At 37.6% G+C, this 72,089-nt stretch overlaps 1 protein-coding gene across 1 annotated transcript; it reads left to right on the forward strand.

Annotated features, from left to right (window-relative positions):
• The first annotated feature begins 8,787 nt into the window (after positions 1-8,787).
• Positions 8,788-58,336, forward strand: TACR3 (tachykinin receptor 3). The gene is made up of 5 exons (XM_036410117.2): positions 8,788-9,915; positions 24,241-24,429; positions 26,313-26,463; positions 52,216-52,412; positions 54,180-58,336. Exons 1-5 carry the CDS (start codon positions 9,416-9,418, stop codon positions 54,490-54,492), a joined length of 1,350 nt encoding a protein of 449 aa, XP_036266010.1. The 5' UTR covers positions 8,788-9,415; the 3' UTR covers positions 54,493-58,336.
• Positions 58,337-72,089: the final 13,753 nt, after the last annotated feature.

The following is a 72,089-nucleotide window of genomic DNA, read 5'->3' on the forward strand; positions in this document are numbered from 1 at the left end:
TGCAGCCAGCATTACCCTAATCCCAAAACCAGATAAAGACACTACAAAGAAAGAGAATTACAGGCCAGTATCTCTGATGAACATAGATGTTAAAACCCTCAACAAAATTCCAGCAAATAGGATCTAGAATTACATTAGAAGATCATATACTATGACCATTGGGATTTATGGTGGGATGCAAGGATGTGCAATATTTGCAAATGAACAAATGTGATACATCACATAAACAAATTGAGAGACAAAAATCACATACTCATATCAATCGATACAGAAAAAGCATATGACAAAATCAAACAACCTTTCTTTAGAAAAACTCTCAGCAAAATGGAATTAGAAGGATCACACCTCAACATAATAAAAGCCTTATATGACAAACCTACAACCAACTTCATACTCAATGGACAAAAACTAAAACCATTTCCCCTAAGAACAGGAATAAGATATGGATGCCCACTATCACCACTCCTATTTGACATAGTACTGGAAGTGCTAGCCATAGTGATCAGACAAAAAGAAGAAATAAAAGGCATCCAAATTGGAAAATAAGAAGTAAAACTGTTCTTATTCACAGATGACATGATATTTACATAGAAAACCCTAAAAACTCCATAAAAAAAAAAAACTACTAGATTTAATAAATGAATAAGGCGATGTAGCAGAATACAAAATTAACATCAAGAAATTTATGGCTTTTTTATACACCAATAATGAACTCATAGAAAGAGAAACAACAAAAACAGACCCATTTACTATTGCACCAAAAAAAAGTTAAGATAACTAGAAATAAACTTAAGGAGAAAAAAGACCTGTACTCAGAAAAGTCCAGGACATTGAAAAAAGAAATAGAGGAAGACATAAACAAATGAAAGAATATACCATGTTCATGGATTGGTAGAATCAATATCATTAAACTGTCCATACTACCAAAAGCAATATATTGATTTAATGCAATCACCATTAAAATACCAACAGCATATTTCACAGACCTAGAACAAGCTCTCCAAAAGTTTATACGGAATAAAAAAGGACCATGAATAGCTGCAGCAATCTTGAAAAAGAACAAAGTTGGAGGGATCACAATACCAGATATTAAGCTGTATTACAAAGCCACTGTTCTCAAAACTGCCTGGTACTGTCACAAGAACAGACATATAAACCAATGGAACAGAACAGAGAACCCAGAAATCAACCCAAGACATTATGCTCAATTAATATTTGATAAAGGAGACATGAACATACAATGGAGTTAAGATAGTCTCTTCAATAGATGGTGTTGGGAAATTTGGTCAGATACATGAAAAAAAAAAAATGAAACTAGATCACCAAATTACACCAACACAAAAACAAACTCAAAATGGATAAAGGACTTAATGTAAGAGAGGAAGCCATAAAAATCTTAGAAGAATCCATAAGCAGCAAAATATCAGACATATGTTGTAGCAGTATTTTTACTGATACAGCTCCCAGGGCAATGGAAACTAAGGAGAAAATAAACGAATGGGACTACATCAAAATAAAAAGCTTCTGCACAGCAAAAGAAACCATCAACAAAATAACAAGAAAGTCCACTGCATGAGAGTATATATTTGCCAATGTTATATCCTGTAAGAGTTTAATATCCAAAATTTATAAGGAACTCATACATCTTAACAATAGGAAGATAAATATCCAATATAAAAAATGGGCAAAAGACTTAAATAGACTCTTTTTGAAAGTGGACATACAGAAAGCTAAGAGACATATGAAAATATGTTCAAAGTCATCTGAGAGATGCAAATCAAAATAACAATGAGGTACCATCTCACACCTGTCCAAATGGCTATAATCAACAAAAGGAAAAATGACAAGTTCTGGTAAGGATGTAGAGAAAAAGGAACCCTCATGCACTGCTGGTGGGAATGCAGACTGGTGCAGCGATGGTGGAAAACAGTATGGAGTTTCTTCCAAAAATTAAAAATGGAACTCCCATTTGACCCAGTAATCCCACTTCTAAGAGTATATCCCATGAAATCAGAAACAATAATCAGAAAGGATATATGCACCCCTATATTCATAGCAGCGCAATTTATAATAGCTAATGTTTGGAAACAATCTAACTGCCCATTAGCACATGAGTGGATTAAAAAAACTGTGGTACATCTACACAATGGAATACTACACTGTAGTAAAAAAGGACTTCTTACCATTTGCAACAACATGGATGGAGCTGGAGAGCATTATGCTAAGTGAAATGAGCCAGGCAATGAAAGAAAAATGTCACATGATCTCACTCATTTATGGAATATAATGAACAACATAAATAGATCTAGACACAGAGAAGCATTGAACAGACCACCAAACTTCAGAGGAAAGACAGGGGCCTGGGTGGGATGTGGATAAGAGATCAACCAAACTTGTATGCATTCATATAAACATAATCAATGGACACAAACATTAGGGGTGTGAGGGAATGTGCTCGAGATGGGGGTGGCTGGGGAGAGATCAATGGTGGGGGGGGGGGAGGAAGGAGACATATTTAATACTATATGTAATACTTTAAACAATAAAGAACTTACAACATTTATTTCTCCCAATATCCAAAGTTAAATGTATGGTTGCTGAAGCCAGCCTGCTGAGTTTGGATTCTTCTTCATCCAATTAAATAGCATTGAGTTATGTCACTGTCACCTAAACCCTTTTATCCTGGATTTTCTCATTTTAAAATAATGATAATAAACATACCTAACTCATAAGTTTGTTATGTCAATAATCCTATATAATAAAAGAGTAATATGCAAATTGACTGTCACACCAATATGCAAGATGGCAACCCCCATGTGGTCAAAGATGGTTGCCCCATGTGGACACAAGATGGCCACCATAAGATGGCCTGCAGGGGAGGGCAGTAGTGGGAAGTTAGGGATGACCAGGCCAGCAGAGGAGGGCAGTTGGGGGAGACTAGCCAGCAAGGGAGGGCAGTTGTGGGGGGGGGGGGGGGAGACCCAGGCCTTCAGGGGAGGGCAGTTGGGGGGGACAAGGCCTGCAGGCAGGGCAGTTGTAGGTGATTAGGCACGCAGGGAAGGCAGTTAGGGGTGACCGGGCCAACAGAGGAGGGAAGCTGGGGGAGACCAGGTCAGTAGGGGAGGGCAGCTGGGGGTGACCAGGCCTATAGTGGAGGACAGTCGGGGAGGATCCAGGCCTTCAGAGGATGGCAGTTGAGGGGAGGGCAGTTGAAGGGAGACCAGGCCTACAGTGGAGGATGGTTGGGGAGGACCCAGCCTGCAGAGGAGGGCAGTTTGGGGGACAGGCCTGCAGGGAAGAGCAATTGGGGGGGTGCTAGGTCTACAGGGGAGAGAAGTTGGGAGGGAACAGTTGGGAGCCAGCAGTCTTGGATTGTGAGAGGAATATCTGACAACCTGTTTAGGTCCGATCCCACTAGGATCAGATATCCCTCCAGGGGTCCCAGATTGGAGACCCCTTGAGGGACACCCCTGTGCACAAATTTCGTGCCTCAGGCCTCTAGTTTGTTAATAAATGTCAAGCCTTGGAATAGTATGAACATTCAGTAACTACTTCATGCATGTGAGTTTTCACTTCCCTGACACCTATTGAGATCTCTCTTGGCATATAATATGTTTGGCCTTTTAATATTATACTAAAGGCCCAGTGTTTGTGCACCAGGTCCCTCGGCCTGACCTCTGGCTCTCTGACATCCCCCGATAGCTTCTGGATTGTGAGAGGGCTCATGCCAGGCCAAGAGACTCCACCGGAGCATGATCCAGGCTGGGGAAGGACCATGGGAGGGCTCCAGGTCATTTCTGGCCCATCTGGCCCAGTTCCGATCAGCCAGACCCCAGCAGCAAGGTAACCTAGCAGTTGGAGCATCTGCCCCTACATGGACAATGCATGTCATAGTTATCAGTCGAATGGTCAAACAGGCAAATGGTCACTTAGGCTTTCATACATATAGATTTTCTAACAGTGCCACACAGTGCAGATGCTCAAAAAATATATATAATTAAAATGAATTCATTGTATTAATATATTTGTTGATAGTGTTTAATTTTTACTTCCTTGAAGGAAAGAGACGGTGTAATACCGTTTCCCCGAAAATAAGACAGTGTCTTATATTAATTTTTTCTCCCAAAGTTGCACTAGGTTTTATTTTCAGGGGATGTCTTATCTTTCCATGTGCTAGGTCTTATTTTCGGAGGATGTCTTATTTTCGGGGAAACACGGTATGCATAATTATTTTTAATAATACTATTAAATTTAGTATCATTAATAACTAGAGACACAACAGTGCTGTATATTCCTGTGGGGTTAATCATTAATATTTTGTATCCTTGTAAAGTGTAAACAGAAAGGATCTTGTCATTTTGGCAAAAATCTTGGAGTCGATTGCTCATATCATTTAGTCCATTCTAGGCCTGAAAACTTTGGCTCTAACAATCAGGTAGAGTTCATTCAGTTCAATATCTGAAAGATGTCTTATATGGAGAGGATTTAAAATAGCATAATATTTGTTGAAAATGATTGAACCATATTCTAGTGTTTGAGTTATACAGTTTCTTATGGGTGTATAAAAATTAACTATGAGTGGATTCTTACCCTTTTTCTAGTCCCACAAACAGATAGTAATCCATTACCAACATGTTCTTATTGTTTCTATATGTAAATCAATATAAAATTATCAAGGAGACATTTTTATTTACTTTCACATAGTAAGTGTTTGAAGCCTGGTGTGTATTTTACACTTACTGCACATTTCAAGGACTCACCAGCCACATGTGAGTAGTGGTTACTATGTTGAACAATGCAGACTTGAGTCCTAATATTTGCTTAACTTCTTGCTCAAAGTTAAGCAAGTACTGTTTTTATTTGTTTGCTTGTTCTACCCATTTATATCTACTGAATTTTGCTTTAAACTAAGAAACTCTTCAATTCAAGATGGTCAACAGCTTGGAAATTAATGAAATTATGTTTGCTGAAGTTCTCTGCCTATCTAACTCTGAGAGTTCTGTCTTATAATATATATGGACTACTTTTCAGTGGATGTGGCATTCTCTGTAATTTGTGTGTTTTTTACCTACATGTTTTAAAAAGACATGGCAATTTTTAGTGGAAAAAACAATGGCTCAATCCTATAATGATTCCAAGAAACACTTCTAAATAACAATGGTTATTCTCCTTGAAGGTGTTAATTAGCATAATCTTGTAATAATTTTCTAGGATGAATAATATAATACAATTTGAGCTCATGTAACTTCAACTTTATAATTTAGCTTTGTGATGTATTCAGGCCAATTAAGGTGTACTTCTGACCCGTGGGTTTTGTTATTTACTCAACCCAATCAGGGCAATCCCTTACTGGAATTGGTCATCATGACTTCTCTCATTTGAGACAACCAGGCCCTCTTAAGCAGTTGTTTTTAAACTTATTAAGGATGATTTTTCTTTAAATAAAACCTCTAAATATTAAATATGATTTTATTGAAGAGAGAAAATAAAACTTCAATTTAGTTTCTCCTATTTTGTTCTCTGAGACCTCAAAGCATTTCTCTATGGCATCCCTATGGTGATTGAAAATCACAGTGAGAAAACAAATGGAGCAATTAAGAAAGTAATTACAGTCAAATTATGAGTTAGGTTTCACTCTTACTTCATCAACCGTAGACAACCGTAGACACAAAGGGAGAATATCCATCTTATCCCAAATCCCCCAATAGAAATATAACTTACATAAGGTATTCAAAATCAGAACCTAGCCAATTAAATATAAGTATAATCTGTAGTGCTATGCTTACATTTTATCATGGAATGTAGCCACAAAAATTCACATGAAAAATCCTGAGTCTTTACAGAAATAGAGGAAGTCCACATGGCATTACCACAAGTTTCTTCTTGCTTTTTGTGGTATAGCTCTTGTTATATTGCTTTTCTGTGGTGTGCTTCTGAAAACTAATGAGAAAATACCTCTCCACTATAAGGAAGCTATGTTCAGACTCTTTGGTGGCTACTAACTACAATGGGAGCCATCACACACAAAGGATTGGTAAAACACTATAAAAAATGGGGAGATAAAGCTGGCTATAACTAATGCCAAGGATACCATGCATTCTGAGATCATAGACTCTAGTTCCAAGGACATTGAATACTATTTCTTTCCTCCACTATTTGACAGATGACTCCCTTCAGTACAGCTATTGTAGTAAGTTAGCAGAAATAAGACTTTGTTCAAAAGCTGAGGCAACTACCCTATTGTTTAAGCAAGTGCTGAAGCCAGAATAGTAGGGTTAAAATTTAAACAGCAGTTTTTACCTAAGTATGGTTGCTACCATACTTCAAGTACCTATTATGGTCTGTGTTGTATCAGTTCATCACTAGTACAGGGAAGGAAGTACTAATGAGTCTGGTGTTTTTTTGCCAGAGCAGAATGCAAGGGTGATTTCTTTCCTGGGTTCTTGTCCTGATGGATTCGAAGAATAAAGCCATGGACAAAAGGTGGTATATGAAAAGATAGAAATTTACTGGAAACAAGTGCAGACTCCCACGTAGGGAGGGGGACACACAAGGGGTAAGACACTAAGTTCCTTTTGCCTTAGCTTCCTTCCACTCAGTCACACAGTCCATTTTTTCTCTTTTCTCCCCTATTCACTATTCATAATACTTGCTAGAATGGCAAAAATGCTAATAGACTGTGGGCTCTAGGACAAAAGGATTCATATCTGACTGTTTCATTGCCACATTCTTAGTACTTGTCACAGCTTCTGGAAAGAAGTATACTCAATGCATACCTGAGGAATGACTGAAACAATGAACAATGGCTAGCCCTCACAACCACCCTGCGACACAGAGAGAGTCTCACTATGTAAGGCAGACATAGAAGGAAAAGCATGACCTTCTGAAAGGAAAGATCTCTTTAGGCCCCTTGCATTGTAACTACTATCATTTACTTTTTGTCATATCATCTCCACCCACATGTAAGTCCAAGGAAAACAGAATCACAGACGTATGATACTCTGCATGGATAAGTAAAGCAACAGTGTAAACTGAATGAGTTTCTATACAACCAAGTAATTTTACAACTTAAAACATTTTATCAAAATATACATTATTACCAATGATCCTTTTTATATATTTTTTTATTTTAATGTATTTTTAAATTGATTTCAGGGGGGATGGGAGAGGGGGAAAGAGAGAAAAAATCAATGATATGAGAGAATCATTGACTGATTCACTGCCTCCTGCATGCCCCACAGTGGGGACTGAGCCCACATCCTGGGTATGTGCCCTGACCAGGAATCGACCCATGACCTCCTGGTTTAATAGGTTGACACTCAACCACTGAGCCATGCCGACTGGGCAATCCATTTTATAATTTTAATAAATGGTGTTTACCATACGAAGAAACTTTTAAAAATTCATGATTTGATTAGGGAAGAAAGAGGCTTTCATTTGTAACTCAAGTAATTTCTAGATGATAAATTGACAGAAAGAAGTAATTTGCCTTTAAAATTTGTTTAATTTAGAATTAGTAAGCAGGAAATATGAAATCTCTGTTAACTTATCATTTATCATATATTTTCACAGGCCTCTCTGGGAAATAATAACTTGATAATTATCACCTTCAGCATGCATTTACCTTGAAGCAGGGTTTTGTCAATGTAATTATCAGGCTGCCTCAAACTTATTTCTATACACTACGGTTTTCATCATGAAAAAATATGAAATGGAAAACACTAGTCATTACCAGTAACCCTCTGTCCATTTGTGCAATAATTACTGCAGGATTTTTAAAGAACATATTCTGAACTGGGAAATTAAACAATACAGAAGAGTCACAAATTAGAAGGTACTTCCTCTTGAAGTAAAGCAAACTTCCTAAGATTCATTTTACTGAAAACATTTAGATGAAATGTACAATAACAAGAGGGACATAGCTAACACTTCCTGAGGTCTCCATCTTGCCTAGTGTTGTTGAAAGAATCTGTTGAAACCACTCATCCTCATAATTACCCTGTAAAATATATATATCTTTTTTTTTTAATTTTTAATTTTTAAATGAGAAGACTGAGGTTGAAAGATTTCAAATGTTTTCAGGAGATTGCTAAATTATGTTTAACATGAAATCCCTGCACACCTGCCCCAAGAATGGAATGCAGGAGAGCATAGCCTCTGGAACATGCTGATCCATGGTCTGTAACATCTATCTAATCCCAGTCTGTTTCTCCAGCTCACCTTCTCCAGCCAAAGCTCAGGAGTCAGGCCTGCCTACCTGCCAGGGAAACTAAGGATATTGCTGTTCCTCTTCGTCACTTGTGTCCTCGTAGTCAGGCCTTGAAAACCCAAGGGCCAAATGTGCAAAATTGTACAACCAAGTGCATGCATTTAGGTTGCTTACTTACAGGATGTGTTCATACCAGAGAAAAACAGAAATCCAATTCTTGTCGGTTTTTTCCCCAAGAAAATACAGCTCGGGGGTTCCTGGTTTACCCTCTGTGCATCATGGCATTCCACCCATGGCAGACTTCTCCAGAGGAATCCTTAGTCTGTTGTGGTGATAGAGATTAGAGAAAGAGGGGGACTGGATTTGAAAGTGGGAGCTGGAGGAAAAGGGATCTGAGAAGTGATCACATAAACACATGTTCAGAGAGTTGAGTGAAATTCCAAAAGCCAATAACACAACACACAGGGCATGGCTAGCTGTGCCCACAGCCACAGTCCTCAGCAGCTAGTCCCCCCTTCACCTCCGCCCCTCCCCCTACACACACACTCAGAAAAAATTCCCCAGGGGTGTGCTTTTGATTTAGCAGTGAACGGTTTAATTGGTTTAGAAAAGGAACAGTAAATGTCTGAGAGCAGACACCTCAAGCAAAAATATCTTGAAGTTAAAAAGACTGGAGAAACAATCTTGGAGAGATTTTAATTACATCGGAGACAGCACAGCCCCTCCCGGAGGGAGCACGTCCTCCTGCCAAGCTCCCGCTGCTGGGCGACGGGCAGCGAGTGAATGAACTCTGAGGGGCGGGAGGAGGAAAGCAGCGCATCCAAGGGGTTGGTTAGCTTCGCGGCCCCCGCGACGTCACCCACGAGGGGGACAGGGAGGCTATATAGCGCGTCGGGCGCCCGCACCTCCGCGCTCTAGCCGGTGCGCGGACGGAGCTCCCGCCGGGGCGCATCCCGGGATCCCGGCTGGTGACAGCCTAGCCATCTATCTCCCCGAGATCTTAGCCCTGCCAAAGTCTCCAACTCCTGGGAGGTAGGGGCGACCGTGCTCCCCGTCCCTTGCAGGCTCTCAGCATCCCTCCGCCAGCAAGGGGAGCCGCACCCTCCTTGCGGCGCTTGCAGGGACCAGGACGCAGAGAAGTTCAGGAGGCTCGGCGCGGGCTGGCCGCGGGTGAGCCGGCAGGTCCGGGGCTCCAGACCCGCGGCGATGGCCTCGCTCCTCGCAGCCTGGAACTGGACGGCGGGCGCAGGAGGAGCGGGAGCCGGCGCCCCGGACCTGAGCGCACTGCTGGCCCAGGCCGGCAACCTCTCCGCCGCGCCCTCCGCTCCGGGGCTGCCCGCCGCCGCCTTCCCGGAGCCCCCGCAGCCCCGGGCCAACCTCACCAACCAGTTCGTGCAGCCCGCCTGGCGCATCGTGCTCTGGTCCCTCGCCTACAGCGTGGTGGTGGCCGTGGCCGTCTTCGGGAACCTCGTGGTCATCTGGATCATCCTGGCCCACAAGCGCATGAGAACCGTCACCAACTACTTCCTCGTGAACCTGGCCTTCGCCGATGCCTCCATGGCCGCCTTCAACACCTTGGTCAACTTCATCTACGCGCTCCACAGCGAGTGGTACTTCGGCGCCAACTACTGCCGCTTCCAGAATTTCTTCCCCATCACGGCCGTGTTCGCCAGCATCTACTCCATGACGGCCATTGCGGTGGACAGGTGAGGGGATGGATGGATGGATGGATGGATGGATGGATTGAAAAAAAGGAAGGAAGGAAGGAAGGAAGGAAGGAAGGAAGGAAGGAAGGGAGGGAGGGAGGGAGGGAGGGAGGGAGGGAGGGAGGGAGGGAGGGAGGGAGGGAGGGAGGGAGGGAGGGAGGGAGGGAGGAGGGAAAGAAGAAAAGAAGGAAGGAGGGAGGGAGGGGAGAGGGAGGGAGGAAGGAAGGAAGGAAGGAAGGAAGGAAGGAAGGAAGGAAGGAAGGAAGGAAGGAAGGAAGGAAGGAAGGAAGGAAGGAAGGAAGGAAGCGGGAGGGAGGGAAGGGGGGAAGGAAGGGGGGAAGGACGGAAGAAGGGAAGAAAGGAGGGAAGGAAAGAAAGAGGGAGGGAGGGAGGGAAGGAAGGAGGGAGGGAGGGAGGAAGGAAGGAAGGAAGGAAGGAAGGAAGGAAGGAAGGAAGGAAGGAAGGAAGGAAGTCAGTCCCCAGGGTTGAACCGGTTTCTGTCTCTATGGCCTCTCCCCCTCCACCCAGCCGCCTGGTCCCCAGGAAGGGCATCCAGAGGGACTGAAGGAGGCCGATGAGGGAGATGAGGAAATCTGCCATTCCAATGAGATCAAAACCAGCTAGAAACAGTACTAGCGCCTTTATCAAATGGCTTCAAACTCCTGCAGCAGAACTTATATCTCTGTGAAGTGAACTTTTGGGCCTCCCACCGCTCTGTTAGAGAAATGGACAAAGTGTCAACCACTATTCTTCTTTCTGCTCTCTGGTTTGCTGGTCCACACCCCCACCCATCCATTCCCTATCTTTATGCCCCAGCCAACACCGATTTGGCTTCCCAGTCATGGAGCATCCATCGATCAGAGGCAAGACACTCCTTCCCAAAGATTGACACTAGCCAATGTCTCGGGTAACATGTTACTTCCACTAGTCTGTGAGACTATGAGCTGGGTAAATCCTGTGCCTCAAACATCCCATCCAAATCTTTCAGATGATGAGTAACAAAAAGTTCAAGGAATAAATGGTGAGAGAACAGACTGACAGCTGTCAGAGGGAAGGGGAGTTGGGTTGGGTAAAAAGGTGAAGGGATTGAGCAAAGGAAAAAACAAAACAAAACTCAGGCACAGACAGCAGTGTGGTGATTACGAGGGGTTAAGGGAGATAGTGTGAAGGGCATAGACATGGTGATGGAAGGAGGCTTGACTTGAGGTCGTGAACACAATGCAATATACAGATGATGTATTATAGAACTGTCACCTGAAACCTGTATAATTTTATTCAACCATGTCACCCCAATAAATTCGATCATTTTTTTTAAAGAGGAATACTAATTTATTGCTGTTCAAGATAACTTTTAGCTTGTTCTCTCCTCTACATAGGAGATTCTGAGATGCTCAAACAATTTTAAAAAGCTGGATGGGCCTCCACCACTTGTTCTCATATTTAAGGTTTAAATGTTTCTGTGTGCATTTGCTTTCTTATATTGGACACATGAAATATGCATGCTTGTGTTAGTTAGAACAATGGCAAATTCCCACCTGTTATTGAAGCAAGTTACACTTTAATTCAACATTAAGCAAAAAAAAAAAAAAAAAAAAAAATGAACCACACCAGTTGATTTCAGTCTCAGTTTTGTGATTGACAGCTGCACGGAGTATACAGGGGATGATTTCACTTGAACTGTAAGTCTCAATATTCTCACCGTGGACAGGGGATCTTTCCTGACATTAACAAGACTGTTAAACTGGAGGAACAGTGGTTACTTGCCACTAAATAGGAGAAATAGGCACAAAAATCACTTTTTTTTTTATTACTTCTGAAACTGTCTATCATCCCTTCCCCTTTATCTCTGATTTTCTGCATGTGTCTCAACCCTTCACTTCTGGAGGGACAGAAATAAAAAGAAGCAGCAACATCAGTCCCAAATTGAGGAACAGGAAAAACTGCTTCAAGATAGAAATGAATCTTGCTTTGATTTGAACACCTTTCTTTTTTATTTTATCTTTGTTTGTTTTTTGTACTTTATATTTCTTGCAAGCACATGATTTTTTAATGTGATCAGGAGGAGGAGCATTAGCATATCATGTTAAGAAATTCTCGGTATATTCTTATTTATTATTTGTAAATCATTGTACTTTATTTTTTAATTCTTTATTGTTGAAAGTATTACATGAGTCTCCTTCCCCCCCTCCCATTAACCTCTCCCCAGCCGCCCCCACCCCCAGCACATGCCCTCGCCCCCGCCCCCTACTGTCTGTGTCCATTGGTTATGCTCATACGCATGCATACAAGTCCTTTGATTGATCTCTTGCCCTCTCACAACCCTCCACTCCGCCCCCGCCTTCCCTCATAGTTTGGACAGTCTGTTCAATGCTTCTATGACTCTGGTCCTGTTTGTTTCTCACTATATTCTTGAAATTTTAATAGTGCATCATGAAATTTGATGAAAACTTAGTGTGCGTGAAATTGGTATTGAATAGCACATGTTATAAGTGAATAAAAATGACAATATGTTTATTATATTATCTGTTCTATTAATACTTTTCTAACATCTACATTCTCAATTAAGATATACATAACATGTATTAAAGATGAGTTATACACACAAGTAATACATACATATATATATATATATATATATATATATATATATATATATATAATAAACAAGTCCTAAATTTTAATTTAATTGAAGGGAGAACTTTGTCTAATTAAACCCTGCAGTAATAACAACTTCTTAGGAGCCATAATTGTGTAGAAAATAGGAGAGCATTGGCCTGGGAGTAGACTGCCTGCAGTGATTTGGATCTTGGTTCTATTGCATGATCCTGGGAAAGCTTAGCATCTTTTAGATATTATATTTAATTGTTACAATTCAAAATGGCAAATTTGGGGACTGTGGTGGGAAAAGTGATTCTTCACTGTGAAATCATTCCACTGTGTGTGTGTGTGTGTGTGTGTGTGTGTGTGTGTGAATATGCCATTCAATATATGGGGATATTAAAAAATAAAAAATATTTTCTTATATTTTCTAAGTACATTTTTAGTTTTAGTTAGAAACTCTAACTTAACATAGAGTAAAGGACAATTTCTGGTCACATGGTCCAGTATTGATTGGGATATTTAATTACAGAATTTTGAAAAAGACATTCACTATTTCTTATCTAAAAACCTTAAGTAATGTAGTACATCTTATTTTATAGTTCAAAAACATTAACAAAGATAGAAAAAATAATTTACATTATTTAAACATAGGGACATACCTGATATGAATAATTATTTTTAAAAAATATTTAATCTAACTAAACTAAGTTATATTTTATTTATTTATTTATTTTTAAATATTTTTTTTATTGAGTTTAGAGAGGAAGGGAGAGGGAGAGACTGAAACATCAATGATGAGAGCATATCATTGATCGGCTGCTTCCTACACATCCCCTACTGGGGATCGAGCCTGCAACTCAGACATGTGTCCTTGACCAGAATTGAATCTGGGACCCTTCAGTCCCCAAGCCAATGGTTGAGCCAAACCGGCTAGGGCTTAAGTTATATTTTTAGCCAAATAGATAAAAATCTACATTATATACTACTCTTTGTTTTCTTAATTTCTTTAGGAAGATTTTTTTCATAAAGCTAATTGTTATGCAACATATAAATAGAACCTCTTTTTTTTGAAATTTATTATGGGCAATTAAAAAATAAAGTTATAAAAAATTGTGAAGCCTAAATCTCACTCCAAGTAATCTCATACAAATTTATGGGTTTGTTTTTCAGTTTTGAATAGAGGGCTCCAATTTATTCTCTTATCTAATTGGTTTTCTTCTGGATGATACCACATAACAACTTATACCACAAAGTATATATTATAAATAAATGAAATTAGTTCAATATATTGTTACAATGTTCTACATATTATGGATATAAAAACTTTGGTTAATTTTTAAACTACTTTATCAGTCTTTAGGGCGCTGAGCCAATCCCCTCATTTCTTTTTACTTTAGAGAAAGCCATTGCCCATGGAGTTAATATTCTTTCTTAGTGTTACAGTAAGATGACTTATTTTTTAGCCCAGATGATGAACTTTAACTTTGTATTCTTTGCAAAATAGTAACTAAAATTATATTTTAAGAAAGGTTACTTTTAGAAAATTTATGAATCACTGGTGCTTTCTACAATTTGTACTTCTTATTCAAAGATAGAAAGATATCATGTTTGAATATAACATCAATTTTCCCAAGTCTCCAGACACGTGTATAAATGTAGTACTGTTAATAACGAATATTTTTTTATTCCATAATCTTTACTTATAAACCATGTCTTGCTATTTTTGCAATTACTAGTATTTCAAAGAGCCCTAGGGAGGTCTGATAAGAGTTTATCAATAGTCATCCTTAGCACTTCCATTCTCCCCACCACATCCTGGCCAGAGAGAAGAAGAGAACAGAGGAGAAGAGGAAAGGAGAAGAGAGTAGAGGAGGGAAGAGGTGAGAAGGGGAGGAGAGGAGAGGAATGCCAACACTTTGGTACAGAGCATGACAGTTTCTTGGGAGGAAGAAGCCATGTCCTGCCCAGCTTGAGTTGCTCAGTGGTTGAGTGTCAACCTATGAACCAGGAAGTCACAGTTCGATTCCTGGTCAGGGTACATACCCAGGTTGCAGGCTTGATTCCCGGTGTGAGACATGAGGAGGAAGCCAATCAATTATTATGTCTCATATTGGTGTTTCTATCTCTCCCTCACCCTTCCTCTCTCAAATTAATTTAAAAAAAAAAAAGCCATGTCCTTCTCCAGATAGCTGCAAATCTGCAAAATTCCCAAGTTACAAACTTTGCCCTATGCCTGAAATATTGATGATGTCTATTTGTGTTCCAAATAGAATTTTGGAAAAGGGTCTTGTCCCTTACCTTTGCTCCAGTAACCATTTCTTAATGACCAGTGTTCTTTCATCTTCTACTTGCAACTCTCACTTGCTGGGTCTTAGCTCTGAGGCATCCTTCCAGAACCGCGAACTGTCCATACCTCTTGTATTGAAGCTTGACCACTGGTACATTAAATAAATGCTGTAAAACAAATGACTGGGGTGTGCAGCCTCACCACTTCATTAGACACAGTTGAAGTCTGAATGCCATTCTAGGCTCAGCAGGATCTCTAACTCATGAGGAATTTCTGGGATTTATTAGTCTGATATAATTCTGTATGTGTAATAGGTTGATGTGAATTTAATTTGCTCTGAATCATGAGACTTTAGGTAATTTTATTTTCTTTTATATTTTTTCCTTTTATGACTATCTACAACAAAATGTACATTTTTACATGAAACCAAATAAAGCTATAATTAAAGTTCTGAAGATGGATGGTGCTGATGATTGCACAGAGCAAATGTCCCTGCAATGGTCTGTAAGAATTTATAGTAACTGGACACATGCTATTTTCTGACCTTATTACCTGCTTACCATGCCACCACTCTGCTCCACTAACACTGGTCCCCTCTATTTCGTCAACATAGTAGGCACGTTACCATCTTAAGATCTTACATCTGTGTGAAACACTCATCCTTCAGATGACCATGTTACTCATTCCCTGAACTATTTCTAGACTCTCATTACTCTATTTTAAATTGCTTCATTTTTTCTTTACCACATGTATCACTTTCTAGGATATTAAATAACTAGTTCATAGATAATGTTTATTGGCTGTTTTTTTGTGGTCTGTCTGCCCATGTAAGATCCATGAGAACAAAAAGGAAATACTTTTGTTTTTCCATCTTTATTGTTAAAAGTATTACTTATGTCCCCTTTTTTCCTCCATTGATCTCTCTATCCCAGCCTTACCCTCCACTCCAGGTTCCATAACCCTATTGTCTGTGATAATGGGTTATGCATATATGCATACAAGTTCTTTGGTTGATCTCTTCCCATGCACCTACCCACTATCCCATCCCCCTCAACTCTGTCTTCCCTCTGAGATTCATCAGTCTGTTCCATGCTTCTATATCTCTAGGTCTATTGTGTTCATCAATTTATTTTGTTCATTATATTTCATATATGAGTGAGATCATGTGATACCAGTCTTCCTCTGAATGGCTTATTTCGCATAGCATAATACTCTCCAGATCCCTCCATGGTGTCTCAAAGGGTAAGAGATGCTTCTTTTTTAATATTAGAATAAAAGTATCTTACATTTGTAGGTTTGTTATAAGAGGACAGAGAAGCTATTCATCCAAAGTAATGAATAATTATCTTTTCATTTCTCAGTGTAGCTCATGTGTGAACTGATTACTGTCTAAAACAGTAGCCTCATATTATTGCCTATCTACTTATTCTGCTTTATTTTTCTTCTATTTACTACAATATTACCTGTTTTGTTTACTACTAAATTCATAGCATCTAGGATAATGACTGCATACATTTGACACTCAATACAAATTGTTTTCCTATCATGTTCTATCACTGAATAAATTTTACTCAATTAACTTAAGATATCATGAAAATATAATTTAAGTTTTTTAATTAGATATGAAAATAGCCTCTATTTTCCATCTTTATTTTCTAAGTGTAGAGATTATCTATTACCTAAATTCTTCCATTAACAGTTAAATAAGTATTTACTCCATCACAACTTAAATACTCAAATATTTAGACTTCATCTGCTTGATGTATACCATCATCTGTGAGTTTAAGGATAATACAGTGGCTACCTGCCACTATTTACTTCAGGAAAGTTTTACCTAATGTAGATCCACATTAGACAAAATTGAAAGCAATTAACTCCGAGTTTACCCAAAGAACTTACAGTCTCCAATTGTAACATTAAATATTTTTATTTAATCACTGAATCATTCAGAACAAGTTGTCCTAATTAAAGTTGCATAGATTTCATTAGTCCTTGCTTTCATACAGGAAATTGTTTTAAAAGGAGAGAATTAGAAGAGAAATAACCTATACTCTAGTGCCCCAATGAACTATGTTTCTGTTGAAGAGCTAGAGACAATATCAAAAGAAGCTTTTTAAATTCTTACATCAGAATTTTGGCATCAACTTATTTCTCTTTCCATGCCAATCACAAATACCGAAGAACCACTTAAAATAAGTTATTTTGTGTTTGCTCTTGTCTCAAGCTTATCACTATAGCTGGTTTCTTGTTGTTGTTGTTTGTTGTTGTTGTTGTTTGACACAAGTGTTAATTTCATGTTATTTAACATAGTTTAGGATAATTTAGATCAACTACTGTGCTTGACATTGTCTCTTTGTATACGTTGTGTTATTTAATATCATTTTAACTTTCTAATCATACTCTAAGTTTTGTTTATTATTTCCATTTAGCAATTTTAAAGTTTATATATGTACTGAAGTTCTCATTTGTAAACAAACATTCAATAACCATTTATGATCACTATTCAACAATCATTTGCCTACTACAAATATTTTTTTAAGTGCCAAAGAACATAGAGAAGAATAAAATCAGTATCTCCAATGAGCTAAAATCAAAGTAAATGCATAATGTGCTGGGGCTCTGAAGAGGCAAAAATTAACTTGATGTAGAGAAGGGAAGGCATCCACAGTGAACATCTTGTGATCTGAGTGGAGCTCAGTTGTGGAACTTTACAATAAGGTATGAGCCAGGGGAAAATCATTTCAGTAAGGAAACTAGCATGTGAAAAGCATGAAATTGTTAAAGGATGTTTGAGCTGGGTGCTTTCCTTCTTTCAGTTCAAGTCTACTCTCTACCTATTGCACTCTTTTTTCTTCACTCCTCATTGGCTATTTCTTTCTTTTTTTAATATATTTTATTGATTTTGTACAGAGAGGAAGAGAAAGAGACAGAGAGTTATAAACATCGATGAGAGAGTGTCATCAATCAGCTGCCTCTTGCACACTCCCCACTGGGGATATGCCCGCAACCAAGGTACATGCCCTTGACCGGAATCGAACCTGGGACCCTTCAGTCCCCAAGCCGAGGCTCTATCCATTGAGCCAAACCGGTCTCGGCCCCACTGGCTATTTCTATGGACTAACTGCATGGATGGGGTCCCTTGCTGTCTGGCCCCTTCTTAGCTTTGCCTAATGGGAGACACCTGGAAGCTGTGGGAAGAAGAGAGAATAACTTTGGGATAAATGAACCACACCCTCCTTTTAGAATTGCTGCAAATGTGCCCAATGGTATCCATATCTCTTGTCAAGAGCTTCTCTCCCAAGGCTTCACCTCCTCACTTCTGATTATAGGATTCTTTCATCCCTCGGGCCGGGGGACAGAGGACACCCACTCTATGCTATTGCTAATCCTTGGAACACTCATTTCAACTTGGTTTCCTTTCATCATTTGAAAAATGGGGCTTTCCAATGGCTTCTTTATTAAATTTTGTAAATGACTTACTTATTAAACTCTCTTCAATTTTCTCATTTTAGTGTACAATGCATTACAGTCAGTTTGAGGAAAGGGTAAGCTATTTAGTGTCACTATAGTAAAGGGTGCGCAGAATTGCAGTTATTCCTGTTGAAACTGTAGAAATAGTAATTTAAAATGAGAACTTTGAAGACTATGTAAAGAAAGCTGGAAAAGAGTAGCATCAAAGAGACCCACTATGATGGTATTCCAATAGTCCAGGCATTGATTGTTGGAAGGGAAGTAAAGAACATAATAGGTAATGTCAGGAATTGGGCTGATAATATTTATGACTGTTCAAAGGAAATGAGAAAAGGGGAGAGATTCAGAATAATTCACATGTACATATGAATAATATTTACAATGAGCATGCTCACAGTAGTATTATTTTTCCAAGAGTAAAAGAACTTATTTATGAAACACACATATTCTCATACACAGTAGTAATAGTCATGTTTCTTCTGAAGTAATGCATTCTGAAGGAGAGTAGATATAAAATTGTTTCCATTCATTTTCTAGAACGCGGTGCTGGGCTATTGGTTAAGAAAAAATGTCTGCCAGAATTTGGCTTGCAGTGCCAAATATAATATGTAGCTTTATTTAGTCACATGTCTAGAAGGCATATAAAAAAGTGAAGCCAATTCATGAAGTTGATGGAAGGAAATGTGGCCTCATACTATTTGCTATATGCATCACATTTGTAGTACTCTGCAATTGCAAAGTTACAATTACTTCAAACATATAATTTTCAACACATTATCTTGTCTTCATCAATCTGCTTCCTGCCGTAATTCAGATTATAATTAGCCTTCAGACAACCTTTCTCTGATTAAATTTAGAATTTCGAAGTTGTGATGGAGTCTACTTTCATCTATTTCAACAGTTCATTTGGAAGTTTATAGTCTTTTAATTCATCCAGAAAATTGTCACTCATTCTATTGCTGAGTAGCCAAAACAAAAAAACAAACAAATAAATGACAACAACAATCTTAATACCACTGAAGACAATCCATATATCCTTGGAGCCTTGGAAAGTATATGTGACTCTCATCTCCAGAAACTGAGCTCTACCCTCTATAGTGATATCAAACTGCTCTAATATTTGTTCTATATTATAGCACTTCATATATTTGACTAAAACTAGCAAGTGTCCTGAGATTCTTCTCTTTAAAATTTTCACTTCCTTTACCCATTTATTATTATATAACATGTCCATTGATCTTACCTGGGTCTTTCTTTAGCTGTTATTCTCTCTAAATCCACTTTGGGCAACATCTTGAGTTCTTTCTTCATCTAAAAACTGTTCCCCTTATAAAATGAGGTAAAATTGATTTACCTTTATTTTCTATTGCATGAAAAGGGCTTTGTATGTAGAGGTCTGGTGCATGAAAATTCATGCATTGGTTGGTGTGTGGAGGGGTCCCTCAGCCTGGCCTGCATCCTCTTAAATCCTGGACTCCGCGGGTAGGGACTCTAGGTCTGACCTGAGATCAAGGTCTATTGGAGCTTTCCTTTCCCAGGCTGCCAGCAGCTGGCCCCACCCCCACCGCTGCCACTGCTTGCTGTTTTTGCAGTGCTGCCCCACCTCCCCTGTCACCAGTGGCCTCCCTCTGCAGATGACAGCCTGTGTCTACCTCTTTCTTTGCTGGGGGGGGGGGGGGGGGGGGGGGGGCGCGCACGCAGAGCCAGCCCTGTGAGGGGCCATCTGCCTACTTGATTGCTCCTAAGTTCTTGCCTACCTACCTGATCACCCCTAACCCTTCTGCCTGCCTGCCTGATTGCCCCTAACTGCTTGCTTGGGGGTGGGGCCAGCCCTGTGTGGGGCCTTCTGCCTACTTGATCTTCCCTAACTACTTGCCTGCCTACCTGATCACCCCTAACCCCTCTGCCTGTCTGCCTGATTGCCCCAAAGGGTCACAGATTTTATTACTGGCAAGGGCACATATCTGGCTGCAAGTTCAATCCCTAGTCCTGGTCAGGGTACATACAGGAGCCAACCAATCCATGTGTGTCTCTCATATCAATGCTTTTCTCCCCTACCCCCATCCCTCCTTCCTACTGTCTCTAAAAATCAATGAAAAAAATATCCACAATGAGGATTAACAAAACAAAACAAAAAAAACAAGCTTCCAATGGGTGCATCTGATAATTTCAGTCTCTATAAAAAGTGACTTTAAAACTTTTTAGTGATGTTCTGATTGGTACAGTAAAAACCTTCTTAGTTATTATTCATGAAATAATCATACTCAGGAGACTAACATATTTGGGACTGTTTGGTGAGGGAAGAACGGTATGAGAAGCTCAGAAAAAAAGCCTAGGAAAAGCTAATGTGACTACATCAAAGATATATATTTATTTAAAGGAAGAAAAAAGTACTGATATTTGAGTGAGTTTACATCTGAGATTCGATCATTTCTTCTCAAGGTCCAGGGAATGTTTATCTGGATGAGTGTAAGCAACCATCTTCTTTATGAGTGCTGCTATTACTGGAGAGAGTCACAGAATAGGAAATAATGCCACAATGGATTCCAAATCACCAATTTCAGATCACTAGTCTTCAGCAGTGCCTGGCAATTCCACCAGGCACTTTGGCCAGCTGGCTCTCTCTTTCTGTAATATTTCAACATTTTTTTTTTTACTTTCCTCAGACTATTACCATGTAGCAACACTCTATTTCAAGCATCAATCATCTCTCACCCAAAGCAAAACAACAGCCAGGTAACTCATCTCATCCTTCAGTCCATTCCCCAGACTAAAACCTGATTATTCTCCTTCCCTAATTGAATTGCATCAATTACTTTCCATGAGACAAAGAAAATAAAAATAAAAATATCTGTAACTTGCATTACGAGTTTTTCTCAAACCATTTTTCCCCTTCACTTTCTGTGTTTCAATTACCATTTAATTACTCAAGTGCATAATGCTTCTCTCACCCTGACTCATGCTTCTCTCAGCCCTGATTCCTAGGGCTGCTATAACCACATACCATAAACTGAGTGACTTAGGACAACAGGAATCTATTGTCTCACAGTCTGGAAAGTGGAGGACTGAAATGAAGGTGTTGTCTAAGGAAAATCCTTTCTGTCCTCTTCTGAGCCTCTGGGAATTTGCTGGCAGTCTTTGGAATTCCTTGGTTTGAAATGCAGTCTTCCATCTTCACAGGGCCTTCTCCATGGATTTCTGTTTCCAAATTTCTCCTTTGTACCAGTCACTGGTTTAAGACTCATCCTCATGACCTGCTTTTAACTTCTTTCCCTACATAAAGATTGTATTTCCCAATAAGGTTGCATTCTCTGATACTGGGAGTCAGGATTTCAATGTATCTTTTTTTTAGGGAACACCATTCAAAACTTAAAAGCCAACCATTAGCACAGGAGTTTTTCACATGGTGCTTGTTCTCCAAGAAGTCTTCTTTACAACTTTCACCCTTCTGCCACCCTGCATAGCCACCTGTCCAACTTTCAACCCAGAATGACCTTTCCTAGGGGAGATGGGTTCACAATCGAAATGTATTTTCTCAGTAAATGAATTCAAGTGATCATATATACCTGGCCTTGGTAACACTTACCATATCTATAATTTTACACTTATTGGTGAAATTGTTGGATTAATATCTATCTACTTCAGTAGACTGTGAGCTCTGCCATCTTTTCTCACGGTTGAATCACTGCAGTGTTTGAAATATCACAGCAGGCATTCAATAAATGTTTGGCTGAATGAATAAACAATAGATCAGATCAGAAATGACAAAACTGTCATCTTGAAGCTTCAAATTTTCTACTTTTATTAAGGTGTTAGTGAGGACATAAATTGTTTCCATATAATATTCTACCTGCCAGGGAAAATTTTCTCTATCATTAGACTAATTGCCTAAAAAATCTATAAGAAGCTTGCAGTTTATTTTGAATTATCCATACTACAATAGCTATACAGGACTCTAATCCTACTCACGTCACTCGATTTCTCTTTTTAGTCTCAAAAAATCAACTGTTTAAACATCCAAATTGTGTTCAGAAATTTCAGAGCAGATTATAATAGAGTTTGAGAAACATTCAGTTGAGTAAAACAAAATTTATTGATAAATGCTGTGGTTGATTCTGAAAACACCCAGAAAACAACAATTTAATACAATGAGACATACTATGGTGAGTTGCAACAGTGGAAACAGAAATGCCCAACTACAATTATTATCTTTATATGTTTGATTTTTTTTATGTTGCACATGAATACTTATGGATTCATAAGGCAAAATGCAACTTCTGATTCTTTGGAAGGTATCTTTCTTATATATATTATTTTCTTTCACAATTTCTTACATAAATGGCTATATTCAAAGCCATAATCTGTATCTATATGGACTTTGAAGATTAGCAGAACTGGTTTAGAATTCCAGCTCTTATGATCTGAGTCATTTTGAGAAATTTTCTTAATTTCTTTAAGCCTCAGTTTTCTTTTCTGCTAAAAAAAAACAACAATCCAATAATATTATTTTATTGATTGGATTATTCTAGATATTAAATATGTATAACATATGTAATTGTAATAAATAGCCTGGTAATGATTGGCAATCAATAAATGTTGCTATTATCTTCATCAACATAAGCATGAGAAGTAAATTTTAAAGTTTTCATTTTACATTCTTTTTATGATTCACTTTATCTTCTTAAACCAAGATACTGTTTTGATAATTGTTTATATATTCAACATTCACTTTGCCTATTGACTGTCATATATAATAAATTAAGAATATTTCCTTTAAGTAAATTTTAACAAAAGTTAATATGAATAGTAAATAGATAACTTCCAATATATCTACTGCAAATCAAAAGCCTAATAAGCAAACCACAAATTAATTATCTTTATTTTGAGGTATTTATTCTTAAAGTTAAAGTGTTTTTGCTTAAGTAATACTAACTCTTTGACAAAAAGTGTTGCCCTTTAAAATTTGCATAAATCAGTGTATGTTTGAGCCTCACAAAATGGACAACAGTAAAAATAAAACCATTTAAATAATGTGATTTATAACTAGAAATGCAAAAATGTAATTAATTTGTTGTACATTATTTTCTTCTCTATTAGCCAAAATTTGGCAATTAGACATATTACTCAATTTAAAACCAGAATTTGATCCTTCCAGGGATATTGTCACTATTTTACTAGGTGAATAAAACTTGACTCTGGTTACCATATTCAGAGATTTGACAATTTCTAAAAAACTATACTCTAAAAAATATGTAAGTGTGATTTTTAAAACCTCAAAGGTATTTTTATAAAAATTATATATATTTATGTTGATAGGTACTATGAAAATTTTCATGATGCAATATGAATTCAAGCCTCAATCACACTTGATTTATTCATCTTTATCTGAATCCTGAGCTTGTCTCTCCTTGCTTTAGATGGAAATGTTGATAATATCCTTTATAGGGGTTCTATATCTTCATCAATCATATAGCTATTACCATATTGTCTCTAGATTTATCTTTTAAAAACTTAAACATACAAAAGAAAAAATGGAGGTCTTGAGGTACTGAATTCATTTTTTAAACACTTGTTACTCACATTTCTAATTCCACTCAGCAGACATTTATGAATTCTGATAATGTGCGAGGCACAGCACCAAATAATCAAGGCCTTTAACTTACATTATTTTTATTGATCTTCTCTTCAGCCCTAAGAAGTGGATGTTCTTATTTCTATTTTTAGAATAATGAAGTTGAGGTTCAAAAAAAGGTTTAAAAATTATAAAAGAAAATTTGAACTTACATTTGTCTGATTCCAAAGACTATTTTGTAAATATTACTTTACGCTGCCTTGCAAAATCCTTATCAACTTGTTTTCTATCAATAGAAGAGAAAGAACCCTGGCCACTGAAACTCCTTTGAAACTACTTTTTAAACTTCACTAACAAGAGGCTGACAAAATGTTTTTTTTTTCTTTTCTTATAGGTATATGGCCATTATTGATCCCTTGAAACCCAGACTGTCTGCCACAGCAACAAAGATTGTCATTGGCAGCATTTGGATTCTAGCTTTTCTACTGGCCTTTCCTCAGTGTCTTTACTCCAAAACCAAAGTCATGCCAGGCCGTACTCTTTGCTATGTGCAATGGCCAGAAGGTCCCAAACAACATTTCACGTAAGTTAATTCTGTTGTAATTTTCAATTCAATTTATTGAACAATGAAGGAACTGTAGGCTGGGAGCAACAATTAAATAAATAAGACATAGGCATTTCCCTCAATGTCTCACATATTACTTGGGAAGACAGACACATACAAATATTATAAAACCTTATGATATGGTCACTAAGTTGGTGTAAATTACAAATATTTATAATTGAAAAAATGTAATGAGCCAAAACTGGTTTGGCTTAGTGGATAGAGCATCGGCCTGCGGACTGAAGGGTCCCAGGTTCGATTCTGGTAAAGGGCATGTACCTTGGATTGCAGGCACATCCCCAGTGGGGGGGGGGGGGGGTGCAGGAGGCAGCTGATCGATGTTTTCTCTCATCAGTGTTTCTAGCTTTCTGTCCCTCTCCCTTCCTCTCTGTTAAAAAAAAAAAAATCAATAAAATATATATTTTTTTAAATGTAATGACTCTGTATGGGACAGCTCTGGAGAATTTCTTAGAGCAGATGATAAGCTCATTGGAGATGAAAGCAATACCAAAAGAGGGCAGGGTTGTTATTGACAGAGAAATGAGAGAGAAGTGAGAAACTAGAGGCCAAATGTGTTGATTGCTCTTTTAAGTAACATGGCTGAAGGGAAGCGGAGTCCTGGTAGGCTCTTGGTTGTGTTTCTTTGTTTTAACATTAAAGAAATTTATATACTATAATAGCTTGGAAAGAAAATAGAAATATTATACAATAGGAAGTTGACATTTCATATTTTGGAACCATCTTAAAAAAGATGTAATACTGCTATTTGTGACAACATGGATGGGTCTTGAGAATATCATGCTAAGTGAAATAAGTCATAAGGGAAAAAGTCAAAAACAATATGATTTAACCCATATGTGGGATATAAAACTGAAAGCAACAAATGAACAAACAAGACAAAGAAATAAACAAAACCTCATAGACATCGATAATAGAATGGTGGTGATCAGAAGGAAGGGAGGGTGGGGGAAGCAGTAAAGGGTGAATGGAATAAAATTTAAAAAAATACAAACCCACAAGCATTGAGAATATTAACATACCAAACTCCATAATTACTTTAAAACCTCTTAAGAAAGAGGAAGCCAAACAAAGTTTATACAAACTCTAAACGGGCTGATATATATTATTGACTATTCCTCCCTAATTGGCTCCTAATGATTTTGATTGAAAGCTATGAAATCCTAGAATTTTGTTTGATAATGTATAGCATCACGACTTTGTTGCAACTGAACATGTCTATATATTACTTACCAAATTAACAATGCAATCAAATGTTCCATGACTTTGGAAAAATACATGTAAATATCTTTATCTGATTTTTAAAATCACTGTCAAATAGCTCGTGAATTCAGTATGGCTTACAGTATTTTGTAACATTTTTTTTTCATTTGGATGAAAAATAATTTATTTCAAATATTAATGATGTCACGGGATATAGAGAATAGTTTTACATAGGAGAAAATATCATCAGTTGACTACTTCATTCTGCCCCATCTCTTTTCTTCTGATGATACATTTAATTAGGTCAGCCCAATAATTACCAAGCAGAGGAACGGCATTTATCCCAAACCTCTAGGCAAGGGGGTGGTGGTGGGGAGGAGGCGTGGTTTAAATTAACACTATGTTTTTCATGTATAAAGTAAAGATGGATGGATAAAAATCAATTGGTAGCATTTGGACAACTGTAGGTGACAATTTCATGGTATGTTAATGAGTGTGAAATGAAGACTTAGAGAAAATGTGGAAATATTCTTTAGCATTTTAAATTATGATTTAAAATGGAATGAATTCATAGTCCCACTGTTTCATCCCGATATGCTCTTCAGCATGTGAATTTTGATGTTGTTGTTTTTAAATTTCAGGTATCATATTACTGTCATTATACTGGTGTACTGTTTCCCATTGCTCGTCATGGGCATCACATATACCATTGTTGGAGTCACTCTCTGGGGAGGAGAGATCCCAGGAGACACCTGTGACAAGTATCATGAGCAGCTAAAGGCTAAAAGAAAGGTATTGTTACATATCACTTACCAGCATCTGTGCAAGTTATGGCACATCAGAGATGGAGAATGCCCACCGATGGCATTTTAATGCTGTATAATATCATTGGATGCTTTGCTTCTACTTTTATTTGTCTTATGCTTTCTTTTAATCCATTTTTTCTTTTGCTTCTTATTTTTATCTTCTATAAGCCAGTGATCATGTGCAATTTCAGTTTGTGATAGAATAGTCTCTTCCCTACAGAAAGACTTTTTATTACCTTGTACAGAGTATCCTCAATTACTCCACAAGAAACTTCTGGAATTTTACTTTATATGGAGTCCCATTTACTATATTTCTGAAGTTCTAGCTATGTTTCTCCTTTATTTAATAGAATCCTCTGATGCACTCTATAATCTTCCATAAGCTTCTTTGATCCCAACAATGGCATCTATTTTAATAGGTGCTATAATTTCCTAATATCCATTTACCTATCTCTCCCTCCCTACCTTCCTGACACCTCTCCTCACCCTCCCCACATTATACTTCTACACAGCCATCATGCATATCTGATTAAAAGATGAAAGTTGCATTAATACTCTCTACAACTTATTGGGTGACATTATAAAGCCAATTTCTGAATATTCACATTAAACAGGAAATGCTCTAAAATTATAATATTGACATTTACCAGGATTTTTAATTAAGATTTTACTCAGACTACTATTATGTGATTCAGTGAGTGAGATTTTTGATAAGTTTGTAGAGTTAAAAAGAATCACAGTCACCTACCCCATCTTCCTCTCTCCAATTGAAGTCTGAGAGGTTTTGCCAAGGTTAAGAGTCATGCTAACTATGCCACTTATTATTTATTCAATTTATGATTAAGTTATTTATGTAGAACTATCAACTTCGTGGATACTTTCCTTAAAAAACACTCAACAGCCCAAACCAGTTTGGCTCAGTGATTCTGGTCAAGGGCATGTGGAAGAGGCAGCTAATCAGTGTTTCTCTCTCATTGATGTATCTAACTCTTTATCCCTCTCCCTTCTTCTCTGTAAAAAACCAATAAAATATATTAAAAACAAACAAACACTTAACATCTTAAAAATCCCTTACTTACAAACACTCATTTAACAACAATAAAATTAGGATTTAAAAATTTAATGTTGAAAATGGATCCTATTTTAATACTAATATGTCTTTCTTCTTTTATTGACAATAATGGTAGATAAGACTTACATTCAGTTAATACTTTATTATGATCTCTAGTATTTGAAAACAGAAAGTATACATAATCGTTTCTATATCACTTACTAATTTCAGCCTATAATACATATTTTTTATTTTTTTATTTTTTTAAATCTTAAAAATGAAGTGCACAAACAACCACCTTATTCTCTTAGCATTTAGAAAGAATCCTAAAAGTAGGAGAATTTCAATAACTTGGTCGTCTGAAGTGAACAGTTTCTCTTTTGCAATTTCAACCTTTATTTCATAACATCCTCCTCATATTGAAAGGTGATCTTTGGGGGAATATTTTCTTATAGCTATGTTTTAGGCAACATTACATAAAATAACTGATGTGATGTTCTACATATTTCAGAATAATTTCTGCCTTTCTATTACTCACTGAGTTTCCTGTCTTTTGTTTCTTATTGGTTTAGGCATCTTTTTTTTTCCCCTGTTCACTCCTAGGAAAATTTAAATAAGTCCAATAATTGTATATTATAGCTCCTTTTTCTTCATATACATGTAATATTTTTCTAGCAAGAAATTAAAATTTAATGAATGTTACTTTTTATTTTTGCACTGAGTCCCACAAGGAACAAAAACAAGAGGGAATACTCTGCCTTTGCCTCTGTATAACTTATAAAAGTAAAGCAAAATATTTCCTTATAATTTCATTCTGTAGTTTTAAAATATAAATATCAATTTAAATGGAAAGTATAATCCTTCTGGAATGTTTCAAAAAAGTAACACATTTAAATTTTTCAATCCATATGTCCTTCTCTCAGATTGGGTTCTAGATTGACATAATACTAAATGACATTTATGTTATGGATTTCCTATAATAAATATCTTATTCTTAGAGTTCTTTTATAGTCACTTATTGGTATTACTGTGAGTATATTAAAAAGTAATACTTTTTTCCAAAAATTTAAAATTTCAGAATATAGCTAGCTCTCCTCTAAATTGCTTTTTTAAAACCCGAAATTAAAATATTACCTGGTATGTTTGGAAGAGTTATTTCTAGTAACTGTGTTATATTTATACTTTAATATGTCTACTAAGGTCTAAAATATAAGTCTTTCTCTGAATGGGCAGGTAATTATATACTGTCTCCTAGAAAATACTTCTTTGAAATTATAGATTTGACTTCAGAGATAAAATAAGAAAGTTATTGATTAAAATAGTGCAAATTCATTATGACTTAGTAAAAACAATAACTCCATGAACAACGCTGAGCCAACCTCCTAGCAATAAAAAATAGTGAATGTTGATTGAGTTCCCAAATACATATGAACTAGAATAAATAAAAATAAATTTAAAAAATTTGTCAAATCACTGAGAAAATCTTTGCAACTATTGAGAAGCATTGCTTTCATTATTCTTTATCCTACAATCTTTAGGAATTGTGCTTAATTTCAAACCTTATAGATTAAATTCTTTAAAGAACAGCCAGTAGAAATAAATTACATATCTGTTATACAGAACCTCGCATGTCTAAAAACTTTCAGATTAACAATCCCCACTCGATCTTTGCATATGTTCTGCTGAAATATGTATTCACTTTGAAGATAATACTAATAGATCTAGCTAGCACTAAATATTAAAAAGATGAAATATTAGTCTTGAAAAATAAGTTAATACCTCTAGAAATATTTTCTTATCATAAAAATTAGTCTCTTGAAAAAAAAATCAGTATTAAAATTCTATGACTCCAAACAACTTACTAAGATCTGGAGGGTAATCTGTAGGATTGACTAACATTTGAGTCACATGTATAATAGACTTTCAAAAATTAGCAAGCACATTGATAAATTAATAAATTTTCTTATATTATGTATTTTATAATTTAATTTGAATACCTCATAACACAGCCAAAATATTTTTAATTTATAGCAAATATGCTAGGTTTTAAAATTCTGCATGTTATGTACACATTGGCTTTAAATATATGTATTGATGCAAAAGAACTGTTGGCCCAGAAAGGAACTCACTACAGACTGATTCATTTGCCTCTCAGCATAACCATTATGGCTTGTTGCAGTTTAGGTTCTTACAAGGGTATTTCTTGGATCACATGATCTCACACATCTAGAGGAAATAATGAACAACACAAACAGACCCAGAGAAAGAGAAAGAGAACCAGCGATCAGACTCTCAAACCTCAGAGGGAAAGTAAGGGGGGATGGGGGTAAGGGGAAGAGATCAACCAAAGGACTTGTGTGCATACATATGGGCCTAGCCAGTGGCCATGGACAACAGGGGGTGGGGGGTGGGGGGAGCATATCTAGGGAGGGGATTGGGATGGAAATGGGGGAATAAGGACAATTATGTGAGATCATAATAAATAAATAAATAAATAAATAAATAAATAAATAAATAAATAAAACTTACTATGAAAATAATGTTAAAAAAATAAAAATAATAAATAATAAATAAATATATGTATTGAATTAATAGTCTCTTTAATGTAACAAAGTGGTTAACTTAAGAGGGTCTGCACTTGAAATAGAAATATGTTCAGACAGTAGCAAAATATAAAATGTCAATATCACACAATACTCAAGGTCTTGTCTAAGTTAGTGCTTTTTTTGTGGTAATTATTTAATATTTTTGCCAACATCTTCATTCAGGAAATGTGTACAGACTACTGTAGGACTGATTTAAAATGATTTTGCAGTTCAAAAAATCTGTTCTAGAATGATAGATCTTACCAGAACCTAAAATTTCATTAATCCCTTGCCTTACTGCTATTTTGGATTAAAATCAAATGCACTGTAAGGGAAAATAAATAAAGGGGGCTAACCTCATATTTAGAATGTTTTTGATAAAATAAATCAAATATGCTCTTTAATTTTTTTTTTCAATTTTGGCAAATAGCATCTGTTTCCTAAATATCTAGATGTTGGCTAATAAACCATTGAATGTTTATTTGAGTTAGAATCGTATGTATAATTAGTATATCCATATGACTGGAATTTGAACTCATTCACTTTGTAAACAAAAGACTTGCCATCTGGCTCTCCTAGTATTATCCCAAACTAAGACTACATTCTTGGCAATTTGAGTGGCAAAAAAACAAGTAGTGACATTAAAATTATTGACAATGACAAAACTTATCACAAAATATATCTGAGTCTGCCAGCATCTTAGAATAACTATTTAGAACATAAATGCTAGAAGTCCAGTGATTAGCAAGATAGGAAGAAAATAAATTGTACTAATTAGTAGATATAAGTTGGACATAAAGCATACCTAAATATAAATGATTAAATTATTAAATTTATCTATATGAAAAACAAATTGGGGCTACATAAGGAATGAAAATGGTTATATCAATTTCAATTCATTCATCAAAGGTTATTTATTAAATGTTTCTATTGTGAAAGTACCACAGACAAAATTTTTCTCATATCAGGAAACTGGGACTGCATGCAATTTCCAAAGTGAGGAAATATTTTCCAGTTGTACCTAGTGTAAAAATATTTCTCTTTTCCGTGTCCAGCGAGGCTAGAGAGCGGGTCCAGTTCCTGAGTAGAGGAGCTGGGGATTGAGAAATAAAATAAAGAAAGAGAGAAGACACAAATGGAAGAAAAAAGCTGGGAACCGAGTGGACAGCTGTCTTCTTTTGAGGGACAGACAGTGACCCATAGCCAATACAGCATGTTTATTTATACTCCCACATACCAGGAGTTTTGCCAAAAGTCAAGACAAAGGAGCTTATTTGCATTCTTGAGTAGGCCTGTGCATTTCTGGTGCTAGACTGGATTTACATGCCAAACTCACTACCTGACACCTGGGCAAAGATAAGAATCAGTGCTGAGCACACATCTGCCTTTTTGGTAAAATGTGTAACCAAGACGCAGCTTTGCCTGCCGCCTTGGGTTTAGCTGAAAATAGTTAAAGAATGCCCATGTGCCTTCCCAGGCACTCTCTACATGTACTCATTTATAAAGGGGATTTTGTAATCAAAGAAAACACTATAATTTCAAGAGAAACATCAAAAGTGCTTTATTCAAATTAATGTTCATCTCTAGCTAGCTACATTTCCTTCATCTTTCAAGCAATTTGTGGATACCATCCCAATAGAGCTTTTCTTGTTTTGAGGCAAACCTTTCAGAGACCCAATTTTCCACTTCTTCGTATATTTTGAAGTGCTGCTCAGAAAGTGCATGTATTGTACCATCAATTGGAACAAGTGGTAATCTGAAGGAGCATGGTCTCGCAGGCGTCTTCAAACTACGGCCCGCAGGCCACATGCGGCCCGCAGAGGAATCTGATCCGGCCCGCCAGGTTTTTTGGGCAGTGAGCGCAGCTGAGGTGTTACAGTAGGAATTAGTAGTTCATATAGTCCGGCCCTCCAGCTCTCTGAGGGACTGTGATCTGGCCCCCACTTTAAAAAGTTTGAGGACCCCTGCAGAGAATACAGTGGATGGGTTAATCCTTCCCAGGCAAGATCTTTTAACCTGTCTTTAACTTGTTTTAAAGTGTGTGATGGTGCATCATCATGAAGCAAAATTACTTTGCCATGTCTTCTGGCACATTCTTGTCATTTCATGATCAAAGCGTGGTCCAAATTGATTATTTGTTGTTGGTAGTGGTCAGTATTAACAGTTTCACCTGGTTTTAGAAGCCCATAATACAACACACCTTCCTGATCCCACCAGATGCAGAGCATTGTCTTCTTTCTGGAGTGATTTGGCCTTGCAGTCGATGTTGATGGTTGACCTGGATCAACCCATGATTTTTGCATTTGGAATTCTCAAAATAAACCCACTTTTCATGGCCAGTCACAATTTGATGCAAAAAGACTTTCTCTCGTGCCGTTGAAGTAACATTTTACTGATGACTTTTCGGTTTTCCATTTGTCTTTCTTTCAGTTGATGTGGCACCCATTTTCCTTCCTTTAAAATCTTTCCCATTGGTTGTAACTGATCAGAAAGTGTTTGCCAAGCAACTTTTAATCTTTCTGCAAGTTGTTTTTGAGTTTGACATGCACCTTTATCCAATAATGTTTATAATTGTTGGTCTCCAAATTTTTTCGGTTGACCTGGATGTCCTTTGTCTTTCACATTGCAATAACCTCTTTTAAAGTGTTTAAACTGGAGAATCCAAGATGGCTGCCCAGTAAACACCTAGCCGCAGCCGCACACAACAATTTCAATAAAATACAACTAAAATATAAAATGGACATTACCCAGAACTACAGGAAAGTCAACTGACTGGAAATTCTACAACGAGAAGCAAGGAGAAAACCAGAAGGAAGCGCGGAGGAGCTGTAAAAGCCAAAGGTACAGAGACACACCTCACTCAGAGAAGGCAGAGCTGGAGAGGAGGGCGGCTGAGTGCCTGGCTGGCATTCCCTAGAGGAAAGGAGATAAAAGCTCCAACTGTGTTGGGCCCCAGTTCCTACTGCTCTGAACCCCAGTTCTAGGCCAGACTCTGGAGACCCAGGCTCATCCAGAGGGAGCTGGGCTGTAAGGCAGAACCCCGGGGGAGCGGCGAAAGGAGGTCCCAGTGTTGCGCACATTGCGCGCAGAGAAGGGACAGTTGGCTGTGCAGCAGAATTGCCCTGGCGGGAAGGAGACTGGGGCTCCAGACTGCTCTGAACGCCACCTCCAATCCCACTACCAACTGAACTGAACCCCAGTTCCGGGCTCATTGGAGGTGAGCCTAGACTGTTTAGTAGCAGGCGAAAATCGAGGGCACCTTTCTCTCAGAGGCCCTTGCAGCAAGTACTGAAGGACTCTGAGACCCAGGAGTCTCATAGGGCAGGGCTGACGGAAGCCAAAGCTGTAGACTCCACCCTAAAACCCCAGCCCATCTGTAGCTGTGAAATGCGACAACGAAATAGATCACAAACGAAAGAAATGGAGGGAAAAAAACGACTGGATATAGAGTTCAAATCTACCCTTATAAGGTTTTTCAAGAATTTCCTAGAAAAGATCAATAAGACCTATGAAGATATGAAAAGAGATCAACTAGAATGAATAAGGAATCAACAAGAAATAAAGAATACATTGTCTGAAATAAAAAATATTATATAGAATCCTAAAAACAGAATGGAAGATTGCAAGAATCAAGTCAAAGATTTGGAACATAAAGAGCCAGAAGACACTCCTCCACAGAAGCTAGAAGGCAAGAGAATCCAGAAAGTTGAAGATAGTGTAAGAAACCTCTGGGACAACTTCAAGCAAACCAACATCAGAATGATGGGGGTCCCAGAAGATGAGAGAGAGCAAGATATCAAAAACATACTGAAAGAAATAGTGACAGAAAACTTCCCCCACCTGGTGAAAGAATTAGACTTACAAGTCCAGGAAGCGCACAGAACTCCAAACAAAAGGAATCCAAAGAGGACCACACCAAGACAAATCATAATTAAAATTCCAAGAGCAAAAGACAAAGAGAGAATATTAAAAGAAGCAAGAGCAAAGAAGGTAGTTACCTATAAAGGAGCACCTATACAATTTTCAGCTGATTTCTCAACAGAAACCATGCAGGCCAGATGGGAATGGCAAGAAATATTCAAGGTGATGAATAGCAAGAACCTACAGCTAAAGATAATCTATCCAGCAAAGCTATCCCTCAGAATCGAAGGTCAGATAAAGAGCTTCACTAATACAATAAAGCTAAAGGAGTTCATCAACACCAAATCAGAATTATATGAATTGCTGAAGGGGGTTCTTTCAGAAGAGAAAGTAAATAAAGATAAAAATTATGAACAACAAATACATAACTATCAACAAGTGAATCTAAAAACCAAGAAAATTAAAAAAAAATTTGATGAATAATATTAACTGTTGAATATAATAGAATCAGAGGTATGGAAGGGGAGTGAACTGACGATTCTTGGGGAAAAGGGGAGAGGGAGATGTGGGTAGATACTGAACATAAACTATGCACCTATGGATGAGGACAATGGGGAGTGGGGAAAGGGCAGAGGGTGGGGTGGGAACCTAGTGGAGGAGAGCAATGGGAGGGGGGGTAGGAAGGAACATTTGTAATAATATGAACAATAAAAATTTATTTTAAAAAATAATGATATAAATAAATAAATAAATAAATAAATAAAACAGCACTGAAATAAATAAATAAATAAATAAAAATAAAGCGTTTAAACCATCATTCACAAGTATCTTGAGATGGAACATGTTCACTGTAAGCTTCCCAAAGTATTCAGCAGCACTTTCCTTCAAAATAAAGTAATGAATTAAAACTTCCCACAAATACTCTTTTTGTTGCACAAAATCCAACAAATTCAGGGGTAAAAATACCTATGATGTTAACAACTTCAGCAAATTTTACATATGAAGTTTTGAAGCTTCATATGTAAATACAACAAAATAGCATACATATCAAATCACATATATATCAACATATGTATAACTCCATCTATTGAAAAAAAATCCTCATTATTAACTGGTATACCTGGTAGTTTAGATATGTAAAAATGTCCACAAGTATAAAATCTGTTTTTTATTATTAAAAATTATGTCACTTAATTATTTTTTTGTTTTAGTCTAAATGAATTTTAACATAATAAAGTTCACTTTAATACAGACTGACTAAAAACAACACACACAGCATCTTAACAAATTTACAATATCCTAAAGCATATGAATATTAACTCATGGTTTTGCCACATGTAAAACAATTCCACTACGCTGTCATTGCCAAATATCAGTAGACAAATCAGTATAATAAAAGCCTAAGCGACTGTTATGGCAGAACAACCAGTTGCTATGATGTGCACTGACACCAGGGGCAGACACTCAATGCAGGAGATGCCCCCTGGTGGTCAGTGCGCTTCCACAGCCAACCTCCCCCAGCCGCTCAGCCAGAAGCCAGGCTTGTGGCTGGCAAGTGCAGTGGTGGTGGCAGGAGCCTCTCCTGCCTCCACAGCAGCACTAAGGAGCAGTGAGCCTAGCAATAAGGAGCCCGCCGCTAAGGAGCAGTGAGCCAAGTGGTTAGAAGCCAGCACGTGAGTGGTAAGGAGCGAGGGATTCTGGATTGTGTGAGTGATGTCCAGGGATCAGGCCTAAGCCGGCAGGCAGACATCCCCCGAGTGGTCCTGGACTGTGAGAGGGCACAGGCCAGGCTGAGGAACCCCCCAGCTCCAGTGCATAAATTTCATGTACTGGGCCTCTAATATAAATATAATTGTTTTTATATTGTATTTAGAGAAAAATCTAAAATCCAAATAAATACAATAGTACAATATTTTGTGTCTACTTGAAAGAGGGAGAGAGAGTGAGAGAGCATTTTCTTGTTTGAGTCACCACTTTTCTCTGGGTTCAGTCTTATTTATAAAATGAGAAGATTGAACTAGAGTAGCTCTAAGTTTCCTTCTAATTATAAGCATCCATGAGAGTGATTCATCAAATATTCAACATCTAATGTATATCAGGCATTGTGCACAATGATTTACTTAAACTTTATGAAGTCCTATAAAAGAGGATATATTTCAGGTCAGAAATATTAGTAGACCAAACTCATAAGCCATTTTCTAATGGGTTTTGTGCAGCTGATTTTGTTTAGAGCCCAAATTTTCCCTCATACCTTTGATCCACACATGTAACCAGTCACCCATATTATACTGTTGTTTGCAAGTGATGGATTGTGCAGAGGGGTAGGGATAAAAAGACCCACATTTAAGGTCAGTTCATCAGGGAACTTCCTTCTCTCAAAAATAAAATCTATTTTTCTTCTAATGTCTGACTTCAATTTTTATTTTTCTGTTTCTGTTTCTGGACACCCCTCCATTTCTTTCTTCCCCTACCCATAGCCCTATCTAGTTGGAGTATCAGGAAAAAGAACGTTCTCCCTTACCCCTTTAAGTTCTTATCGCTAGACTAATAATAAAATTGATACAAGACAGATTAGTGGGCGACAAAACAATTAATTTCATACTTATGGGAGATGATAAGTTAATACTAAGAGAGTGACCAAAAAGTAGACAGATCTTATATCTCTTTACACAAAGAAAATAATAATTTGTGAGGCTTTGACAGGACAAAGAAACTTAGGTTGGAATGATCATTAGTGAGGAATCTAAGCCAAGTTTGGGTGTGGGTAGTAAATTAGTAAAAAAAAATGACAAAGGCCCTAACCAGTTTGGTGGCGGACTGTGAGAAAATAAAACAGTTTTCATGAAGAAGATAAATGCACTTCAGGAGAACACAGCCAGGTGGACATGGTGTATATGCAGCTGGCGTTATCTACCAGCAGAGGGAAGACTTTTACTTACGCTGATGGAGGTAACAACTAATGCTATTACTGCAGGAAACACTTCACACTCTGTAATCTATGACCACAGCTTTAAGCCAACCCATTCTGTATTCTGATTAGAAATTTTCATAAGAAAATCTGTCACACCCTCCAAATGAGATAATAGTGACTACAGACACACACCAGCTATGGGGTATCATTAGCCCAAATTCCTCTGCTCACCTCTCAATGTTTCCTCCTAAATTCCATACCCCCAACTACCTGGAACCCAAGTCAGAGGAGGAGAGACAAATCCCTTTGCCAGAACTGCCAGTCTCTATTGCTATTTATTTTATTACTTCTACCTTTGTTATTTTTTAAATTTTGTAATAGAATTTCCAACCAATATAGAAAATTCATTGATAGCATAGTTCCTCTCTAGTAGGGGTTATCAGTTTACAGCAGAGTAATAAAATATCCTTTGAAAAAAGATGAGTTGCTAACTTACAATTCATGCATCTATAGAGTAGATACCACTTGTATCTTATTTCATTTTGTGTCTTATTTATGGTCTGTGTTAAAAATGATGTGCACTCTTTTACCTTCTGACCATTTGTCAGTGGGAGATGCATTTGTAGCTGTTTATTCAGCATTGTGATTAACTGGTGCTGACTCATATTCATATACTTTCTCCAGCTTCTTTCCCTCCCCCCTTTCTGGTGTTTTAATGTCTAAACTTTTAAAGTTTTACCTTTATTGTTGAAAGTATGACGATGTTCCCTGTTTTTCCTATTGACTCCCTCCATCCCAGGCCCCCAACCCCCTCCCCTAGGCCTTCACCACACTATTGTCTGTGTCCATGGGTTATGCATATATGCATACAAGTTCTATGGTTGATCTCTTCCCATCCACCCACCCAATTGGATTGTCTGTCATCCTTTTGTTAAATTGTATGCACTCATTAGATATTTTGGATGTATCAGATGTATCATTGGCAAATATGTCCTCCCATATAGTGGGCTCCCTTTGCATTTTTTTTATGGTTTCTTTTGCTGTACAGAAGCTTTTTATTTTTATGTAATCCCATTTGTTTACTTTCTTCTTTGTTTCTCTTGTCCTAAGAGATGTATCAGTAAACATATTGCTAGGAGAAATGTCTGAGATTTTGCTGCCTACATTTTCTTCTAGTATTTTTAAGATTTCATGACTTACATTTGTATTTTATCCATCTTCAGAAAGACCCCATTTGTTAAAAAAAAAAAAAAAAAAAAAAAAAAAAAAAAAAAAACAAAAAAAAAAAAAAAAAAAAAAAAAAAAAAAAAAAAAAAAAAAAAAAAAAAAAAAAAAAAAAAAAAAAAAAAAAAAAGCCAACGTGGGAAATCTGTGATTAAAAAATAAAGCAAATACAATTAATTAACCTAAGACAATGAACATAAAAAAAAAAAGAAAGGCCTTTTTTTTTTAATGATTCAACTAACAGAAGAAATTATCTCATTTAAATTCATAGTAAATAAGCTACCTTGGATCTCTGTTACATTATACACCTAGAAATAAGTGACCAGTGAGATTATAAAATTTAGATGTAGATTCCTTCAGATACTCAATCTTTAATTTAATTTTTTATCTTTAATTATAAGACCATATGCCTAAGCATTGTTAGTCACATATGTTATCTCATTTAGTAACCTCATTAACATTCTAAGATATTAACCTCATTAACATTCTAAGATATTAACATTCTAAGATACAATATAAGATATTCTATCAAATATACTTACCTAACTAGGGATGTAATCAAGGCTTAGGGAGTTTAACTTGCTTAACACTATATTTTCAAATAAGTAGAGGAATATGGTTTAGATCCCAAGCTAACATTGAAGTCCAAGAAATAATCCATGGCCCTTTTATATCCTTTTATACTGTTAAAGTACATTATAGATAATGTCAGAAAGAGAGGTAAAAAGCGGGGGGAGATAACTCATAATATCAGCATTCTAACACTTTTTTGCTTTTTCTATAATGTATACTCAATGCATAAATATTAAGAAAATAAGTTCCTTTTATAAACTAAATTTCTCTAATTCTATTGTCCATGTAAATCATAGTACATTTCACTCCCTTTACTTATCTATGAATAATCCATTCATAATAGAATAATTCATTTTTATATTTTTATTTAATGCTAAAATGATTCTATATGGAAACAGATTGGCCTGTGTTCTCATATATATTGTTTTTTGTCCATGAGCCTTCAGTGCAGCTTTTAGACAAGATTTTTGTCAGAATTTATTTCAATGTTTCCCACTTATCTGATAAATTGTCACAAACTTGTGTTTCTTTCCTGTTATAAGACTAATGCCCATAGTCTCCTGTTCTACTTTGCTTTAGTAGTTTTTAATGTGAACTTAAGTAGTTTTAACTAGGCTATGTGTGAATACATGAAGTACTTATTTATGTGCATGATGATATATTGTAAAAATTAAACTTCATTTAATAATAAGTTCAAGTACTCTTAGAGTATACAAAAAAAAGAAAAGGAAAAAAATAAGGTAGTTTAAATTAGGTTAAATTAAATGTCTGTAAGAAATGTAGACATTTTATCACTGTAAATTCTCAACTCTGTTGTAGAATACTGAGCAAGAAATGTGCTTTACTCACCATTCTATCCTCAGTGCCTAGTATAATGCCTTCTGGGCATTATGATGGATAGATAAATGGATGATAGATAAATGGATGGATGGATGGATGGATGGATGGATGGATGAATGGATAAATGAAGGAAAGAATAAGGTCTTATGAATCAACAACCTTCTCATTTTATATGTAAGAAATGTACTGTTATGTATGTGATTTGCTAAAGGTCAAAAATCATTAAAAGGAAGAGCCAGTTTTAGAATTTAAGCTTCCTGAGTTCTGACCTGTACTCTGCTGCTCATCCCAGTACAAACAGGAAGATTGAATCTTCAGGTCAAAGGGAATGTCTTCAAGAGTATATTAATAATCTCAGGACTAAAAATGATGTTTACTTTTCTATTGTGGAATAAGTTAAACTGTCCTTGAAATTTTTCCTTATTTCATTGAATAAAAATATTTCTTTACCTTGCCACAAGAAAAATATCTAAGAGTATTCCTATTATATAGATTATGGATATAGCATTCCAGCAAACAAATAATTCTAGTAAGCAAAAAGTTTGTATTATACATATACTACTCATTATAAAATTTCAAATTTCCTCAACATTAAATTATGCTGGGGGACAAAAACACCCTCTTTATTTCATAAAGGAGAAAACTACTTCAGTGTTGTGCAGGGCTAACTGCATTAACATCAAATATAAACTGCCTGGCCAAATGACACTGATCACCGGATGACAGGTAGCAGCTAGTGCGCTCCACAGTACACTCTTAGGTGTAAGTGTTGCAAATCTCCATAGCATACTTACTAGCCTAACAAACATTTCCATGAGTCCCCCCATTTTGCCCCAGACTCTCAACTGATAAAATCTGCTGTAAATCGTTTTCCTGAAAACAAAAATCCTTTCCAAAATCCTAAAGAATACACAAAGGACAGGCTTTTTTTTTTTTTTTTTTTTTCTCCCTGTCCCTTTGGCTGACATCTAGGACACAGGGATTGACATAATCAAGGGCTATCTCTGCTGGAAGTGATGAGCAATATATGCTAGATTAAGTGAGCTATTTCAGTGACAGAAGCAGCTATGTGAATTACAGTGTATAAGTGTATGGCCCCCCTTGGTTAAGTAACAGAATACAAATATAAGTTCTATGTCATGATGTACAAGTGAGGTGATGAGTGAGTGAAAGTGGAAAGAAGCGTCTATCCGTTTGTTAGAGATGCTACACAAGGTACCACAGACTAAATGCCTTTAAAAAAGAAATGTACTGTATCTTCCTGCAGTTCTGTGTGATAGATCGAGGTGTCATCGGGTTGGTTTCTTCAAGGTCTCTCTCCCTGTCTTGCCGATGGCCGTCTTCTTCTAGTGTCTTCCTGTGGTCTTCCCTCTGTGTTTGTCTGCATCCTAGTCTCCTCTTCTTATTAGGACACAGTCTTTAAATTAAATTCAGGTCCATTTATATCAGTGGTTCCCAGCCTTTTTTTTTTTTTTTTTTTTTTTTTACTATGCTCCACCCAAGCATCTCTAAAATCTTAATGTGCCCCATCCGTCCCCCCTACTCCCCATGCCCATGACATGTAATTCTTATTATTCAAAAAGTGGACTCCTATTCATGTGGAGAAAGCTTAAGAGGCCATTAACTTGTTCTAGACAAGCTTCCAAAGAACATGGCATCCATGAAAGAGAAAAATAAAAGAACAATAAGACAGTTGATGTATTGAGGAAGAAATCACTAGGAAATTGTTTAAAAAATAATAATATGAAGTGATATGAAAAAAAATAGCAAATAAAGTTTCAAAACATGTAATAGAGAACTGAAATGCAGAGATATGTCACAATATGTATTTATATACTACTGTACATGAGGAACCTAGAACCATACGAAATGAAAAAAAAAATTACTGTTAATAACTCATTCTCTAATTGCCCCCCTTAAAAGTCAAATTGCCCCATGTTGGGAACCACTAATCTATATGACATCATTGAAACTTAATTAACTCCTTCAAGACCTATCTCTAGAGATAGCCATATTCTGAAGTACTTGAGGGTTAGGACTTTAACATATGAATTTTAGGGGGACACAATTCAATCTATAACAAAGTCATTACTTAAGATTTTTAGAAATGTATCCCTCCAGGTAAGTCACTTCATGGATTCTGGTAGCCTCCTGGAGCTAAGGAGGATCTCTGCTCTGTCTTGAAGATGCGAGGTCTTGGCAAGTATGAGTGGCATTAATTGAGAGACTAGGTCTTGCTTCTCTCCACTCCATTCTGTAACAGTTCATCCTTTAGCTGAAAGGAAATTGAGGAAACTAATTCTCTGTTTGTTTGACTTGGATATTTTCCTTCTTTTTCTCATCCCTAGTTGGCAGTTAGCTGCTGAGTCCTTCTCATTTTACTTTCTATTCTACCTCTTTCTTCATTCCTGCCTTAGAGGAATCAGTTTCTGTTAAAATTATTGCACCTTTCCATTTTTACATAATCTTTGCAGAAATGGGCAATGCCGGGGGTTTTTTTTTCCTCACAGTTATATATATATTTATATTGATTTTTTACAGAGAGGAAGGGAGAGAGATAGAGAGCTAGAAACGTCGATGAGAGAGAAACATCGACCAGCTGCCTCTTGCACACCCCCTACCGGGAATGTGCCCGCAACCAATGTACATGCCCTTAACCGGAATCGAACCTGGGACCTTTCAGTCCGCAGACCAACGCTCTACCACTGAGCCAAACCGGCTTCGGCCAATGCCGTTTTTCACAGTGCCTAGCAGAACCAAGTCTTCCCCCAGCGTAGTGCCTATCCGTAACTTTTACCACTTTGGTTTTTTATGATAGCCAGTTCCCAGTATTCTACAGTTTGTATTTACTATTATTTTTTGTGACCAAGATTTTAGCAAAACTCATGTATATCACTGTTTTTGTTTTTTTGTGTGTGTGTGTCCTAAATGAAAAATGTGAATTTCACTGAGGGTTTTGCCTCTCAGAGCTTAACACCCCCCCGCAATTGTGTGTGTGTTTTCCTCTTTATCTCTTCTCCATCTTTCCCCTTTCCTGCTTGCAGCCATCTCTTTAATGCATTTCTGTGCTCCAAAAATACCTTTCACCCACCATTTTTTAAGACAAATTTAGCACTGTTCCTACTATTCAAACTGTAGCCCTGTTATTTAAATAATTCCAAACTTGCAAATTCCCTTTCTCAGCAAACAAAATATCCTTTATATATTCAATTTCACCTTCTATCAAGTCAGGAGAGCTTATAAATAGTAAGATAATGTTGTTTTCTGTCACGCTGTTTTGCACAAACCCTTTACGTGTGTGATTTTAATTACTTGCTCTGAGTATTTTCAGATGTTTTGCTGTTACTGATTTTCATATTTATTTCATTTCTGTAAAAATTTCAGAGACTTTTCTCTCCTAATTTGCTTAGATAGTAGATCCCAAAAGGACTTTGAGTGTCTGTACTTCTACATGCTTTTTGCAGTGTATTTCCAAATGTTTTTTTAATCATTTGTAGTCCTCCAATCTGTCTTTAATCTGTTTTTATTTGGAAATACTTAGAACTGGAGAAATAATACATTGTGAATGCTTCGTACCTTTTCATTCTCAGGTATTAACCTCAGATTATTTCTGCTCCATTAGTTCCTCATTCTTCAACATGATTTGGCAGCATTTTACAAATCTCTGAAATAGGAATTTCTAAATCCTTTTGCCACAGCCAACGAAACCTAGATGATAATGATTGTCACTGACACTTTAAAGAAACACCAGACATGCTTCAGATGCTAAATCTGTAAAGGAAAAGGACACCCAAAAAGAACTGAGGATGGACAGAATAGTACTTGCATGCCTATGGGAATAGGAATGCCAATATTAATTAGAAGAAGGTCCTTCAAATGCTACCATGCTGATTAAAAAGCAGAAAATCAATTAGGAGGTAATAATTTCCTTCATATACAGTGCCTTGTTGAAAATTGAAAACTGATTATTTTAAGAAAATAAATGTCTGTTATTTAAGCCACCACACTATATGATATGTTATTATAGTATAGCAAACCAAGCTAAGACAGTTATTATATTTTGGCTATTAAAACATAATTATAACTTAGATAGTTTTTCCCAGATATCCTTAAAAGCATCATTTTAAATAACTTTTATTTCAATGCTATGAGATTCATCTCCACCTGCAGCCCCCAGTCGCAGCCCAGCAGCCGTAGTCGCAGACTGGAAGCCTCTTGCCAGCAGTCCAGACAGGACCAGTGTGGTGCTGCAGTGGGGGTGGGGTCCAGCAGGCACACTACAGACATCAAATCACTGCTGCCGAGGCTCCCCCATACACACACACATTCACAAGTAGTATGGTCCAAGGGAGCAACTCCTGAGGCAAGGCTCCCATGGCAGCTGATCCACAGCCAGGCAAGGAAGCCGGACCTGAAAGCCCAAGCACCAGAGTACCCGAGCTACAGGGCATCATGGGCCGGGGCCTGAGGAGGCCCCAGGACAAGCATCTTCACAGAGGCTGTGTGGAAGAAGGGGAGGAACCTCCGGCTAGAGGTCAGGAGAGGGATGCTGGCATCTTTGCAGGCCAAGACCAGGCTGAGGGTCACACACACACACCCCAACCCCTGTGCATGAATTTTGTGCACTGGGTATCTAGTACCCTATATGAGAATGTCAATCATTAGTATATTATTTATGTATTTATTTATTCATTTATTCAAAGGAGGGCTATCCTGTGCTGTGAGTATTCTATTATTCTATAGAGATATAGGGTAAACAAAACTGAAATGTTCAAGGCCCTCAAAGGATTTACATTCTGGCAGGAAACAAAGACCCTCTAGAATCTATCTATACAAAACCCTAAGCTACTGATCGACAGCTCGACTGCTCAACTGGTAGCTATGATACACACTGAACACCAGGGGGCAGATGCTCAACGCAGGAGCTGCCCTCTTCTGGTCAGTGCACTCACTTCCACGGCGGAAGTACCACTCAGCTGAAGGCTGTCAGATGCTGGATTCATGGACAACAAGTGCAGCTGCCACAGCACGAGCCTCTCCTGCCGCTGTGGCAGCGTTACCCAGCAGTAGTGGCAGATGCAGGGGGACCAGAATGAGCAGGAGCGGGAGCAGCACCAGGCTGAGGGCTTGGGGTCTTCCCCGGCCTCTTGCCACTTTGCACACTATTGCATCCCGATCCCCGCAGGGCCAACACTGGCAGTCCGACATCCCCCAAGGGGTTCCAGATGACAAGAGGGCGCAGGCCAGACTAAGGGACCCCACCAGTGCACGAATCCATGCACCCGCCCTCTAGTAACAAAATAAGGACCAGTTGTGCTCAGAATGCTGCAAAATAGAGTAATATGAAATAGAATCACTGCAATGAGGATCACCTTTAAACAAGGTGATAGGAAATACCTGCTGGAAAATATATCATTCTAGCTGAGCTCTTTTCAAGTAGAAGAAATAAGGCAAAAAAAAAAAAAAAAAGACCGGGATGAAGAATACCGCACGCAGGAAAGACTAGGTGAGCAATGTCTGGACGAGGAATGTGACTGATATGCTGAAGGATCAGAAGCAAGAGTGCTGGAGCAGAAAGAACCAAAGGGAGGATGTGATAGGTGAGACTGGAGAACAAGGCAGGAGAAGCAAAATACAGCAGAAGTTTTGAGCAATGGTAAGAAGATTTGGTTTTATTTCAGAAAGTCACTTTAACTGCTGTTTGGAAGCAAAATCCAATTAGATGGTTATTGCCTTTGTCCAAGAGAAAGATAATGATGCTTTCTCAGAGGCTATCGCAGTAAAGATGACGAGCCATGAAAAGGCTCAGACGTATTTTGATGACGTGGCCGTTAGGATTTGCCTCCGTATTGAATGGGGCAGTGACAATGGGGGAATGCAAAGAAACAAGCATGCTTTCTAAGTATCTGACTTCAGGTATTGTATGGGTGGTGGTGCCACTGACAGAGATTATCTTTACAAAAAAGAAAGCTTTGTGGTGGGGAGATGGACAAGAGAAAGAGCTTATTTTAAACATGACACTTCGAGATGTCTTTGAGACAGTCACATATCTGAGGGACAGTGGTGGCTTTAAAGGGGTTCTTTTAAAGTTTTGCTTTTTCATCTGCCACTTGGCTAATTTTCTGGAGTGATGCAACATCTGCAGTAAGACAGTGGGCAGAGCTCAGAGGATGTATGAGGTGTGGAGGGTGCTGCAGTGCAGGAGGGAAAGACACGATTTTACTCATCTCCTTATTCCTAAGACTATGAGAGTTTCAATGCTTTGCCATCCTCTGAGGACACACAGCTGGCCAACAGGAAAGGAGCCTGTTCGTTCTTTATGATTTGCAGATTTGTAGCCCTGAAAAGAACCCTCAGTTTAAAGCACATGTGTCAAACACAAGGCCCGCGGGCCAAATCCGTCCCGCCAGGCCTTGCAATGTGGCCCGCACCGCGCTGTCATCACTGCACTCCGCTGCGTTTCCATCACAATGACAGTTTATGACTGTTCAGTAAACCATTCGGCCCGCGATTTAGGCTGGATTTTAGATTTTGGCCCCTTCTCTGATTGAGTTCGACACCCCTAGACTTTAAAGGTACATGCAGCCCTACCCAGTTTGGCTCAGTGGAGAGAGCATCGGCCTGAGGACTGAAGGGCCCTGTGTTCGATTCTGGTAAAGGGCGCATGCCCGGGTTTCGGGCTTCATCCCCAGTAGGTGGTGTGCAGGAGGCAGCTTAGCAATGATTCTCTCTCATCATTGTTGTTTCTATTTCTCTCTCCCTGTCCGAAGGGAATCTGAAATCAATAAAAAATAATAATAATTTTAAAATAACAAATTAAAAAATAAAAGTACATGCAAGGATGAAGAGTTTAGAGTTGAAAAAAAAAATTTTTTTTTAATTATAGGAAAACCAGTTGCTAGAAACAAGACAAAGAAGGAGAGGGCCTAGAATAGCTGTACTTTGTGAACTAAACACAAAAGACAAAATCACTTAATTATGGCAAGAGGATTATGGGACTAAATAAATGATATTTAAATTTTAAAACTCCAATTGTTGAAAAAAGAATTTGTCACAGTTGAGAAGTGAAGAAATATATCAAAACACAAACAAATATATAAAACACCTAAGGTTCATTAGGAAAGAAAATAACACAAGGAGAGTGGAGAGGTGTAGGTTAGAGATGTAAATTCATACACTTGAATACCCAAGAATTTACTGTACATAAGAATGTTTTATTTAGCCGAAACCGGTTTGGCTCAGTGGATAGAGCGTCAGCCTGTGACTGAAAGGTCCCATGTTTGATTCTGGTCGAGAGCATGTACTTGGTTATGGGCACATACCCAGTAGGGGGTGTGCAAGAGGCAGCTGATCGATGATTCTCTCATCGATGTTTCTAACTCTCTGTCCCTTTCTCTTCCTATCTGTAAAAAATCAATAAAATATATATTTTTTTAAAAAAAGAATGTTTTATTTACATTTACTTCCAAAATCAGCCTCTTCTATGTCTTCACAACACTATTAGAAGAGAAATACGTATCTATTAGATTTTTAACTGTGATTGGGCATGCTAAATGAGGAAAGAAGCAAAGCCTATGTCTAAGGATCATGAGAAGCAGAATGTATACAAAATGAACCTTGGCTAATTAAAAATTAAAATACCCAGTAACTCTAGCTATGAACTTGCCTTTGGGATTTGGAGCAATCACTATACCATTTTGGTTTTAAGTTTCTCATCCATAAAATAGGTAAATATTGTTGTGAAGGGTTTGTAATGAAGATTTAATAAGTTCATATATATTCATAAGGTTTTTAAATGAATGAAGGAGACTAAGCCTTTTATAATACTAAAATCTGGAAGCTAGCCCACAAGTCGCTGGGGACCTCACCTGCAGACCCTCCAACTGCCCTGTCATGAAATGAACACACTCTGGAAATCTAATGTACAGCATAATGACTATAATTAACAACATTGTACTATATACTTGAAAGTCACTAAAAGAGTAAATCTTAAATGTAGTCATCACACACACAAAAAAAGATAATTATGTGAAGTGGTAGAGGTGTTTGTTAACTAATCTTACTGTGATGATCACTTCATGATATACACATGTATCAAATCATTATATTGTACATCTTAAAGTTACATAATGTTACATGCCAATTATATCTCAATAAAGCTAGAACTTAAATAAATAAAAGGGCTTTGTAAACTTAAAAAAGAATTTTGAGGGAACACAATTCAGTTCATAATAAGCCTAAGTTTTTATCTCTAACCATAATCTCATGACACCAGTTTTTATTCCCTTTGCCTTAATGTACTTCTTTTCTATTTCATCTTGTCTTGCTTTTTATGGTTGCATTCCTTTTGCTATAGATTGTAAATCTACACATACAAACTCATAGTTTGGGTTTGACATAATTACTTACAGGTATTGCTCTAAGCTAATGTTAATTAGATATAAACCTTGGATTGGGCTACTGTGTCAAATTTCTCAGATAATACTAAAATAATATAACTATATGCTCATCTAATTCTGAAATTACTGGCAAAATTCAGCTCTTCTGGAACATTGTGGACTTTTTTTCACAAGTATTACTACTTAGTTCTTATTTTCTTGCTGGAAATGACATTTTAAAAAAATATATTTTATTGATTTTTTTACAGAGAGAAAGGGAAAGGTATAGAGAATTAGAAACATCAATGAGAGAATGACACCGATTCAGCTGCCTCCTGCATATCTCCTACTAGGGATGTGCCCTTAACCAAGGTACATGACCTTAACCAGAATCGAACCTGGGACCTTTCAGTCTGCAGGCCGATGCTCTACCACTGAGCAAACCGGTTAGACATTTTTAATCACAGCCTTTGAAACTGAAGCAACAAAACCCAACTAAATAGTCGAGGAAGTGGTGCTTTAGATTTTAATCCTTTTCATTAAAGTTTTTTTTTTCATATCTTACTCTTAACAATATTTTACTTTGCTAATATGTGGTTAAAATAAGCAGGCCTATAATTCTGACTTAAAAATAAATAATTACCACTTGAGAACATTTGGGCTGACAAAAGGTACAGAGACGTGATAGGGCATGTGTGGTCCATGGGATGGTTCCTCCAATAATACAGTATACTCTGAGGAGGTTCTAATCAAAACAAGAAGCTCCTGATCATGTAGTAGCAGAGTTGAAATTTCCAATTCAGACATTGTAAAAGAATAAATTCTACCCTGAAGACTATAACTCCTAGACTTTTTTCCTGGCTGGCAGTATTTTATTTCATTTCCTAGACTGATGTGTTTTTTTCTTTTCTTTTCTGTCCCAAACCTCAAAATCATCTATCCTGCACTAACTTAACATGGCAGATAAGAACAGCTGCAGGCATTTCAGTCTAACCTACACAGGGTACAAAAATCAAAGGTCTTTTTTTCCTTTTGATACATGAAGAAAAGGTGCCCAAAGCTTCTTCTTACTAACAGATGACATGCATTTCAACCCTGCTATAGAATGAAAATGGATCCTCAACTATGAGAAATAGGCAATTCTACTGTGAGTGCTTCTTCACTTGGCCCACCTCCCTAAGCCCTCTTACTGGGAAGTTTCTGTGCCAAGGAAAATGGATGGCTGCAATGGCCACATTACCATGAAAAATAAATCCCATTGCCTCGGAAGCTGGATAAGTCTTTCAGCTTTATGAATACCCAATATCAATCAAGCTTAAAGAGAAGAGAAAAAAAATTTTAGAACCCTTTTTATTGTATTTGAGTAAAGGCCCTGGGGAGAGGTATTATTTAATGAGAATAGAGTTTCAATTTTGTCAGATGTAAAAAGTTCTAGAGATGGGTGGTAGAGATGGTTATACAACAATATTAATTTATATAACTGAACTTACAATAATTAAGATGATAAATTTTATATTATGTATTTTTATCACAATAAAATTCTGAAAAAAATGTCAGGATCTGTTTATCTTCTCTCTAGATACAATAATTTGCACCTAATTAGGTTCAGAAGCTTACTTTATTTTACTGAATCTGAAACTATGAAAGATACCGACAGCATGCTGAGTATGAACCACAAAAACTGAAATCTGAAATTCCATAAAAGGGTTATTGTACTTATTGCAGATCATCTATCAATCTAGCAATACCACTCTTTGTCAACTGGCATTTCCTTTGTTTGCATCTGTTAGCTCAAAATGAAAACACAACCTTCTGAAACCCCTGCGTGGCCCCCAGAAAAGCAGGGTTTTATGTCTACCACTTCATCTGCATCTTGTTAAACCATTGTTATCTCAGTGCATACAGAAGTCAGTTGTGTCTTCTCTACCTTCTTTTCATTCAAAGGTTTCTATCTGAGATTTTTAAAAATTCACCTTTTTAACAAAACTCTACTAAGTGAATAATAAAAATCAGAGCTTGGGATTTATAGATTAGTCTTTTTTTCCCTAAGATTTGCTTTTTTTTTTTTTTTGGCTTATAAAGGTTTTTTTTATTTTAATTGTAGTTGGTATACAATATTATGTTAGTTATATTAGTTTCACGTGTATAACATTAGTAATTCAACATTTTTATATCTCATTATGTGATTGCCCCACTAATTCTAGCAATCATCTGTCATTGTCAATCAATCTTTATATCAAGTTGTAACAAAATTTGTCAAGACATGGTGAAGATTTGCATCATCTCTCTCCCACTCTCTTATCTTGCCTAAAAATCTCAGGAGTTTCAAGAACTCTATCAACTTTCCTGCTTAGCATTTATACCCTGTCCGTGCTAATGCCATTGGCCAGCCATAACCCGGAGGGCCACTGCTCACAGCATTTTCACGTTTATCATTCCTCAAGGTTTGTGCTGCAAAGTACTCTTCTACTTGACATTTTGTGAGGGACAGGATTACAATTTCAATTTAATGATTTCAGCATTTCACAAAGCAAGGCAATTTTGTTCACACAAGAGCTTACTTATGCATTTATAGGAAACCTGGGGTCCTAAGTTTGATATATCTAAAATTACTGCACAAGATGTGTGAGCAGAGGCCCAAGCTTAGGGTCTTTTTTTTTTTTTTAAATATATTTTATTGATTTTACACAGAGAGGAATTGAGAGGGACAGAGAGTTAGAAATGTCGATGAGAGAGAAACATTGACCAACTGCCTCTTGCACACCCCCCACTGGGGATGTGCCCCCAACCAAGGTGCCCTTGACCGGAATCGAACCTGGGACCTTTCAGTCTGCAGGCCGACGCTCTATCCACTGAGTCAAACCGGTCCCGTCAATTAGGGTCTTTTTAAAAAAAAAAAAAAAAAAAAAAAAGAAATCTAATAAGTTACTAAATGTTTTGCAACAAGATCCTTAAGACCATATATATATATATATATATATATATATATATATATATATGAATAATAAGTGATCTGATACCTCTGTTTCAGATGCATTTTAACTTAATAAAATTCTGCACATTTACTTTAATTTCTCCATATTCTAGACTTGATGGTTGGAAGTCACTTTAAAAGACTATGATAGCCTATGTAACTCTATCGTTGGAAAGCTAGTTTAGTATGATAGGGAGTTTGTGGTCAGTCTGTACAAAAAGACTCATTTGCTGATACTATATTTAACATAGTAGCCTGTACTATTCACATTGGCATAGATAGTAATAAAATATGGCTCTTCTATTCTACAAATATATGAATAAGAAGATGAGAGATGAATTGCAGAACTCTGAACATAGATCTTTGGGGAATGGGGAAATACAATTCAGAGAATTCTGAAAAAATTAGAAGACTTTACATGGTATAGTCAATGATGACATTCTATGAGCTATTGACCTGGATTTTCAGCTCTGACGGCCAATTTCTATCAGCTCTGTCCAAGTCACCTGGATGGTACAGGGATGAGGCCCCTGGGAAAGCTCTGCCTTCCAACTGATCCATTTCATGCTTTGTCTATTTCTAGAATCATGCCTCCTATGATCTCCAATCTTGCCAACTTTCATCTGAATCTCCAGCTTGTAGTCACATAACAAGTCCAGCTCTGGCCCGTGTGGCTCAGTTGGTTGGGAATTGTCCTGTGCACCAAAAGGTTCCTGGTTCGATGCCTGATCAGGGCACAGGCCCAAGCTGTGGATTGTATCCCCTGTAGGGGATATGCAGGAGGCAGCCAATCCATGTTTCCCTCACATAGGTATCTTTCTCTCTCCCTCTCCTATCCTCTCTCTCTGTCAATTTTAAAAAATCGTTTTTTAAAAAAACGACAAGTCTAGTACACAGATATTATTTTTTCATAGTTCTAAGGTGCTATATAGGCCATTTAGGTCAAGATTCTCTAGTTTGTGTTCTGATCTGTTAGTAAGCCTCAAAATTATTTTAAGATATTCTAAACATTATATTATTTCTAAACTTCCAAAAGACGTATGGAAAAATTTAGCAGCAGACCTGTTCAGCCAAATTTGTTTCAGTTTAATTTAGTGCCACCCCTTCACTCAGGTTAGGTAAAGACGGAATGGTGACACAAGTATGTTTCCTTGAGACATATCATAGGCAATTGTCCCTTTGTTCCTTCCCATTTAAAAACATATTTTGACTATTCCTTAGGCATGTTATGGATTTAACTGTACTGCCAGGAAAAATAAGATTTTCAGGAAGCTATTGAAAGTCATATATTTCATGACTTCTGAATTTTCCAAATATGACTGTTTCCTTCTTTTCTTCTAGGTTGTAAAAATGATGATTATTGTTGTGGTGACATTTGCCATCTGCTGGCTGCCCTATCATATTTACTTCATCCTCACTGCGATCTACCAACAACTAAATAGGTGGAAATACATCCAGCAGGTCTACCTGGCGAGCTTTTGGCTGGCAATGAGCTCAACCATGTACAATCCCATCATCTACTGCTGTCTGAATAAGAGGTAAAAACAGAGTTTCCCAATGCAAGTCTCTTGTCACTCCTGGCATCACTGGAAGCATATATATAATGTTGCTCCATCTTCTTGGTGTAAATTTAAAATGTAAAAGGAAGGGGAAATGGAAAAATTCACTGGAGGAGCACAGACGCTCCCCTATTATATAAAATACCTCACCTTAACAATTACATCCACAAAACAATGTTCTCAGAGATTCTAACTGGGCAGTTCTTTATAGGGGCCACATTTTCCCTCCAAGCCTGTCATAAGTTTACATGCCAAGAATAAAAGAATGCACTCATGATGAAGGGGGTAAGCTGAAGATGTGCTCAGGTCTTCGAAGAAATGAAGATACGTCACAGACATGCACAGATGAGGGCCTATGTGAGTGTACTCTACTAAGAGAGGTGTTTTGTAAATGAACTTTTAAATAGGAAATGTTGCTGTGAGTGTGATAGAGACAAAATACAGACAAGGGGAATTCCAGTCTTCTTTGCTGCATAAGGAGCTCAGAGAGTAAGAAAGGATGCACAGTGGGAATGGGGTGTGAAGAAGTTGAGGTGATCAGGGAAAAGGTATTTTTAAAGTGAAGTTAAAAAAAAAGAGAAGGAATGAATATTTACAGTTAAATTTAAGGCTGGAAAATAATAATAAAATGTAGTTTCCAGGTAAAAATCACATTAGTTGTAAAGTCAGCATATGGATGAGTGAGGTTAATTTCATAGGGCTGATCATTTCCTTAATAAACCAATGTGTTTTGAGCTACTTTGAGCATAAGGCGAAAGGGAACTTCATCTAAGTAACTCTGAGCTAAATTCTAAGCTCTTTTTCCAACTGTGCCTCCACCACACTGTGCCTTCAGTTTGTTAAATACTTAATTCTTGCTCTTTTTTTTTATTCATTCCATAAGCCATATGCCAATTCAAGCTACCCCACAAGCAGTACATCTTTTATTAATCAACTTCATTTAATAGTTTACAAAGCCAAGGATTTCACACTTTTACATGTGATTAGATAAAAACCATCACGATGAGGGAGCATTTGAGATCTTGCACCCTGGTACATTTTGTCAGTTTGGCTCAAATAAACTCTTCTAAAAATAAAAATTAAAAAACACCCATCAAGTTTAGCAAGTAATTCTAATATTAAATAAGACTTTAATTTCTAAATGTGTAATTATGACTGAAAAAAAAAGCTGTTTCCAAATATGTCATGTTTAAATGCCTTAAGTGGCAAGACTAATTCAATTACACCTATGCAAATATATGCAATTATTGAAGAAATGTACAATGTCTCTTTGTTATATTGATTACCTGACGCTGTCCTTTTACTCTTTTTGATGACTTGATTCTCCTTGATGATAAATTAAGATTCAAAGCAAACAAGAACTTAAAAGACTAAGACCAGTGCTGTGGCATAAATTCTAAGAGTTTGACTAGAACCATGGTTGGCAAACTGCGGCTCTCGAGCCACATGCAGCTCTTTGGCCCCTTGAGTGTAGCTCTTCCAGAAAATACCATGGCCTAGGCAAGTCTATTTTGAAGAAGTGGCATGAGAAGAAGTTTAAGCTTAAAAAATTTGGCTCTCAAAAGAAATTTCAATCTTTGTACTGTTGATATTTGGCTCTGTTGACTAATGAGTTTGCTAACCACTGAACTAGAAAATCAGATTAAAGTACTGTGTTGGCTATGTGCCTTACAGAGGGCTTTCTGTGGCAGTTGAAAGAAATTTTCTCTTGAAAACATGACTTTCTCCCTGTGGCCCACTTCTCAGATTTCGAGCTGGCTTCAAGAGAGCCTTTCGCTGGTGTCCTTTCATCGAAGTGTCTAGCTATGATGAGCTGGAGCTCAAGGCTACCAGGTTCCACCCAACCAGGCAAAGCAGCCTGTACACTGTGACGAGGATGGAATCCATGACAGTGGTGTTTGACCCCAGCGACTCTGTCAATGCCAAATCCAGCCAGAAGAAGAGAGTGACACCAAGAGATGCAAGCTCCAACAGCAACTCCCGCAGGAATTCCAAGTCAGCCTCCACCACCTCCAGTTTCATAAGCTCACCCTACACCTCTGTGGATGAGTATTCTTAAATGTATTCCCTGAGGTGCAAGTAGCGTGAGGCCACCGTGGTGGCAGCCTGGGGCCCCTTTCTCCTCACACTGTGTCAGTCCTGACCTGTCTACTCTCCCAAAAGAGAAGGGAATTTTTAGGCAGGATGCTTCAGTGGAGAAAGGTAGCATATAAATATAACAAAGACACTATTGGAGTATTTGCCTCCCTCAAAAAGAAAATGGGCTTTAAATTTATCCTTTGAAAATTCTAAATTATTACATGTAGCAAACTGAAAAAATACTTGTAAAGTGCTTTGTTTTGTTTTCCACTTAAAAATTGTAATATACATCAGTGAAACTAAAGTGACATATGATTTTTCCAAAAAATCAAATACAATGTTGTGAGTGAATACAATCAAAATATATATAAAATAAAGCAACTTCATCTATAGCTATAACAGAAAAAAAAAAGTTAAATGGTTAATTTTTCCACTAGAATAATGGAAAAATAACCCCAAAGGGTAGAAATTAATGAGCATTTTTGCTGAAGAGAACACATTTTATAGAATGATTTAAAAGTTTTAATTTAAAAATTTAAGATTTAAAAATTGTCTCCTTGAAATGTAACTGAAAAGGAAATCTAGTCAAATTATTAAGCAGCTACATGTCATTCTTTTTAATTTTTTTTCTGAGAAAATTGCTTCAAAAGAAAAATAATAATCATTTACTCTTTGATCATTACATATTTTAAAGTGCCAAACTAAGAAGAGTCAAAGTTGAACTTTAAAATGACAAAGCAAATTCTACTTAAGATGAAAATTTTATTTAGTAAATTGGTAAATAAAATTATATAGGTTTAAGGTGTACAGTTCTATAATACATCATTTGTATATTGTATTGTATTTACTACCCCAAGTCAAGTCTCCTTCCATCACCATTTATTCCCCTCTTTACCCTCTAGTACCTCCCACACCCCTCTTTCCTCAGCAATCACCAAACTGTTGTCTCTGTTCATATGTAGATTATAAAACACTAAACATGCCTTCTAATGAAGAAGGGAAGAATCTCATTTGTCTCTGAAACTGCCTACCAATTTTTAGGCAAGAAATAAAAATACGAATTCATAGTTATAATAGCAGACAGGAGCATCTATCTGCTCCAAAGGAGTGTTTCTCCTCCATAACCCAAGTAAAAAATCTAAAGTGAACATCAACTTTATAAATTGTATGGACCTTTATCTCTCCTCTCTTCCCATTGAAGAAAAGAGTAAGGGCTGTAGGAAAATATAATATATGCTTAAAGGTAAACCCTTAAGAAAAACGTCTATGTGCTGCCGGTATGTACAAAATACATATCAGTAATTCAAGCAAAATGTAGAAAGGTGAATCATCTATTACAATAGAAAGCCAGACAATAGTTTGGATACATATAAACTAATACTCCACAGAGAGAGCTTTCCTTTTGTTTGCTTAGAAGTACCCTTTTTTGAAAGAAAGAAATGAGCTAATGGTCCTGAAGAAGCATCTGTTTCACTGTAAGAAAAATACACTGACACATTTCTGAGAACCATAACAAAATGAGATGCACCATTAAGTGTGAAATTTATCTTCCAGACATCAGTGCTTATAAATCATCTTTCCTTGAATTAGAGACATTCTCAATCCTGCTCAAGAAAGCAGAAACTTTCTGAGATCTTGAAAATAATCAGTTGTATTTTTAAAGCTATCCAGCTAAAACAATTACCTGTAACACCTTACAGAATTGTTATGCCTCCATCAATATAGAACCCACCATTTGCTTTTTGAACAAGATTAAAGCAATTATTCAAGAGCAAATCGTGGTCTTTTGCTGCCAAGACATTAAATTTTTCAATCATCCTCTTTATTTTGGACCCCAAACTAGAAATATCTAATGGTTATAATGTGTTAAAAGTCTAAACAATCCCACCATATATGTTTAAGCTGAATTTCTTCTGATTACATCAATAAGCAGACACACATACATACACACACATTTGAGTGTGCAGACATATGCATTTTAATTTATGTAGCAAATTAAAAACTGAATGCTGAAATAGTCAACGATTATTACAGAGTTGTCAGAAGACTCAGTAAACTCTGAAGTTTGCATGCTTTAGGTAAGCAAATGTATTACTATTTAGCATCCAATTGATGAATGTAATACTTTTAAATGTTTACTTTAAAAAAAATGTAAATGCTTATCATACAGTGTGAATGTCAAGAAAAAAGTCTAATATTTTAAAGTAAACATTATCTTCTCAAATTTGTGAATGACTATGGGACTAGCATTAATGAATCCTCTCCATAAAAGGGACCATATTCAGCTATAGAATGCAGATGTAAAGTGTGCCCTCTGAGTCAATGTGGTCAGCCACGAGCAAAATACATTTGAAAAACAACTCTGGGCCTTCACACATGCTAGGGAAATTCAGTGTAATTTTTTAAGACATCTAAGGAAAAATTTGCTCCAGACATCCATATTGTTTGTTTTCTTTTCTCTTTCTTTCTTTCTTTCTTTCTTTCTTTCTTTCTTTCTTTCTTTCTTTCTTTCTTTCTTTCTTCCTTCTTTTCTTCCTGTTTTAGTATATTTGTTGTTTTATTTACCAACTATCACACTTCTAGAATGACAGAAATACCTAAGGTCCAGACAGTATCTTTTTAAATATATTTTAGAAAAAGACTGACATCATTCACGCAATACTAGTTATTCTTAATACAAGACTTAGAAAATAATTTTTAAGTTTAAAATTTGAAAAATAGTAACAATAAAATAAATGAATACAATACAAAAAGTGATATTTTATTCTTTTTGAATGAACTTGGTCACTGAGAATTATACAATAATACACATGGAAATCAGCTTCAGTAGGCCCCATTTTAAATAAAACTATGCCAGTGTTTTCATGTTTGTCAGGGTTTGGAAAAATTTGCATCCAAAATTCACCCTACCCTATGATGTAAATGTTCACTGTGAATCTTATTATTGTGTATAGACAAAGACTAGCTAGAAATACTGGTCAGGTAGTTACAATGCTCTAAGATATCTTTGGATTTAGATCAGCTAAAGAAAAATGCACACTATTTTGAGAGAAATCTGAATGAATAAAAAACTTTGCCTTGCTTTAAATATTCTCTTTTTGAAAGACAAAAGTGAATAAATAGTATACATTGTATTTTCAGTATATTGCCCCTGGACAAAGTGTTTTTTAATTACCTGCATGAGGAAAAAATTAAACATAAGTATTATAGTATTCAATCTAACAATATCTGGTTTTTAGCTAGCATTATTCATTCCATCTCTCAACTTCATTCTGGCCACATTTCTGACCCAGCAGCCAAATTCATATTCTTTTCCAGATCCTTTTGATTTCTTCTAAACATATCCTCCCAAGTTTACAGTGAACTTCACCCTTACAAAGCACACAGAAAAATGCAAAGAAACTTGGTATTGTAACTCAGAAGCACAAAATAAATGTGAAAAGCCATGGTGGCCAGCTCATAATTTGAATTTGATTTTTGTTAATTCAGGATTTTATCAGAAGACTTCTGATTAGTGAATGATAAGCTATTTCATCAACCACAAAGGTTGGAGGGTTACAACACTGCTCACCCTTTTAACAATAACAATTTGAGTTCCCATTCATTGATAGTGTGCCAAAATAAGGCAATCAAGCATGACACTGGCTATATATATATATACATACTTTGGTAAAAACTGCAGTTTGAATTTTAATCCCACTATTCTGACTTTGACCTTTGCTTACTAGCTTAAACAATAGGGTAGTTACAGGAGATTTACTCCCACTGACTCAGTAGCTTCAGGGGTAGAAACTATAGATAACCTTTAGAGATTAACCTCTGAGTTCTGCTTTTGTATTATGGGCAAGATAAGGCCACATTCCAATGTTCCCAGCCTTTAGAACAACGGGAAATTCCTGTGGTTTGAAGCTTTAAAAAGGATTGTCTACACCTGTATCTGTGCAGTCGTGTGGGGCCCACCTGCGTGTGGTGCTGTCCTGGCCAGTTTTTCAATAAATCCTTGCCTGCTTTTTTAATCGATCATCAGCCTCCGGTGGTCTTATTTTGAACCCAGGGTTTACCCAACAACAACATTATATATATATATTATATATTTATTTATTATATATATATATATATATATATATATATATATATATATATATATATATATATGTTATGCAAATTGTCCATTAAAGTGTCACAGTTATGACTGAGGCTGTGTGTGCAGAGAGCACCTCTAGGTCCTCTGCCCCACCTCCCCACCCCACCTCTGCCACTGTGGGCGGTGGTGGCAGCACCCTCCCGCCTCCTCTGGCTCCCATGGAAACAGCAGGGCTCCCTCCCAGCACCCATGGGTGGCAGCAGCTTGCTCCCACCTCCCGCAGAAATGGCACAGCTCCGATGGAAGCAGTGCGGCTCCCCCTGGCTCCCACGGAAGCGGAGGACGGCCTACTGCGCACGATATCGCACATAATAATGTTGTAATAACTTCCCCCAGGGCCAAGCAGGAATGGATAATAATGTCCAGTTGTTCTGTCCAAGGTCACTAATTATGTGTTGTAAAATAGCTTGGCAAAAATTATTTGAATATAAGAAATAAATGTACATAAAGTTTGTAGCTAGTGAATAAAGTATTTTCGAGTTGTGGTAATTTTACTGAATGGGTTTAATACATTCATACCCTTTGTATATGTGTTATATGTGACAGATATTATTTCTTTTCTCTTTAAAAACATTAAAAAGGATATTAAAAGTGAAAGCATCCCTACTATTTTTTTACTGGCTAGCAACACATGCTATGGAGGGTGCTATCTTTTCTAAACACAATCACTCAACCATTCCTCAAGACGATTGTGCTTTCATCCTTTTTTTTTTTTTTCTTTCACAAAATGTCTAATTTTCCTAAGTGACCCTTATTTGAAAAAAAAAAAAAAAAATATGCAGAGCAAAGGCATAAAAATGGAGAGACACGTTTTGCTCAGGGAACAGGAGCAGGTGAATTGGCAGGCAGAGCCGAAAGTATTATACATGTAGTTGATCACAGAGCATAGCATTTTAGAGCTATGGCATCAGGGCTATATCCACCCACAGACTTGAGTTTCCATCTGAGTCCCACTGCCTGCCAGCCGGGAGACCTGGGCCAAGTGATTCTCTGCTCTGAACCTCTTTTAACCCATCAAATAAAGAGAGAAAATATTAATTTCTTCAAGTGCTGGTGTGAGAATTGAACACTTTCATGCATAAATGGGTCAGAGACAAACAGTAAATAAATGTCCTAAAACATGATTAGCATCCTTGTGTGCATGGGGAGAACATTAGAGAAACCTTTATCCTCTGCCCCCATCCCAAGCTCTTTGAGGGGCATATGTAGCATTATAACATCCTGTTTTCAGAACGCAAACAAGAGCTCATGGATTCTGTACGATTGTTCTGGGAATTTTCTGCCTGGCCCTGGGCCCTGAGTAAGAAAAGCTGTATAGATGAATGCTGGAGTCTTCCCACAGCTGCAGGGGTTTGGGAATATGAAGAAAGGCTGTGCAAAAATGCAATACAGAGACTGGACATGAAACATAAATTTGGGAGGCATGGGGACCAGGGGGGCTCCACTTTCTAGTGAAGTAGCCTCTCCGAATGTCTGGACCCACGGCTTTTTATTTGCTGGGAAGCACATTGGCCCTTCGGAATGCAAACAGGTAAAATGTGATAAACAAGAAAAGATTGTTGTGAGTGTCCCTCCCCCCCCCCCCCCCCCCCCCCCCACCCCCACATCCCGCGTGGTTCAGGGTTCAGGTTCAGAGTTCTGGTCCTGGAGGAGGCTGAACACAAATGAAAGAAACTAGACAAGAAGTTATAAATTTGGGAATTGAAGGCCAGTCAGGAGCCCAGCTCAAGAGGAAGGACTCCACTTTGCTCTGGCCTTGCTATCCCTTTTATTCAGGTTTTGGGATACACCGATAACCCTTAGGCAGGCAACTCCAATAATAGCCAATCAGCAAGGATTTACAAAAAACTATAAGGTGGAAGTTGTAGGGCTCTGACCTTTCAGAGCTCAAAGTCTCCAGCCTTCTGGGTTCCTTGTCCACACCACTCTGCTAGTGAAGACAATGGGCTGCTTCCAACAGATTATCAAATTGGGAGAAATTTCTTCAGCTATTCTGCCAGCAGCAGGTAAACAGGAAAAGATTATCAGGTTCCGGGAAAAGCCTACAGCTGTTCCAGCAGCAGGTGATAATATATGCAGTTTTCAGCCCTGCTGAAGCCCCAAGATCCATCAGCCTTCTGATGAACTTCTTGCATGATGATGACCTTCTAGAATTAGCCTCCAGCACATCACCCTTTTTGATTTAATAAATTTAACAAGAATGTATGCCATTGAAGAGCTCAGGTCTTCTTTTTAAGATTTTTTAAATTCAATGGAAATGATTGAGTTCTTTCATGTCCCTTTAAATGCTGCCAGGCATCAAAGGAATCAGTCTGTAGTAAGCTCCTTTCTGGGCCAAAAGTTCTTTGAGTCCCTGTCCCAATCACTGTCCCCTGTGACATGACAGCAATGATATTCCAGTTTTGGATGGGATGGACAAATGGTGATCAATGGTAATGCAGGTCCAACCTTCTTTGGCTTTGTCCTGGCCAACCTGCAGCAATGCTCAGCTGCTGACTGATAGCATGGCAAGGGGTCTTTATCCTCCATCTCTGGACTCTTTCTCCTCTATCTCCTCAGAGTGTTACTTGGGGCCACCACCATGTGTGGCTGGAGTAGTCTGGTCAGTTCCTCTCTCTGATCCATTGTTGCAGGAATCCACACAGGCTTGGAGGAGTTTTCTGGAAACGTATAAGCCTATTCTTGACCACAGGTTAACAAGGGAATCCTTTCTATAAACTAGACTCAGGATCTTTTTATTTTGCTCAAACCATTTTCCTTTGGCTTATTCTGACACCATGTGTGTCTTGCCATCAGCATTAAAAGTGAAACAAATTGAGAGAAACCAAGATGGCAGCATAGGTAACCGCCTAAATGCAGCCTCACACAACAATTTCAAAAAATACAACTAAAATATAAAGTGGACATTATCCAGAACTACAGGAAAGTTGACTGACTGGAAATTCTACAATGAGAAGGAAAGAGAAAACCAGAAGGAAAATCAGAGGAGCTGTAAAAGCCTAAGGTACGGAGACATGTTGCCTGTGAGAAGAAGACAAAGCCGGAGAGGAGGGGCGGCTGAGTGCCTGGCTGGCATTCCCTAGCAGGAAGGAGATAAAAGCTCCGGACTGTGCTGAACCCCAGTTCCGACAGCACTGAACCCCAGTTCTGAGCGAGACCCTGGGGACTCAGACACATACAGAGGGAATCTGGGCTGTAAGGCGGAAGCTCAGGGGAGCGGCGAAAGGCAGAACCCCAGAGTAGCGTACATTTCGTGCAGAGGACTGACGGTTGACTGTGCTGCTAGATTGCCCTAGCGGGAAGGAGACAAAAGCTCCGGACTGTGCTGAGCCTCAGTTCTGGGCGAGACCCTTGGGCCCCAGGCTCATACAAAGGGAATCTGGGCTGTAAGGCAGAAGCTCAGGGGACTGGCGAAAGGCAGAGCCCCCAAGTCGAGCCCATTTCGCGCAGAGGACAGACTGTTGATTGAGCCGCTGGATTGTCCTAGCAGGAAGGAGACATAAGCTCTGGATTGCATTGAACCCCAGTTGCAGGCTCATTGGGGGAAAGACTAGACTGTCTGGTAGTGGGTGAAACTCTAGGGCACCTTTCTCTCAGAGGTGCTGGTAGCAAGTACCAAAGGACACTGAGGAACACAGACTCAGGAACCTCATAGGGCAGGGCTAACCGAAAGACAAGGCTGTAGGCTCCACCCTGAAACTCCACCCCATCCAAGCTGAGCACAGAGGCTCTTGCAGTTTTCCAAGTCTAGTCGAATAAGGCTGTATCTATGCTGATCCTCCCACTCTACCAACTCGGGGAAGCAGGAAAAATGCTGAGACAAGGTAACAGATCACAAACGAAAGAAATGGAGGAGAAAAACAACTGGATATAGAGTTCAAAACCACGCTTATAAGGTTTTTCAAGAATCTCCTAGAAAAGGCCGATAAAATAAACAAGACCTAGGAAGATAAGAAAAGGGATCAACTAGAAATAATAAAGGATCAGCTAGAAATAAAGAATACATTCTCTGAAATAAAAAATATTATACAGAGTCCTAAAAACAAAATGGAAGATTGCAAGAATCAAGTCAAAGATTTGGAACACAAAGAGCCAGAGGACACTCCTCCACAGAAGCAAGAAGACAAGAGAATCAAGAAAGTTGAAGATAGTGTAAGAAACCTCTGAGACAACTTCAAGCGAACCAACATCAGAATTATGGGTGTCCCAGAAGATGAGAGAGAGCAAGATACTGAAAACCAGGCGTCTTCAAACTACGGCCCGCGGGCCACATGCGGCCCGCAGAGGGGTCTGATCCGGCCCGCCAGGTTTTTTGGGCAGTGAGCGCAGCCGAGGTGTTACAGTAGGAATTAGTAGTTCATATAGTCCGGCCCTCCAGCTCTCTGAGGGACCGGGATCTGGCCCCCACTTTAAAAAGTTTGAGGACCCCTGCTGAAAACATATTGAAAGAAATAGTGACAGAAAACTTCCCCCACCTGGGGAAAGAATTAGCTTACAAGTCCAGGAAGTTCACAGAACCCCAAACAAAAGGAATCCAAAGAGGACCACACCAAAACACATCATAATTAAAATTCCAAGAGCAAAAGACAAAGAGAGAATATTAAAAGCAGCAAGAGAAAAGCAGGTAGTTACCTATAAAGGAGCACTCATACGATTGTCAGCTGATTTCTCAACAGAAACCATGCAGGCCAGACGGGAATGGCAAGAAATATTCAAGGTGATGAATAGCAAGAACCTACAGCCAAAGATAATCTATCCAGCAAAGCTATCACTCAGAATCGAAGGACAGATAAAGAGCTTCACTAATAAAAAAAAAAAGCTAAAGGAGTTCATCACCGCCAAACCAGAATTATATAAATTGCTGAAGGGGGTTCTTTAGGAAGAGGAAAAAGATAAAGATAAAAATTATGAACAACAAATATGTAACTATCAACAAGTGAATCTAAAAGCCAAGGGAATTAAAAAATCTGATGAACAATATTAACTGGTGAATATAATAGAATCAGAGGTACGGAAGGGGAGTGGACTGACAATTCTTGGGGAAAAGAGGCGTCGGGGGTGAGGGAAGAGACTGAACGTAAACTATGGATGAGGACAATGGGGGGTGGGGAAAGGGCAGAGGGTGGGGTGGGAACCTAGTGGAGGGGAAAAAAATGAGGAACTTTTGTAATTATATGAACAATAAAGATTTATTTAAAAAAATAAAAGTGAAACAATTTTTAAAGTAAAGTTGTAAGTAATTAAGGCTTGGTGTAATTTACTTAGAGGAGATTACTCCACTACTCTCCCCCCCCCCTTTTTTTGTTTTAAATAATATTAAGAGGCTTTTTAAAATATATATATATGTTTTATTAATTTTTTTACAGAGAGGCAGAGAGAGGGATAGAGAGTTAGAAACATCAGTGAGAGAGTAACATCCATCAGCTGCCTCCTGCACACCCCCCACTGGAGATGTGCCTGCAACCAAGGTACATGCCCTTGACTGGAATGGAACCTGTAACCTTTCAGTCCACAGGCCAACGCTCTTTCCACTGAGCCAAGAGGCTTTTTGGAAATCCTGTATGACAGTCACGATAGCTCTTTAATTCAATTCTTTGCACAGAAATATGATTGGTCTGAATTCATTGTATTATAAGCAGCTTTACTATGAGATGAACTATCAGTAAAAATTAGTTAGTGCTCCAGGAATAGTTTCCTGCCTAGTACAACTAGGTTCCACTGAATATTCACTTATTTCAATTTGCCAATTTAAATCAGTCTGAAATAAGGCTTGTTTTCTAACTCCATTTGTCCTTGGCTATGGACAGTAAATGACACTAATCAAATTTCTGCTATCAGTCTTTGAGTATCCTATACAATAAAAAGCTAATATGCAAATCGACTGAACAGTCACTATGATGTGCACTGACCACCAGTAGGAAGACATTGAATGCAGGAACTGCCCCCTGCTGGTCAGTGCACTCTCACAGCGGGAGCGCTGCCCAGCCAGAAGCTCTGTGCAGAGGTGGGAGCTTCTCCCACCTCCATGGCAGAGCTGAAAGTGTCTAACTGAAAAACTGACCGCTTGGGCCCACAAGGAGCGGGCCTAGGCCATCAGTCAAACGTCTCCCAAAGGATCCTGGTCTGTGAGAGGGCGCAGGCCAGGCTGAAAGACCCCCCACGTGCATGAATTTCATGCACCAGGCCTCTGGTACTTATATAAGCTTTGTTTAGGGAAGCAAAAACACAAATTACTTCTCTTTTTGAAACCTTATATATTAACTCTTAATTACAATTTTCCTGCCTACATTTTAAGTGACTCTCTTTCTACTGATGGTGACTTTATTTTTTTTTAATAAATCTTTATTGTTCAGATTATTACAAATGTGTTCCTCTTCCCCCCCTCAATTGCTCCCCTCCACCAGGTTCCCACTCCACCCTCTGTCCTTTCCCCACCCCCCATTGTCCTCAACCATAGGTGCACAGTTTTTGTTCAGCTCTTCCCTCATCCCCACTCCCCTTTTCCCCGAGAATAGTCAGTCCACTCCCCTTCCATACCTCTGATTCTATTATATTTAACAGTTAATATTGTTCATCAGATTTTTTTTTTCAGATTTTTTTTTATTTCCTTGGTTTTTAGATTCACTTGTTGATAGTTATGTATTTGTTGTTCATAATTTTTATCTTTATCTTTTTCCTCTTCCTAACCCCCTTCAGCAATTCATATAATTCTGGTTTGGAGGTGATGAACTCTTTTAGCTTTTTTTCATTAGTGAAGCTCTTTATCTGTCCTTTGATTCTGAGTGATAGCTTTGTTGGGTAGATTATTTTTGGCTGTAGGTTCTTGTTATTCATCACCTTGAATATTTCTTGCCATTCCCGTCTGGCCTGCATGGTTTCTGTTGAGAAATCAACTGACAATCGTATGAGTGCTCCTTTATAGGTAACTACCTGCTTTTCTCTTGCTGCTTTTAATATTCTCTCTTTGTCTTTTGCTCTTGGAATTTTAATTATGATGTGTCTTGGTGTGGTCCTCCTTGGATTCCTTTTGTTTGGGGTTCTGTGAACTTCCTGGACTTGTAAGTCTATTTCTTTCCCCAGGTGGGGGAAGTTTTCTGTCACTATTTCTTCCAGTATTATTTCAGTATCTTGCTCTCTCTCTTCTTCTAGAATCCCCATAATTCTGATGTTGGTTCACTTGAAATTGTCCCAGAGGTTTCTTACACTATCTTCAACTTTCTGGATTCTCTTATCTTCTCCCTTCTGCAGAGGAGTGTCCTCTGGCTCTTTGTGTTCTAAATTTTTGTCTTGATTCTTGCGATCTTCCAGTCTGTTTTTAGGACTTTGTATAATATTTTTTTATTTCAGACAATGTTTTCTTCATTTCTAGTTGATCCCTTATTATTTCTAGTTGCTCCCTTTTCATATTCTCATTTATTTTATCAGCCTTTTTTAGGATATTGTTGAATAACCTTATAACTGTAGTTTTGAACTCAATGTCCAATCTTTTCTTTTCCTCCATCTCCTTCCTTTGTGTCCTTCCTCTTGTCTGCATTTTAGTTGTTTCCCTGATTTGATGGAATAGCTTTGTGTGCTAGGTGTTCTGGTAGAGCCCAGTAGCACAGCCTTCCCAGTTACCTGCGGTGGACAGTCTTGGTATAGCCCTTTGTGGGCTGTGTGTGCAGTCTTGTTGTTAAGCCTTGCTTACTGTTGGTATCACTGGGAAGCGTTGATCTCCAAGCCAATTGGCTGTGAGGATCAGCAGAGTCTCAGCTAGGAGGGCTTCTGTATTCCACTTGAATAGGGCGGGGTCTCGGGGTGGCGCAGACAATCTTTGGTTCCCTGTCAGTTTAGTCTTAGAAAATTCCTGTTCGCAGAGAGTTTCGGAAGATTGGTTGCAGGCATGCACACCTCTTTGGTAAAGGTGCAGACAAGTTTTGGATTCCGGCCAGTCCCTCCTTAGAGAAAGCCACCCTCTGGGAGAGCTTCTGTGCTCAGCCAGAGATTGGGCAGAGTCTCGGGTTGGTGCAGACAAACTTTGTTTTCCCTTCAGCTCCTCCCCAAGTCCCGCAGTAATGGCCTCTGGCTTCACACACCTCGGAGAGATCTCTGCCCACTGCCTGACAGTCTGGCCTCTCCCTGTCTGGGGCCGTCTATCAGAGCAATAGGCTGATTCTGTTTTCCTCTCAAACAAGAAAGCCAGCGCGTTAGCTGTTCGCCCTCTCCCCATGCCGGGAGTAAGCCAGCGCCTTTTCGCGCACACAGTTCTCCGTACCTTCAGAGTTCTTGAGGTTCCGCGTGCCTTCTCTCTCTTTCCCAGACAGCAGAGCCTCCTTTCAGCTAGCCATCCGGCGCTTCAGGGCAATGTCTCCCCTGTTTTCCAGTTCTAAATTCAAATTTGTTGTGGTAGGCTGCATTCGGGTGTCTACTCTATGCCGCCATCTTGGTTTTCTCCATGGTGACTTTATTAATGATCAGATTTAACACTTGAATAATAGCCTTCATTTACTCTGTAAATATTAGTGGAAGATATTTTACAATTTATCCTTTTTATTAAGCTTAAAATTTACTTTTAAACAGCATTCTTTTTGACTAGTGCTCATTTGTATACACAGAGGAATTATGGGAGGTCTTAGTAACTGTTTTTATTAGAATCAATTGCTTAACATTTGGCTTCTCATTTAACTGAAATTATATTAGACCTTGATTATATTTTTAAAAGCCAATTTATTAAGTAATTAAAGTAGGCATCTTTATTAAAAAAGCAAAGTAAGCAAACTGTTACTTTTCTTAAGAATAGTTATGAAGGCTAAAGTGGTCCAAAAATGTGAAATTTTCCTCCCTACTCTCCAAAGTAGACCCTGAAACTCACCAGGAATTCTATCTCATCCCTTTTTATACTTTCATCTGGCTTCCTATCCATCCAATCTATCCAACACCACTTCTGGCCAAGTTAGGGTCTGCTTTTATCCTACATTTACATTATCCCAAGGTGGGTGGGCAACAATAACAGTGGGAAGGGCAAAGAGATAGTTGTCTGCAAATGTGAAAGCTTAAGAACAGGGGGCACAAATGATTCCTTAGTGCTACCATTTAAAAAACAAGGTGATATCATGGCAAACAGATCCATGATGAATTTATTAAAGTTGATAGCTTAACTACCTCAACAACAAAAACTGAGCAATAGTTTTAAAAATCAGATGTGCTATTCATTTAAAGACAAAACTTGAAAATAGTCCTCACATGTTTGTCCTCACATGTAGTCAATTCAGTCACTAATAAATAAAAGTTAAGTGATTTCTTTTGAACATTTGACTTTTAAGTACCAAACATATATTTGCATTAACTTAAGTAATGATCAACTAAATGTATGATGCATGAAATGTATAATATCTGAAAGAGTTTATTTCTCACGTGAGATCCATAGATAGAATTCCTGCTTTAAGAGGATGCCGTTCTCCAACTCTGAGTCAAAGAATAGGGCTCTTCCCCCCTGTAAGTTCAGTATCTTCTAAATCTAGCTTTCAGTGTGGGTGTGCTTTCTTGAACCAAGGCATGAGGGGGGAAATCTTGGGCACATCTGACTTCTAATTATATTCCAATGATAAGAACTGAACACATGGTACAGTCTAGATGCAAAGGAGCCAGAGAAAGAGAGACTCTAGCTAGGTAGCTACTTCTCAGCAACAAGTTTTCACTGTGGGAGGGCAGCATATACCTTCACACAGCCCATCAAAGACATAGGAAATAACATTCAGTTACTGCATCCACCTCCAAGATCACCGTGTCCAGGTGGTGTGCAGCCCTCTCCATCTAACTGGATGGGGCTGCTTATGGCTCTGCAATCTGCAATCTAAAATGACAAATAGTCTGTTCTATTCCACAACCAATATGCAGTGCTAGAAAAGGTACAGAACAAATATAATTACAAACTCAAATTCAGAGAAGAGAAGAAGCAGAAGCACACAGCAGGCACTTGTCCTTAGCAATGATGAAATTCTAGGGAAAAATATTATGTGTACCTCTCTCCCAGCAGTGGAGTATTTTAATATCTGAATGTATAACTGTCATAACTACCAACACATGCATTACCAACATATGTCCACACTGAAATGGAAAAATGAGATATCATTAGCTTTCTTTACTCTTGACTATGAGTGATTTTATATTAAAATTTTATATTAAAACATAAAATAAGTAATTTTACTCCTTATGAGTATAAGCATACAAAATAATCATTACAATAATTTTTTTTACCAACTATGTGGAAGATTTCTTTAATATTCTGGATGTAATTCAATCACTTACTCTTACATACTGAAAGGTTCTGTGTTTTGTCTTATATAATATTGAAGAATGAAACTTTTAATATAGGAAGATTTTATAGAAAGTATCCTTCTTTGTCCTTGGTTATAGAAAACTTCTTTCAGATTTGGAGCTCCAAATACATAGGGAACATAAATCAAGCAGCAGCTTTGAAAATTCTTTTGACCCTGAGTATGACAGCTAAACTATACAAGCCAGATGTTCTTGATTGACCTATCACCTCATCTTCAAGTCAGAGAGATGCTGCTTACTCTCAATGATCTAACCTCTCTTAGATTTCACCTTCTGATTTCTCTCAGGAATCAAAGAAACTTCTGCAAATCTGAATCAGTCATTTTCCTTTTATGCCTGTCAGAATCCATGGAAGTTGTGGTAAAAAAAATAAAATATAGCTCACCTACCTCCTATGATTACAAAAGAATATACTATAAAGGACAGCACTTTTTATTTTATTATTTACTTATATTTATTGTTGAAAGTATGTCCCCTTTTTAGATAAAGGTAAGCAGCTAAATATCTAAGTACTATATAATTACATTGCTAATACTCTTTTTTCCCCCAATATATTTTATTGAATTTTTACAGAGAAGAAGAGAGGGAGATAGGGAGCTAGAAACATCAATGAGAGAGAAACATTGATCAGCTGCCTCCTGCACACACCCTACTGGATATGTGCCTGCAACCAAGGTACACGCCCTTGACCTGAATCAAACCTGGGACCCTTCAGTTCACAGGCCAATGCTCTATCCACTAAGCCAAACTGGTTAGGGCTGCTAGTACTCTTTAGTGATAACATGAAAGCTAATTGTTCAGAATAGGTTTCAGACAATTATAATGTTTCAAAATTTATTCTTATGATCTTCCTCAGAGAATGTGTGTTTACAAACTCTCATGACATAGAACATTCACAATAGTCCATAATATTACATGATATAAAGCACTCCTTCCCAAGTAGACTTAGAGTTTGCTCAATTTATTTCTCTTATTCATTCTGTTCTTAACAGAAAACATTTGTGTTTAAACAAGAGAAAATCATTTCCAATTTAGTAAGGATTTTTTTAATGTTAACATATTTATTTCTGCAAATGAAATTTATCACCATCTTGAATCAGCTACCCTCTTTATTACCAGTATAAGCACTTAGTCTAACTTAATATGTTTTTATTTATTTTAGAGAGAAAGGAAAGTAGAGGTGCTGGTGGTCTTGTCCAGCATCTAGAAAGGTTCAGAAATCTGGAGAAGGGCTGAAGTAAATTAATAAAGAGTCCAGAGATGCAACATAATTTTGGAAGGCATTTTGGGGAGCCAGAGGAGACTTAGCTAAAGAAAACAAGTCCTCCTGTCTCTCTGAACCCAGAGCTTTTTATTAACACAAATTGTCTGAAGGCAAGGTAAATATACACATCAAAGGCCACGGTTTAGTATACAGTGGATTGGGGGAACTGTCTAAGGTTGTTCAGGTGTTTGGCCAGCAGGAGGCAATAACATGTAGATTTAAATGCCCTCAGCTGTCTGGCATCAATCATCTATACAAATCTTTAGGTGTGAGAAAATGCCCTTAGCAACTTGCAGCAGGCAATCTTCAAGGTTCCATCAACCTTTTGATAAAACTTCTTGCATTTATGACCTGCTGGGATTAGCTTCCGGCAAGAGGGAAAGAGAAAGAAACATCAATGTTAGAGAGCAACATCAATATCCATCAGCTGCTTCCTGCACGCCCCCTACTGGGGATCCAACCCAAAAACTAGGCATGTGCCCTACCAGGAATTAAACCTGACCTCCTGGTTCATAGGTCAACACTCAACCACTGAGCAACACTGGCCAGGCATTTTTAAAGTTTTGTAAGGCTTGTTAATTTTTTACACAACCCCATGAAGTATTATTTCCATGTTTATTTACTATTCTTATAAAGAAATTAAATTAATTTAATAAAGAAATTAAAATACAGAGATTTTAAGTATCTTGCCCAAATCACACAGTTTGTTACTGGTGGAACCCAAGGAGTTTGACTCCAGAAACTCCCCATGCCTTTCACTGGTATTTGTGATATTCAGCCACATGAACTTGGTGAAATGAAGGCTATATATGTTTGTCTCTCTTATTCTGACAATAATCTTAGAAAACAAATGATACTGACACTTCAGATACTTTAATCTTTAAAATGTCACTATTGTACATTTCAAGTGTAGTTTTAAGCCGATGAACTACTAATTTCAAAACATGTAGTGTTTTTACAGAAGGTTCTTAGGAAGTAGATGCTAAGGTGTTTCATTAGCTTAGTTATTCTGATGAGTCCTTATTATCATTAGAATAAATCCTTATTCTCATTCTAGGCCTCAGGCTGTCCCAGGATTGATCCCAAACTGGGTCAGTTAAGCCAGTGTTTTTCAACCTTTTTTGGGCAAAGGCACACTTGTTTCATGAAAAAAATCACGAGGCACACCACCATTAGAAAATGTTAAAAAATTTAACTCTGTGCCTATATTGACTATATATAAAGTAATTCTCTTGAATAGGAATCAAATAAACACAAAGAAAGTATTTTATAATTACTTTATTATGAAATATTAAGTAAACAAAATAGTGAAAAATTATAAAATTCTTGTCTTGTCTGCACCTACGGCACACCAGGCAACATCTCGCGGCACACTAGTGTGCCGCGGAACAGCGGTTGAAAAACGCTGAGTTAAGCAATGGTAGTGAAGTTCACAGGAACTATACAGTAAATAATATACACAGGAAACTGGAGAAAATTTCAGAATATTGGCAAACTAGCATATTAGCTTTCTTCATGACAAAACAATTATTTGAGAAATTGATAACCATGTACTCAGAACAAGAATTAATATATAGTCACTCTCTTTTATTGGTTTTCTCTGTATTTCTTTGGGCAACAGTTCTTATTTAGACTAAGACACTGTTGATTAATATAGTAACTGTTGTTGAATCCTCAAAATGCTAAGCATCAGTTACATTTTCTTTTTCTTTTTAATTTTAAATATGGGGTTTTTATTTGATTGTTTAGAGAGGGAGGAAAGGACAGGTTGAGAAAATAGAAACATTAATGATAGAGGAACATCGATCAGCTTGCTTCCTGCACACCCCCTACTGGAGACTGAGTCTGCAAC

This window comes from Pipistrellus kuhlii, unplaced genomic scaffold, assembly GCF_014108245.1.
Source record: "Pipistrellus kuhlii isolate mPipKuh1 unplaced genomic scaffold, mPipKuh1.p scaffold_m20_p_1, whole genome shotgun sequence".
NCBI lineage: Eukaryota > Metazoa > Chordata > Mammalia > Chiroptera > Vespertilionidae > Pipistrellus > Pipistrellus kuhlii.

Coding starts and splice junctions, on each gene's coding strand:
- TACR3 (XM_036410117.2), top strand. CDS start 9,416: ATGGCCTCGCTCCTCGCAGCCTGGAACTGGACGGCGGGCGCAGGAGGA. Junction 26,464..52,215: donor AGCTAAAGGCTAAAAGAAAG/GTATTGTTACAT, acceptor CTTTTCTTCTAG/GTTGTAAAAATGATGATTAT. Junction 52,413..54,179: donor TACTGCTGTCTGAATAAGAG/GTAAAAACAGAG, acceptor CCCACTTCTCAG/ATTTCGAGCTGGCTTCAAGA.